This window comes from Argopecten irradians, chromosome 9 (genome assembly GCF_041381155.1).
Source record: "Argopecten irradians isolate NY chromosome 9, Ai_NY, whole genome shotgun sequence".
Classification (NCBI taxonomy): domain Eukaryota; kingdom Metazoa; phylum Mollusca; class Bivalvia; order Pectinida; family Pectinidae; genus Argopecten; species Argopecten irradians.
In genome coordinates, this window is record NC_091142.1 from 15,544,793 (window position 1) to 15,610,656 (window position 65,864).

Genomic DNA, 65,864 nt, shown 5'->3' on the forward strand with positions numbered 1-65,864 from the left:
ATTATTATTCCCCTAAACGTTAACAATGATCGACCATAAGGCACACACAGTTACTTCCCTGTCCTCTGTGTGCTAAATACTTTACATGTTAACGTAACAAACGGAATTTTGTTCCTATTGCTTTCCTTTTTTCTGAATTTTTTTTCTCTTTTGTTTTCATTCCCCCTTTTATCACTTTCTTCGTTTTTTTTCTATTGCTGTTTTCGTCATATTCCGCGATTATAAATTATTCACACTGCCAGATTATATTAGTAATTAAATCGGTTCCCTGAATTTTTGTTCGAATTTTGAGCTTTCCGGACTATTGATATCCAGATTATCGCCGGTCACTACAATCATCTACCTAGCGCTGAGTATTCGATAAAGGGCTATTTGAATTTTTTGGTCTGATGGATTTTTATCCTTTTGGTAGGGCGTTTAAGTTGAAATAACTTTAAGTCAAAATATTATTTCATGTTTAAAAGTTGTTGATAAGACATAAATCGGAAATTATTTCGTAAAATCATACAAATTATTAATGGTACCCGTCACCTATTGGTAACAACCATGCAATCTGTGATGATCATGATGCATGTATATACGGTACATGATCCAAATACTTGGTTTGATTTGGTTGTTGTCTTCGGCAGCATGCTTCAGTGATATAGCACTAAAAAAGGGGGAGAGGTCCACTATACAAAATGACACAGCACGAATATACCGCAGTTCCCCAAAACGCACTACTCACTCACTTCATGCACGCTACACACCGCGTACATGGGAGGCTGTCCTTTCATGACTCTAGCTGTTAATAATCAAACAAACAAAAGCTTAGTTTGGTTTATTACAGCATGTAAAGATGGCCTCCCATGTATGCTACGTATTGTGTGTATGAAGTTCGCGGTTCGAGTTTTTGGTGGGAGGCTGCCGTATTTTTGTGTTCTATCTACTTGCACATAAACATGCATTATTGAACATTCTGTGGTACAGTAACAAAGTAGGTTCCCCGACAACGTCACTGGTGTAGTCCACAAATTTTATAACATCACAGCTACATTTACCAGATTTAATACTGATAATGCAGGTCTTTCTTATCTCTTGCCTTGGTGTATATAACCTAACGTTTGGTGTTATCTTTGATCGAGTTCAAGGTCCAAAGAGCACTTGTATAAAGTAAGGCGAGTGAGTCAGAAAACGGTAACAGTTATAATTCGATTAACATTGATAAGCGCGGCATCCAACATTTATTCAAATGTGTTAAAGTCTGGTGTCTCCTCTGATGTTTGGCGAATAAAAAACCATAAAGATTTCATCTGTTTGACCTTTTATCGTTGTTTTAACTTCACTCGTGAATTAATTTGGGAAAACATTATCTTTATTAGGTTACATATATCCTAAGCGATTTCATAAAATCTAAACCAATCAAAATACGTGGCACATTTCGTAAAATTTAAACAAATGAAAATATATGTAACATTTCGTAAAGTCTAATTCAATCCAAATATAAGTCACATTTCGTGAAATCTTAACCAATCAAAATACAAGTAACATGCAAACAAACTGAGAAATCGCAAACATTTTGTGTATTTTTTTCTATTTCCCAACTTTGGATTATAGTTTCAAAACATATAAGTAAAGCAACTCACAAGACAATAAGACAATCTTTGGACGAGAAAAAAAGGCAAATGGTACCATATTGTACCAGTCTCTTTACTCACTGTAAAATGAATCCGTTAAATGACGTACGGCCATACCACAAACCGGGGGTAGCCGAATGACTGACTACCTTGACCGTAATAACGTCACCATAATTCAACGCCAAAACTGATGTCTGTGACGTCATTGATGAATAATCGTCATCTGACGTATTTGCAAACGAAACACTGTCTCCATTTTTTATGAGATAGGTGTATATATAGCCAGGGTGGAACATCCCAACACTCCACGTGAAGACGTATGTACCAGAAATCGGACACGTGAACACTCCCGTCTTCGGGTTGTAGCCGTTACCAACATTCGTAATGACTTGGTCAAATTTTATTGTAGAGTCATCCACAAGATTGTCAATAGTATGTCCCAAGTAAGCAGAAAAGGCTACAAGTGATGGGAATGCTGAAAAAGACAAGATACCACAAAAAATACAGGCTTGTTTACATTGTAACTACGGAAAACACGTTTATCACGAACACGCTTACATGGTTATCACGAAATAATTTAATTCTATATGTTACACTCATTTCTATTGGTTAGACCTTTGAGGTCATTTTCCCATAGACCTACAGAATTGTACGTCAAGAATTATGGCGTCTTACGTACAGAAGGTTTTCGCGGACAATTTTAAAAGCGGCACATTCATTGGCCAAACTGAATTATTAGATAAAAATACTAGCCGCCAGAACTCTTTATGTTTCAAAATTTGTTTTATTGTAAAAGTAAGTAAAATAAAGTTTATTGTAAAAGTAAGTAAAATAAAGTAAGTAAAATCATGTAAAATTTATGCAATAAAACTGAACCGTATTAAGAATAGTATATGATTGATTAATCAAATCATAAGCGTTATTCTCAATATTTTTGCTGTTATAAAGTCATAGACAGAACATGAACGGGCTTTCTTTTTCGCGTCTATGAAGAAATGTCATTCCGTTTTTGGTCTATGACATCATAACCCCAAAGGATATTGAGAATAATGCTGAAATAGTTTTTATTCCTCGTCACAATTCTTACACGATGTCTATACTATATTTATAATAAACTACGTATATAACGAAGTTATTGTCTTGGTCCCAAGAGTGCGCTAATACCATGTTTAATTGTTTTTTTCTGGTATATCGTCAATGGCAATACTAAAAAAGATGAAACAATATAAACTTGACAGCATTCTCATTTTGTTTACATTTCAAAGTTTGGAATAATTATTCATATGGAAGTAACTTTGAGAACTTTTATACGACATTTCGCAGTAAAATGGTTTGTTACTGATAAAAATGGCTTTAAAGCTATATGTGCCATAAGTGGGCGAACATTCTGACATTGTTTTTTCTTCGGTGATGTATTGAAAACCACAAGTTTAGATGAATTAAGGATTGATGGGCACGGACAAACATTTAATGTTATGATGGTTTATAAGCATGTTCAAGAACACAGAATTTATGTACTGTAATATTTCTTGTTTTGTTTGTTTGTTTGTTTAATTAACGTCCTGTTAACAGCCATGGTCATGTAAGGACGGCCTCCATGTATGTGGTGTGCTGTGTGCGAGGTGTGTGTGTTGGGAGACTCCGGTATATTTATGTTGAGTCTTCTTGTATAGTGGTTTTGTTTAAGTCTTATGTATGTTTAGATAAAATATCTGAAGAAGTCATTTCATAATTACTAATGTCATGATTCAAGATCAATTTGACTTTTTGATTTAACCGTGTGTAGTGTTTTTACTGTAGACGTAAATAGTATGATTTTGGCAGTACTGCCAATGAAAATTCATTTTGAACGCGTTTTTGACTTTGTAAAGTTAATATCAATATGGTACGTATTGTAATTCTCAAAAAATGGCGGTGAATAATATGTCAAAAACTCTTCTTGATTCATGAATGTGATAAATACGGCACATCCAACGTTACGTTAAAATAAAAGGTAAACAAGACATAAATTTACAATTATTGAAATGGCCGTTTGACACTTCTCTCCGAGACCGTGGAACGCCATCTTCTATGTCAAATGATTCTGAATTATGTAAACTCTCCAGCATTTTAATTCTGTTCTTTAATTCATCTTTTTCCTCTAACAATGTCCGGCAACTATCTCTGATGGAGGTAATTTGAGCTTCCATTGATGAAATAATTTGGCGATCCTTTCGACGATCATTCTTCAATTCCTCAATCTGCTGAAGAACAGCCATGTTGTCTGAAGTCACGTGGTCTATGATGTCAGCTAAACCACCATGTAAGAAGAGGCAGCAAATCAAGAGGAAATCAAATTTGTATGGCAGCATGGTTTCCTTTAAAAATGCGAACAATTTTTTGTGTCATTAAAGAAATAATTGTAGCAGCTTACATTAATTATTGTGAATTTCAAGAAACAAAACATAATCGATTAATGCATGACTTTCATCAGTGAAGACAGTAGATCTACGTCACAAAGAAAACACGCATGAGTTCTATGCGGTAATTAGTAAAAAAAATATTAAAACTGTTTTACTTCAATACAAAACGTTGCATAAAATCCTTAAATTGTATTAACGATTAGTATTAATACCAATATTTTCAGCTTACGCTGTATTACAAAAGAAGTAGATTACACAAAACGAAATAATTGATGATATTAGATATGCTCTGAATTTCCAACTATTCTCATTGACTGTTACATGATGATGCGAGATTGTAGCAGATAAATTGGCTGCGACCATTTTTAGAAACATCGAGTTGATATTGCTTTTGTGAACTTCATAGCTCAGATGTTGAATCATCCAGGGTGGCGTCCTATGGCCATAACTTTTTAAATTCTTTTTATTTTTATTTTTAGGCCATCAGGGTTTTTTTCCTTGTAGTTAACGTGCACATCAGATAATAACTCTAACGTTTATTGCAAAAAGCACATAACATCCAGATTAAAGACCTCAACAAAGGTCTAAGATTGATAAATATATTTCACAAGGAAATACTTTACAATATCAATACCTGCAAAATCGTACGAACCTCATAAACGCATAAATATACCAGTTATTGTATATATTTACCCTTTATATCTGTAAACTACTGCTTATGTCGAAGTATCTCAGCTTACTCCTGGGATTCGTCGTTATTCGACCGCTCGTCAGTCTCTTATCACGACAGTAGGAAGATAAATCACTTCACCTTAGGGTGAATATATTTGTTTTATTTTGTAGTTAGGCAGATCTGAAACTTGCACTGTAAACATTACGTTCATTAAACCCATAGATAACAAATAGGAAGTAAGTCGTGATGCTTGTAAAATTTGTTTAGCAACATAAAAATGATATTTTGATTATTTTATTCACAATATGTCCTAACTATGATTTAATTATTGAAACACAATTCGAAAAAAATGAAATACATTATTTTTAAAGCCCGGGCAAATGTTTGAAACACTATATAAACACATTTACGATAATACTTTTACGTACAGTCATGTTTGCATTATAAATTACCTTGCTTTTCATTCTTAAAACGTAAAGGACCTATTGACCCGATAATGGCATATAGGTTGCTGGTATGTCTTGTTCAAATAAATGACTGACTTTTTTCAGGACACATAGGAAATGACTTACATGTGTTATTGTTTTGCCAATATTAACACGAGTACTTAAGACAAATTGTTATCTAAGGATATCTTAATCAACAGACTTATCCAGTTCTGAGCGTAGACGTGATACATACACCTAGATCGACGCGTGTACTTGCTTGTGATGAAATAAGCGGAGAACTGTAATATTATTACAAGCTACAGAAAAGGTTGTACAAATGTTTGCACTTTTGAGACGATCACAGCGTTGCGACTTCAGAATGACCTCAAATCCAGACGACGACCACGCCATCTTTTTTACCTCCAGGAATGACGTTAGTGACGTCATTGATGTGTAGCAGTTGTTTGCTGTATCGGAATCCTCTACAATGACACTGTTGTTCAGCAAGGCTGAAATAACGAACTCGTATTGTGCCATCTCGAAGATTATTTATCGGTCTCGGGTCTGTTTGATTAACATTTTTCTGACATTATCTTTGGCTTCTAAGGTTTTCGATCTGAGATATATATATATGATATGATCATTCATTTTTTCTTCTAAAATTCTCTTCTCCAAGCTTCTATATTTTCCAGGCTTCTTAAGCTTTCCTGTGTTAGATCTGTTTGATTATCAGTTTTCTGACATTATCTTTGGCTTCTAAGGTTTTCGATCTTAGATTCCAAGCTTCTATATTTTCGATATAGGAGCTGTATGGTTTCTATTTTTCAGACATTCTATTCTGCAAGCTTTTCATTTTGCGATCTTAGAGATATTTGGTTATATTTTCTGTGACATTCTCTACTGCTTGTGTCTATTTTTTCGCTTTTTTTGCTGGTGATTCTGCTGCCGACCACCATAGAAAGTGGCTGTTTTTAAGACAAATATCATATGCCTAAACGTACTAGTTCCTTCGTAGCTTATCGTTGTTAATATATGAATACAACGTCACATGCTACATAATGTCAAGGTCTCTGTCTCAAAGTGTTATATTTTTCAAATTAAGCGTTTATGTCACCTTGGGGTATGAAAGACAAATTGTTTGCAAACTGTGTGAATCCGCGGCTCAGAAAAGTTTGCAAAAAAATCTTAACCCGATGAAGTTAAAGAAATGATATAAATGTTTAAATTTCCAAACTAAGTACGCAACGTCAAAGTTTCTATTGTAACGTCAAGATAACATCGGGTTTTCGCGCCACTCTGATTATTTTTCATAGTGATATGGAAAAAAAGTTGGTCAATTAGAAAGCTAGCTTAATTAAGAAAACAAGAGGTCATATGACCATATTATATGGCATAAAAAGTACATAAAGGTCATTCACTTCAACAAACTAGGTAGTTCTTTATTATATTATGCTACAGGCCCAATATCAGTTCTCAAAGCCTTTTAGTAATTTACAAAAATTGGTTTGAAGATTTTGGCCAATATGACCCCTGTGACTTTGAATGAAGGTTAAGGTCGTTCATTTGAACAAACTTGGTAGCCCTTCATCCCAGCATCCCTTTTGTTTGTTTGATTAATTAACGTCCTATTAACAGCTTTGGTCATGTAAGGACGGCCTCCCATGTATGCGGTGTGTTGCTATATGTTGTGCGAGGTGCGTGTTTTGGGAGACTGCGGTATATTCATGTTGTGTCTTATTGTATAGTGGAACTGTTGCCCTTTTTATAGTGCTATATCACTGAAGCATGCCGCCGAAGACACCAAGCAACACACCCCACCCGGTATCCCGCTCCCGCAGGCTCAATATGAGTACCCTAAGCCTTTTGGTTCTTGACCGGAAATGGTTAAAAAGATTTTAGCCTATGATCCCTGTGACCTTGAATGAAGGTTGTGGTCCTTCATTTTAACAAACTTAGTAACCCTTTATTCAAGCATGGCACAGGCCCAATATCATGTCTCTAGGCCTCTTAGTTATTCACAAGAAGTCTTTTAAAGATTTTAGCCTATTTGACCCCTGTGCCCTTGAATGAAGATCAAGGTCATTCATTTGAACAAACTTGATAGCCCTTCATTCTAGTATGCCACAGGCCCAATATCAGGTATCTAGGTCTCTTATTTATTTACAAGTTGTTAAGAGGATTTAAGAATTTTGATCCCTGTGACCTTGAATGAAGGTCAAGGTCATTCATTTGAACAAACTTGATATCCATTCATTCCAGCATGTCACAGGTCTAATATCATGTCTCTAGGCCTCTTAGTTATTAACAAGAAGTTGTTAAAAGAATTTTTGTCTTTTTAAACCCTATCACTTTGAATGAAGGTCAAGGTCATTCATTTGAACAAACTTCATAGCCCTTCACCTCAGCATGCTACAGGCCCAATATCAGTACACTAGGACATCTGGTTCTTGAGAAGTCGTTTAAAGATTTTAGCCTATTCGACCCCTGTGACCTTGAATGAAGGTCAAGGTCATTCATTTGATCAAACTTGGTAGCCCTTCATCCCAGCAAGCTACAAGCCAAATATCATAACCTTAGGCCTTTCTATTGAGAAGAAGTCGTTTGAATGAAAAGTTTACGGACGGCGCACGACGACGGACGGTGCATGATGACAATAGGTCATCCGGACCCTTTGGATAAAAACAATAATTGAAAAGTAAAGAGGTCTTCAAACAATTAATTGTCATTGTTATGTAATGTTTTATTGTCTCCATTTGAAAATATGTTTAATATAGTCATTATTTTAAACTACAGTATCAGATAAGGCATCAAACAGAAATACCCTTTATTCTGTGATCTTCGTTAGAACTCTGTTTGCCTTGCATGAAGGGCCTGTCCCTATTGCATGATATGAAATGCGCCTAGAGGTAGAATATTATATTTTCTCTTCTTGTTTACTGACTTTCTTCTTCTTAACGTCTTCCTTCATTCCACCTATTATTTGGTCTTCAGTAGAGCGCCCGCTGTTAAATGTGCAATAACTGGGCGGTTCTTCAGTAATCTATTGACAATCATAAGGTTTGATGAATTAGCTGTAAAAATCATTCAAATGGACAGACAAACATGTATGATGACTTATAATCATAAATTTAAACACAAAATTTATGCACAGTAAAATTCATGCTTTTTATGCCTTATGTCTGTTTGTAATAAAAGATATAGCAAAAATCACTTTAAAATTACTTATTACACTGTACAAATGTAACATAAAATTGTATAAAAACAAATTGACTTCATGATTTGACTGTATGTACTCATTTCACTGCACTAAAGATGTAAATATAACTATTTTTGGCAGTACTACTAAATTCATTTTCAGCTCTTTTGTACGCATAAAACTAAAACCTATAGATTGTAAGTATACTTATAACAAGAGGCCCAAGAGGCCTTGACGGTCACATGAGTGCTGCAACAGAGAGAACATTGCGAAGTTGGTTCAAGTCTATAAAAATTATTTACGAATCAAAACAAATTTTTAAGTTGAACTTTAGTATTATAATTTTTATTTTTTGTTTTTCATTTTGATAGTTAGTGTATCATGTAACCAAACCTTAGGATTAAAATTCAAATTTGATTTGCTAACGTTAAAAAACAAAACAAACTAAAAGTCAGTGAGTGTCAGTGATTTTAAATTTCACTTTTTAATCTATGGAGATTATTTGGTTCCATCAAACCTGTGAATTTAGAAGAAGATTTTTGAAATTTGAGCCATTTAGACCCATTTTGGCCCCGCCCCTAAGGCCCCTGGGGGTCGGCCAGGACCAATATAGATATGACGATAAAATGCTATCTCAGGCTAATAATTCTAACACAGTTTGACTAATTTCCTATGAAAAATAAACAGATAACATTCATAAATTTGTTTTTCCTATATAAACTTTAGAAACTTGACCCCCTCCCCAGGGGGAAACATGAGACCCCCGGGTCATATAATTCACAATTTTTGGACCTTAAGACCTTTCCATCTATGAAGAGTATTTGATTCTACCAGTTCCAGAAATTCAGAAGATTTTTTAAGTTTTAGCTTATTTGACCCCTTTTGGCCTCGCCCCTAAGGCCCCTGGGAGTCAGTCATGGAAAATGTGTTAATATGATTCATTGGCCATTTCATATGGATAATTCTGACAACATTTGACTCATTTCCTTTTTAAAATGACCAAATAATGCTCAAAAATGTGTTTTCCCTATATAAACTATAGTGAACTTAACCCCCTCCCCCTCCTAAAGGGGAAACCTGAGACCCCAGGGTCATATAATTCACAATTTTTGTAATGGACCTTTAGACCTTTCTATCTATGAATATCTATGAAGAGAATTTTATTCAATCACATCTGTGAGTGGAGAAGAAGATTTTTGAAATCATAGTCAATTTTTCCCTTTTGCCCCCTCCCACAGCCCCCACGGGGGTGGGGACCATATAATTCACAATTTTGATTGGCCTTATGCCTTAGAAGGTTTGTGCAAATTGCATTGAGTTTGCTTCAGCGGTTTTTGAGAAGAAGTCGAAAATGTAAATTGTTTACGGATATACGACGGACGACGCACGACGACGGACAAAAGGCGATTAGAATAGGTAACTTGAGACTTCGTCTCAGGTGACCTAAAAATGTTGGTAACATAAGCTCTCAATTATTCGTGAGTATGAAAATTACGGCACATACATGTATAACTTTAAAAAGGGCTCGACGCCTGTTATTATTATAATGTGACTGGATTGAGGCACTGGTTCGGTTTCTTCGGCGGCATGCTTCAGTGAGATACTATTGTGCTATAACAACTGTTCTACTTTTACAAGGCGGCAATTAACATGGACATATCACAGCCTTCTACAGCATACATTTGTAAATAGATTTCTACACGTCGAAACACATTTCATACATGGAAAGCCGTCCTGAAATGACATTGGCTGTTAATAGAACGTTAAACCTACTAAACGAAACCAAATTATAACCTTTATTGTGTTGAATCCAACACACATTGCAGCCGTAGCGTACTTCGATAAATGATTATTTGTTTTGTGTGTTCATGCAAAGATATATTTATCTTGACATGATATTTTAACTCTGATACATATTCATAGATTCCAGAAGTCCAAATAATCAAGGTTTCAAAAGTTTCAGTTGTTTCGTGCGTAGATATATATGCACTTTATTGAGAACTGCACCTTAGTCAGGTTTTAACTGTAGGAAGATAACAAAATTACGTATATTTTATTTCGTTATACAAATTTGCTTGAAAATTCGTATATATCGAGTGCATTGTATTCGAGACTTACTTTATTTTTGAAGTAATTTAAGTTCAGATTTAAAGCAAAACGATATTAAGTAAGAGATTGTGATATGGTTATTATAAACTTAAAGATTGATATCAAGTAATATCTTTTTGATTATTTTATAATTTTGAGTATAATTAATGCCTTCTTCCTAAACTTTACTTGAATATTTCAGTAAAAACAAGTGTATCTTAATCTGATCATATCCCTATAGCGTTACAGCTGATGTAGTTATAGTAGAAACAAATCCCATGACTTGTAGTTGTTGATTATGGAATTTATTTCACATTCGTGAGTCATATTTTAGATAAAATACCATCGTTGAAGCTCGTATATGTTGCATACATTAAAATAATGCAAAACTCGAATTCTACAATTTCACATTTGAATAGAGGCAAAGACTTGTAACTTACACCTTCCGTGTTGACTCTACTCTAGTCTATATGCATGATTTTACAGAGTTAGCTACCTTAGTTTGTTTGTTTGTTTGATTGATTATTTTAACGTCTTATTAACAGCCAGGGTCATGTAAGGACGGCCTCCCATGTATGCAGAATGTAGCGTGTGTGAAGTGCGAGGTACGTGTTTTGGGAGACTGCGGTATGTTCGTGTTGTGTCTTCTTGTATAGTGGAAATAGTGCTATATCACTGAAGCGTGCCGCCGAAGACGCCAAGCAACACACCCAACCCGGTCACATTATTCTGACAACAGGCGAACCAGTCGCCCTACTCACTGTATGCTGAGCGCCAAGCAGGAGCAGAAACGACCACTTTTATAAACTTTGGTGTGTCTCGACCAGGGGACAGAACCCAGAGCCTTCCTCACAGGGGCGAACGCTCAACTTAAGGCCAAAAGTGAGGCGGTGCCAAGGGAGGCATTAGGAATGATAAAGAGAGAAATGATACGATCCTAAATTTAGTCGCCTTTTACGATTATGCAATAGGGGCAGCAGGTAAAATTCTAGTGTATGATGAAACCATTAAACGATGTAACACGTTCCCACAGTCCCGATGATGCTGTGTGGGTACCGAACTTGACGGTGATGACGTCGCCCTCACTCAGTACCAAAACTGCTGTTTGTGTTCCCATGGATCCGTAGTTATTATCTGCTGTTGCGGACCAGCCAACACGGACACCATTTTTCATCAGTAATGAATATATATACCCAGTATGTGTCATCCCTACACTCCACGTGAATACGTAGGTACCAGACTTTGGACAAGTGAACGCTCCCGTCGTCGGGTTATAACTGTTACCAGTATTCGTAACGACATGGTCAAATTTGATGGAATAGTCATCTCCGGGCTCCAATACTAAACGTGATAGATAGGCAGAAAACGCCACGTCTGCAGATGCTGTAAAGAGCATAATAAAATGTTTGTGTCATAATAGGTTCACAATATATACGTTTGGTTTGGTTTGATTAGTTTAACGTCCTATTAACAGCCAGGGTCATTTAAGGACGTGCCAGGTTTGTTGGTGGAGGAAAGCCGGAGTACCCGGAGAAAAACCACCGACCAGCGGCCAGTACCTGGCAACTGCCCCACATGGGATTCGAACTTGCGACCCAGAGGTGGAGGACATGTGGTAATATGTCGGTACATCTTAACCACTCGGCCACCGCGGCCCCATAATATTAGGCTTTCATAATTTGGTCAAGATAGAGTTCAATGGTACCATAGTTGAAGAAACTCTATTAATTAGCTTACATATACTTGACGTAGCCATCGGTTTGAACCCAAGGCCGCGTCACAACTACGTTTGATATTCTGCAACGATATGCACTGTGCAAGAGTATAATATAATTATACACAATTATGGGGTTTTAACATCAAATATTGAAACGATTTAGAACTTCATCTTGTGAAAACATTCGGCCCTATAGGGCTTGCAGTAACCTTTTGATGATTCTATCTAAGAATTAACATATTGGTTTTTTTTATTTGCTGTCCATTCGAAATGTCAATACTCTACTCATCTGTATTCTGATAAACCATCAAATCGATAATTTAATTCAATTTCGTTCATCGATGGAATCACCAAATTGATACTTTAATCCTTAAATTCATGATTATTGATCAATCATGCAATTATTCAGTTAAAAATAAGCATTTCCATTGGAATATGCGTACGTGCGCATACATGTATATTACCTGCAACACGCAGAGAAACGTCTGGTGATGAAGATCTGATTTGTCTCCGTGTCGACTGAACAATACGTCTGGTTGGTTCATTGTCTCCTGTTTTGTCGTCAGTTCGGTCGTATGTAGTTGATCTATTGGTTTGTTTATGTACCGACTCCGTGTCTGTAAAATAATCGCTCTTGGTATCACGAACTCTAAGCATTTCCTGTTCGTTGAGATCCCCGACTTCTAGCCGAACGTCATCAACTGGACGGATAAGTACAGGTCTGGTAAATATCTGATGATCGTCATAACGAGGACGACTCTCCAAGGTTTCGACCCTCTTACTTAATCTGACGTTTTCATCTGCAAGTTTCTCACATTTTGATTCCAATGTCAATATTTTCTCGTAGTCGTTTAGTCGATGTTTTTTCAGTTCCTCGATCTGTCGTGTAAGGTCTGAAACAACGAGAAGGACGGTTTTGATGTTTGGAGTCACATGATCGGTGACGTCACTGTTTTCTCCAAATGATGAGTCACACCAGGATTTACTCCTTGTACCCATTGTACGTGGAGGAAGCCAGCCAGCAGGATAATATACGTGTACACAGACATGTCCTACAAAGATATGTATTAAAATGTCATCAAACTGAAAAATGAAAAAGCATGACTCAAATCAAATAAATCAATACGAGCACGGAAAGTTTAGGAATATCACTATACAAGAAGACACAACATGAATACAACGCAGTCTCCCAAAACCGCATCTCGCACAACATACACGCAACAAACCGCATACATAGGGGGCCGTCCTTACATGACCATAGCTGTTAATTGGACGTTAATTAATCAAACAAACAAACAAAAAGGAATATCAGTTAACATACCAACAACGTTTAATATCTAGTCAGTGAAACGTCTTTAATAACAACAAGTTTGATATTAAATGTATGTCTTTAGTGACATAGCTTGAGAAGACATGTTTATTGACTTCATTATCAGTTTTCGTATGCTATTTATGTTTTTAGGAATCACGAATAGTTCTTCATATTATGTCATTTACTACAAACAGTTACCAATATAGTGAGGTGAAATGAATACACAAGTCAAACTATGAAGCTAGGTTTATTATTTCATTTCACATTACAGTGATATAAGTAATTGTAAACTGGCTTCTACAGATGTTTTCATCTAAATACTCATAAAACATAAAATAAAGAACTTCTACAACGAAAGCATGCTATTGTTTAACAAGTGTCATTCATCAAACCATGTTTGTAATAAATGAATGAAGAAGGAATAACTTGTCAAAACTTTCGCCCAGTTACGGCATAAACACATTTAATGTTGGTTTTATCACTAAAAACAAACAACTCTAAATACCTGATGATGACGTTGTTCCCTGTCGTTATCCGGGATCGGTGTCAAAAAATAATAAATTGTGCTGTGTTGAATCCCAATTCTTATCAATTGGTTCTTATCGAGACGACAAACTTGTAACCACAATTCATAAAATGGACGAGCGAATCTACATGATTCAAATCTTTAGCAAAGTATGATGAAATTGATGACTTGTGTACATTCACCACAATTTTATATTCTATCGAAATTACAAAAGTATTTTAATTTCATTAATCACATAACTAACCCGTTCAGTTTGTCAGATTGTCACGCCATATATATCGTAAACGGCAGTCGTAATTATACTATTGTGACGTCATAGGTAGTTAAGACGTCATAATGAACCGTGTTTCTACTGTTCTATATATATATATATAGACGAAATAAAAAGTTTTGCTTATATTTCCATTTACGATACATACCCAAACCGGAACGGCTTTTCCATTTTTAAATGGGAAAATACCCTTACGCAAACGATATCAGCTTTACCGTTAGTAGCACACTGATCTGCACATTTTAAATATTTTACTTGAAATAAGTCTCAAGTATTTTTTTCGTAAAAGTGCGGGTTTATTTTTCCCGCCGTCGGCCTATTTATCACGCGTTAGATGACGTTAACTTCGTCAGATAAGATGGCAAAACAGAGTAATTAGTGTTTATTGTTAGGTACATGTAGGTTACATAGAAAATCCTACATTTGTGTCGTAAAACTGATGTTGGGCCAATACTATGTATAGACCGGTGGTTGGAATGTCCCTGTGTATTGGACCATAGATATAGATTTCCTTATATGTTATTTTTTTTTATTATATTTTCATTTCGGAAACATTGTGGACCTTTACAGACTAAGTTACTGTATAACATGAACTATTTGTTGTGTGGAATTTTTATTGTTTTCGCTGTAAAACCACAAATATAAAAACAATGCATTTCGATTTAAACTAAATTCTACAGAAAGTACACACACATATTTTATGTGAGACAGTATCTATGTATATGAAAAAAGCGCATTACGATCAGTATTTTTATTATTTTCAATATATATTTCTCTTCCTTTTTAAATGGACATGAACCTAAAATAAGTTGTTCTGTATGCTTAGATATGGTTTTAAGATGTTTATTGAATATTTTATTACAATGATTGGTTATCTAAAACGACAGGAAAACGTGGGGAATACCTACCCCAAAAATGATAAAAATAGATCGTCATATTCTATTTTTGGAACACAAAACGAAAGCTGATCGAAAGCGAGGTTATAATGAACAACATACTTAATGACACTACAAGGAATATTAGTTTTCCACATTTTCAGATGATTTTCTAATTTACGATCGTTGACATTTGAAGAAGAAGCCATATTTGTTAATAAAAAATTGAATCATGTTATAAAACATTTGTTTTATTCAGCGTACTTGAATGATAATTCAGAAGTCAAACGAGACTTTTCATTCGGACTTTCCCAATCGCTCACGTTACTGACTCTTGTCGTAATCCGTTTTCTATCGAAATTCGTTTGTGTTCGCTTCACCCACGTTTTCGACCCACCATTTTGTTTACGTTCATTTAATTAATGCAATGCATTGTGGGAGGTCACTTAAGTTCAACGCTTCTATTTTTATCGCACTGCAGTCTGCGAAATTCGACCGCGCCGGTTCAAAATACATAAAGATGGAATTTCGATTATAATTATTTTATTTGACACATTTGCACAAAAGCTGATATATTTTACTTAGTACGGTACACTGTATCTGACACGTCTTAAATATGTATTTTACTCAATTTTACAATTTAGTTAGGTTCATGTCCCTTTAATAAATTCAATGGGATTTTTGTTTCTTTTCTTCCTTAAGCCAAAAAATGTCTGTTTAGGGTTACATTGGCAAAGTTTTTTAAAGTGTCTTTCACTCTAAAATAATGGCCGGAACCGGAGTCTGAGATCGAAATCTCGACTTTTATTTTTTTTCTTGGAAAAATGGCAAAAAATAGGGTCGGAGGTAAAAAATTAGGGTCGGTCAGGTAGCCCTAAACAGACATTATACTTTTTGGCCTTACCAATATCCATTTTCACACGGCTTTTTGATCCGATATTACAATATCCTACTTTAACAATAAAAGACAACTACTGACAAGAAACTAACAACGTCAATCATGAAATACAATCACAAAACGACAAAAGGAATCATCTGGTTTTGAAACCTCCACCTTTAATGACGTCATGTCCGGCTGCAACACATACCAATTACAACGCCGGATAACGATCCTTTTTATAATAGTAAATCATGGATCTGTCCTTCTCAGAGATGGGGATGCATATGAACAAATAACATCGAGAGCAAGCCCTCAATTAGCTTATGATATCATAAACCCGTTAAACGAAGTATTGCGTTCCCGTAGTTGTGTTGAAAAAGAATGGGGTCCAAGCTGGACAGTGATGACGTCACCAGCACTCAGTACTAGAACTGAAGCCTGTGTCATCATGGACGGGTAGTGGTCATCCCCTGTGTAGTCCCAGCCAACATTGACGCCATTTTTCACTAGAAGTGCATGTGCAAACCCAGTATTAAAGATTTCTAAACTCCACATGAAGACGTAGGTACCAGACACAGGACAAGTAAATACCCCTGTCGTTGGGTTGTAAGCATTACCAACATTTGTGATTACGTTGTCGAATTTGAAAACATTTCCAATACCTTGAACGTTGGTATCTTGCGACAGGTACGCTGAAAATGCCACACCTGTTGATGCTGAAAGACAAATATTTTATGTCATAAAGGTGTATCCGTCAACCGAAGAAATCTTTAAAATTTCAAAATGAGAAGGTAAAATAAGTTTGATAATTTTGTGTAGCAAACATTATTCTAAGCTTCTCGTAACTACTGCACTTCCAATCACATTTCCCATAACTTATTTCAAAAGTACATTAAATGTTAACCTTCAAAGCGCGGGTCGTATTATGTTGTTTGTATTGTTATAATACCGCACGTCATATTAGTTGAATATCATTTCGCTAGGCGGAAAAGGAAACGTCTATTACACATGTACATGTTGTATTCATTTGTTGCTGTAAACTTATCTAAGGCCATCGGTATAGATTTTCATGTGTTTAATTGTTTTTACGATCAAAAATGAATAAAAGTTGTCGGCCCTAAATACATTATATTTTCAAGATTTGTTTTTACAAATTTTCAGCTTCCTAATGTAAATGTACCATGAACATCATAAAATCCAACAAATATATCGTTCCTTATACCTTTGAGCACGTACGCTTATGTAATTTTACCTGCAACAGGCAGAGAAGCTCCTGGCTGTAAGCGTTCAGATCGAATGCGCCTCCCTGACGACTGAACAATACGTCTGGCTGATCCTTCGTTTCCTTGTCCACTATGGACGTCCGTATTTATCCCATTGTTTTGTTCCTGTGCCGATACTAATGGACTGTGAGATACCGGTGAGGTATGTTGATTGTCCTCATGCCTTGGGAGGCTCTCCAAGTGCTCAACCCTCTTATTTAATCTGGCGTTCTCTTCTGAAAGTTTCTCACATTTTGATTCCAATGACAATATCTTCTGGTGGTCATCCAGTCGATCTTTCTTCAGTTCCTCGATCTGCCGCGTAAGGTCGGAAACAGCGAGAAGGACGGTCCTGGTATCTGTAGTCACATGGTCTGTGACGTCAGTGTTGTGTCCGAGTGCTCCATATACAGAGAGTATATATAAGTAGGTTAATAAGTACATACATCTGCGAGCTGACATGATTGTCTACAAAAGATAACGTTAAATAAAAACTTTTTACTCAATTGATAGGTACGTAATTGTTGTAACAGTATACATTTGTTGACCGAGCTTGATGTCAACATGTGTTATGTTGAACCAGTCGACTAAACTGTTGCCTACAATGTTGACCGAAAACTGAGCCTATAAATGTTTTGTTATACCTTCTATTACAGTATGTATATAAATACGAAAAAATAACCTTTAATACTAATGTATAATTATAATATATGGTATCAAATGAAATGAATGCAATCATTTTAGTTTTGCAAATGGTTTCATAAATGTGTGATCAATAAATGACATACAATTTGACAGAACACAGAACGATATAGAACATAGACAAAAACAGAGAGTGATTTTTGGTCTGGTTCTGTCGATTTTCACCACATACTGATATATGCCACACACATCTGAAATTTTAGACTCATTTTACAATAGAATAGAACAGAGAAGTAAAATAATAACAACACATGTTAACGGGTATAATGTAATGTTTAAATAATATGAGATAAGATCAGACACAATTTATCAAAATGTTGTAATCCCTTCTCTATATCACTTTTTGTTTGTTTGATTAATTAAAGCCCTTTTAACAACCAGGGTCATGTAAGGACGGCTTACCATGCATGCGGTGTGTTGCGTGTATGAAGTGCGATTGTGTTTTGGGAGACTGCGGTATATTCATGTTGTGTCTTCTTGTATAGTGGAACTATTACCCTTTTTATAGTGCTAAAACCACTGAAGCAAGTCACCGAGGACACCAAGCAACACACCCCACCCGGTCACATTATACTGACATTACATTACAACATATACGACAGCAATAACACATTATCTATACAATCTGGTCAGGCAGAGAAAAGTTAATCACAGTAAAACACGGTTCAAACGAACCGATAGGGACCAACAAAGTCACATTGTTATACTCTTAATACCATTTATAGAAATATTGACGGGAACGAAAATTTCTATGATAATTACAATGACTCCATTTTGAGCGAGTTCGTTAAAAATGTATTTTACTGTAGACATTGAAAGGTAGTGCGGACATGAAGACAATGGTGAGTGTAATATTTCACAGGCTTTTACTCTCATACCTACGGGTCTAGTACTAGTTTGTCCGATGCTATTAATATACTCGATCATGTCGGCAGAATCTGTATTTTCTTTCATACCAACACGTGTAATACTGGTTGGTCTAAGGTAATACACTCATGCCACCTGAGGCTGTATTGCATGGCTACCCATGCAATAAAGCCTCATGACGTCACGACGTCAACAAAATTTCTATTTCCTCGGTAAAATTATAAAACAAATCACAAACTTGACTGGTTTTACTTATAGATGCAAACAACAGAAATTTTGTTGAAATATCGCGTAGTTTTTCATGTATCAAAAATTGATTTTTAGTCGTGGATTTCTTCGAATTCATTTCAAAATGGCGGGATATTATAGAAGTAAAATTGCAATAAAACGTCGAGGAATGAACGAAAAATACTCTTTAATAAGTGGATTTGAAGGATAGGGATATTCTGCAATCGGGATCACAAAATGTTGCAAAACCCTCGGTAAGCCTCGGGTTTTACTACATTTTGTGACCCTCGGGTAGAATATTCCTATCCTTCATATCCACATATGAAAGAGTCTTATAATGTCAAATGGCTACCCATGCAATATAATCTCGTGGCGTCATTGCGTTAACAAAATTACTTTTTCCTCGGTAAACTTTAAAAGACTTTTTAAGGCACTAGGCTTGTTTTAAACAATGGGATTTGGGTTGAAAATATCACGCAATTTCCATTATGGAGATTTTATGGAAATTGTATTAGAAATGAGAGAAAAATACTATTTCATAGATGGATATGAAGGATAGTGATATTCTATTCTCGGGATCATACAATAGTGTTAAACCCTTGGCAAGTCTCGCGTTTTACAACATTTTGTGACCCTCGGGTAGAATATCCCTATCCATCATATGAAAGAGTCTTATAATCTGAAGATGGTAAGATTGTACAACATGAAAAATACTTTGTTTTTCCACATCAGGGAGGTTCTGGAAATATAGCAAAATTTCAATTGAAATATGGCCATAGCCTTCCTCACAGAGGCGAACGCTCAACACAAGGCCAGAACTGAGCCGGTGTCGAGGGCGACGTTAGGAAGAAAAAAGTCAGGACGGACATGCAATAGTGGCAACAGGCATAACTCTAACTTCTAACGAACTACATGCAGGAAAGATGCATGTGACATGGAGTGTGATCAAAACATGACCTTTATGGTGCCACTTCTGTCCATATCGCATGTCGTAAAAGGCGACTAAATTTAGAATCTTATCTTTTCTTTCTTCCAAACGTCTCCCTTGACACCACTTCACTTTTGGCATTCAGTTGAGCGCTCGCCTCTGGTTTCTGTCCCATGACCAAGAAACACCATAATCTACAAAATTTCTAGTTTTTGCTCTTGCTGAGCGCTCAGCATACGGGAGTATGACAATGTGACCGGTTTCAGGTGGTTTGCTTGGTGTCTTGACATGCTTTATTAATAAAACACTGTAAAAGAGCAAGATTTCCACTATACAAGACACTACACGAACCCCATGCAATCTTCACACACTTACACTTCATACACAACACAACGCATAGATGGGAGACTGTCCTTACATGGCCCTGGCTGTTAATAGGACGTTAATTTAATCAAACAAACATGACATCTACTGAAGTGTTGTACTGAGGTATAAAATCCTATTTCAAAACAAATTTACAATGTCATTTTTGATATCCAAATGTATATATCTACATCCTAAAAAAACATGACCCATGGCTTCTAACTGCTTGTATGACATTAAGCAATAACAACCAGCATCCGAGGTTGGTAGTCCTCCAATAAATACACTTCAGCTATTGAAATTATATCATTATTGATTTTTTTTCAGTTAGCAAATAGACTCCAAACTTCAATGAATTTGTTAATTTGGCAATTTCATGTAAATATCTTAAAAAATGCTCATCCACACGATACACATCGTTCAATAATCTGCAATAATTGAGGTCTTATCGTGTGTACATTTGCCTAATTAAAATAAAAAATAATTTGAAATAATTTATTTTGCTTTTGGTGCATGCGCAGTGACTACTCCATTCTATAAAGGACATGGTGCCATGGAATTTTTTCGGATGCAATTGATTATTTTTAATATTTTCATCTTGAACTGAAATTAGAAGCTCAAACTTTTCAAAGGTGGTTATGGTACGGTATAGCTTTTGTAACTGGAGAAAAGTACATATTCGTCAGCTCCTGTTTTTGATAGAGAAAAATACCTTTGTCAGCGGTGCAGCATCTTTAAACAGAGTATGGATTACCTTGTGGTGGTGTGGTTCTTCCTTCCTGTCTGTGATCTGTGATAAACTTGCTCTCTTGAGTTTTATAGCAATTCATGACCATGCACTGGTTGTACTGTCATAACTCTGTGGGTAGGTACAAGATCCATATGACATAAACCATACGTGTTACATATCTATATCTCCGGAGACGAAACACACAGCTGGTGTTTAAAGTAAGGGATAACTAAATAGGGCTATTTTGTTGGTCCGTTTAACAGCCACTCATCAGGTATTAGAAAAATGGTGTGGCTTCACTGAAAGTTTGCATCCGGGTTCTCAAAGGTACAGATCACAGTATGACTACTGATAAAAACAATTACTGCCATGGTTATGTAAGGACGGTCTACAATTAGTTACTGCGGGAGACTCTGGAGGGGGAGGTCAGTTAAGGCCGGTTAGGTCAGCTCCTTTTCCATAGTTTTTACTAGTTCCAGTATATTCTCTAAACCATCAACGTCTAGACTTCTTATATAAAATAATCAAGTCTTGATCTGTCTCTTCCAGCTTTTGATCGTGTTTTACGGATAATGAAATTTCCTAATATGCGGATATCTCTAAATCTGACATGTCCGATGAATCTCTGCAGTCAATGTTTGTTGACAGTGAAGTTGACTATAAAAACAACGCTGCAACCAGGCGGCGTTTTATATTTCTTTCATTTGATAAGGTTCACGTTTTATTTTAAAGATTTAAACTATTTTGTTTCATAATAAATTTTATATAGTAAATTAATGTGTGTTAAGAAAAATTGCATACTGTAATGGTTTCAACGTACAAGGGGAAGTAACCTCAATTTGTTTATATGACACTATGTGCCAAAATATTCTCGCGCCAGTTGGCGATGACAATGTCATAGAATGGTAAATACAGCCCGATCAACATTGATGAAACGGGAAATTTAATTAGATTGGAACTTTATTGTTATATTTACAATAGGTTATCGCTATACATTTATGTAAAAGCGCAGCCGGACTGTCAACACAGCTTCTGTTCACACATAGAAATGTTCATGCTGTTAAAAAATTGTTTGTTTCTGTACTGCAGTTCTGCTGTGCAGTTTGGGCGTTAAAATGATGTACCTGCTGCCTCTATTGCAAGGTCATCAAACACGACTTCATTTAGGATACTATCTGTCTGATAACTCTCTTCATCCTAACGTCTCCCTTGACACCGCCTCACATTTGGCCTTATGATGAACATTCCCCCAGGGAGGAAGGCGTTTGGTTTTGTCCCCTGGTCAAGACACACCAATTATTTTTAGCGTTTAGCAAAGAGAGAGTGGGACGACTGGTTTGCCCGTTAACAGTATAATGTGATCGGGTGAGGTGTGTTGCTTGGTGTCTTCGGCGGCATCATAACACTATAAAACAGGCAAGAGTTTCAACATACCACATCCATAGGAGGCCGTCCTTACATGTATGCAGTGTGTAGCGTGTATGAAGTGCGGGTTATGGTTTTGGAGACTCCAGTATATTTGTGTTGTGTTTTCTTGTATGGTGGAACTCTTGCCTTTCTTAAAATGCTATATCACTGAAGCATGATGCCAAAGACATCAGCAACATACTCCATCCGGTCATATTATACTGATGTACCTAGTCATCGCCTCACCCTTAATGCTGAATGCTAAACAGGAGTAAAAACTACTAATTGATATCCTGAATTATGTCACCTTTTACGAGTATACAATAGGGACAGCATACAATTCTTGCTTCCGCCGAGTGGGCCTATGTCCCTGACATATGACCAACAAACAAATAAGTGCTGGTTTGTTTTTCTCCGTACTCCGGCTTTCTGAAACCTGGCACGTCCTTATGCCCTGGTTTAATAGGATAATAGTGATTCAGATATTGTTTGTATTATCAGAAACATAATTGATTTCACGTCTATTTTTGTTTTACATGAGAATGCTGTTGACAACACTAAATCGATATATAGTATTAAGCTTGTGACAAAATGATCATAAAAGTGCGACTAAATTTAGTCTTTTCTCTCTTAATCTGGCCCTGCAGGTAGGGCGTAAGAATTGTACCTGCTGCCCCTATTGCATGATCGTAAAAAAGCGACTAAATTTAGGATCTTTATCTTTTCTTTCTCCCTAAATTACTTTGTTCTTCCTAGAGTCCTCACTTGACACCACCTCACTTTTGGTCTATGGTTGAGCGTTCGCCCCTGTGAGGAAGGCTCAGGGTTCTGTCCCCTGGCCGAGACACACCAAAGTCTATAAAAGTGGTAGTTTCTGCTCCTGCTTAGCGCTCAGCATAACGGGAGTGGGACGACTGGTTTGCCCGTTGTCAGTATAATGTGACCGGGTGGGGTGTGTTGCTTGGTGTCTTCGGCGGCATGCTCCAGTGATATAGCACTATAAAAAGGGCAACAGTTCCACTATACAAGAAGACACAACACGAATATACCGCAGTCTCCCAAAACATGCACCTCGCGCAACATACACGCAACACACTGCATACATGGGAGGCCGTCCTTACATGACCATAGCTGTTAATAGGACGTTAATTAATCAAACAAACAAACAAATTCTCTCTTAATCCTGTGCACCGCCTCAGGTTATGTCCCCTCGCTGAAACACACGATAGTCTATAAAAGTGGTAGTTATTGCTCCTGCTTAGCACTCAACACACCGGGCCGAGTGGTTAAGATGTTCCGACACACATGTATTACCACAAGCCCTCCACCCCTGGGATGCGGGTTTGAATCATGTGGAGCAGTTGCAAGGTATTGTACTGACCGCTGGTCGGTGGTTTTTCTCCGGGTACTCCTGCTTTATTCCACCAACAAACCTGGCACGGCCTTACATGACTCTGGCTGTTAATAGGACGTTAAACTAATGACACTCAGCATAAATGGGGGACGATTGGTTTTCCCGTTTTCAGTATAATTTGAGCAGGTAGGGTGTGTTACTTGGTGTCTTCGGCGGCTAGCCTCGGTGATGTAACACTATAAAAAGGGCAAGAATCTCCTATACAAGAAGACACAATACGAATATACTGCAGTTTCCCATAACACAGGCAACTCACCGCATACATGGGAGGCCGTCTTCACAAGACTTTAACTGTTAATAGGACGTTAAAATAATCAAACAAACAAACCGTTGACCAGACCACGGCCGGTCGTGATACGGCTTCGCTGGTAGATGACCGCAACAATAGCTCTTAGTCGAACAAATTAATCAAATCAATAATTACTAAAACATATGTCAATAAGTACTGGTTCCTTAATTATGGGTTGCAAACGTCGTTCTTAGTTTATTTTTAGTTATAATTCCTTGTTTAGTTCATTAAATGCTTGGGTGTCTTTGTGTTTTCCGTTTCCCAAGTTTAAGGGTTTCCCCCTCCTCGCTGAAGATTTCCCTTTTTGTACCCATAAGTTGCTGCCAAGGCGAGTATTTAGCCCCATACACACGTATCGCTATAAACATGTTGAATCCCCTGATCTGGTGTTCAAAACAGAATTGATGTAAAATGTGAACATTATTAAATGAAAGACATACTACATCCATGCAAAATAACATATTTTAATATAAAACAAATTAAAATAAATTGCGCAATGTAAACAACATAACAAAGGATTTCTCGTAAGTAGAGAATTGAGAAGAAGAGATTGTAACGCTGAAAAAACAATTACAACTTTACATTTGAAAATGATCAAATAAAAAAGTTGATATCGAAGACATGTTCAAAATTGAGTATATCAATTATCAAAAACATGAATGTAGTTCTTTTAAGAACATTGTATCTTTCTTACTCCTTGACAGAGCGGCGCTCTATCTTACAAACCAAACATCTAATACCAATATAACAGTACAATGTGTCTGAAAGTGCATTGTAGAATGAAACGAAAAATTTTAAACAAAGAAATGTTGTCAAGAAATCTTATGTTCACAAGTAGTAATATCCGGTGAACGAGTTTAAACACTAAACATATATACACCAACAAACAGTGAGGATTTTATGATATCCTTTCATAATCTCTGACATTCTTCATTTTACATACATTTATTCACATTGAAATGATCTTTTATCACTCGAACTTACAAAGAATCCAGGATCCATATACAGTTGCGGATCGGAACGAGGCTCTGAGAGAGGGGGTAACAAACCTAAGAGTACAAACTCTGCCGAATACGACTTAAACCTTATGACACCCCACCCAAGGATAATGCGCCAAAATCGTCCATATATGAACACAACAGCCAAACGAACTAGAAACACAGAAGAACATTATTCGAACGTAAACCCACAGGTACTAATTGAAGTTGAACACGTCAATTATTTAGGTGGAAATTCAATCGATATGTCTATATCGTCCTCCCGTACACATCTTTGTCATAATAAACTCTCCCTATTTACAATGTAGTCCGGCTGTTTCTGGAATCTACAGACAATCCTGATCCCTTCACGGAACTTCCTGTTCAGGCAAGTATAGATCACAGAGTTCATAAAACTATTACATACTGCAATCCACGACACAATGAAAGTGACGTCATTGTCTACAACAATAGGATTAACCAATCGGATAATCTCTACTATAAAATACGGCATCCAAGAAATTTCAAATGTTAACACTATGGTAAAAATAACTATTTTTGATTTAACAGATGACTTTTCCTTCCTCGACTGAGTGTGTCGTTCTATGTTGTTCATGCTCCGTCGGTGTTTACGCGAGAGGCAGAACAGTCTTAGATTTAATATAAGGACCATTGTAAAAGATGGTAATAAATATACAGATATCAACACAATAGTGTACGCCAAATTTGTCCGCCATTGAGGGCTGCATATATAAACTTTGCGCATGTCCCGGAAGTGTCCGACTGACGGAAATACCATGGGAATGTCGATGATGAGTACGGCTATCCATATAAAGGCAATGCATACGTAGGACACCCTGTTGGTCATCAGTCGGGTGTACTTAAGAGGTTTGGTCACGGAGATCCATCGGTCAATGGTCAGCACAAGCAAGTTCGAAATGGACAGGGTGGTGGAATAAAACTGGAGAAAGCCCACAGCCGTACATACTGAAAATAGAAAACAATGAACGAGTATTACAAATCAAAATTTCAATCATTTATGAAGCAGTATAATTTCGTAGGTCATTTTTTATATAGCAATAATTCATTACTGAAGACCAACTTAACATTTATACATAGCGATTGATTTTGATAGAAGTTGACATTTCAGGAGGGTGGGATAGTATATATAGTGTTTTAGTACAAATAGTATGCATTTGTTCAATTTCGATATTTTATCAACAGAAGATACTTAAAATGTCAATAGGATTGAACATCAGGCATAGCCTATCTGAATAAGCATGAAATATAATCATATCTACATGTATTGTGGGTTGAGGTGGCGGGTGGGGTAAAGTAAGGGGAGATAATTCCTGACGAAGAAAGATATGCATTTCTCCGAAACACAATCTAATAAACAACATTTGTAATTCTGTTTCCCTGCTATTCTCCCCAATACGGACTATACAAAATAGATAAATGAATAATGATTTTTATTAAGTTGTTAGTATCGGTAATAAATGGTTATTCTGTTGAACAAGTTTCAGAAACCTGCTGACAAGTTATACAGAAATTATCTGGAATCATCAGCAGCATTTATCAAATAAATGTTTTCTTAATTGGGAACACAAATGCTGATATAGCAATGAATTATTTAGATATCTGTCTATGGCATTGGTCCGGCGGGATCTGAAACGTGCTATACGGATATAAAATAGACAATAAGTTTCTTGTTCATATAACACGTGATCCTCCCACAGAATTCAACAAAAGTGGTCATGTAATAGCAAGCCTGTCTGTGACTGTCGGGATATCCTTTTATTTTGTCACTATTGAGAATAAAATTGGTAACCGATATTTCCACTTTATAGAAATTATATCTGCCTTTATCGTCTCAGGTGTATCAATGTAACCAATAATTATCATTCTAAATCACACAATATGTCCATTAATGTCGATATTACATAACAACCATTCCTCCGACAAAGTTCTTGTACATTTTTAATACGGATGGTTTTTTCCAGTGTTACAAGGGAGATCACTCTAAAATATAAATCAAGACTAGAGGATATTGGCATATTAACTCAGATGGCCTTGGGATCCATACATCTTTTTTTATATGTATTTGATTGAAATTTTAAACGTGCATTATTAATCAATAATTTACAAGATGTTACGTAAACAAAAACCGGTACATTTACGAAATATACGTTATAAGACCACAGTACAAATGAATCCTACCCCGATGGTGCTGGTAACCATCGCAATTTTTTATCAAGCAATCGCCGAATATCAGTATCTCCATTAACCCTGAGCTCACAAGGCAGCTCTCTGAATAAAGATCGATTGCATTAAGTCATTTTTTACCCATCCTACTGTAATGGCGCTTTCTGATTTTTGTGGTGTAATTGCTAACAGGTGTTTTGGAAAATAACGTTTTTGTCTGTATGGCAAACTGTTGCGTGTGTGAATATATGAATGATTTGGAAGGTTGCGGTATATATTCGTGTTAACGTTGTGTCTCCTTGTTTAAATTAATTTCTGATCCACAACTTATGTAAGATTCTTTTCAATTTCAAAATCTCACGTACATTTTTGCATGAATTCTCATGAACTTTCGAGATACTTTGGCAAAATTTCGACATTTCAAATAACGGATATAACGTTAATTAAAAAAGTCTCCCATTGAAATTAGCAGCTGCTAGCCAAAAATATCAGCCGATGTGTAGTCGTAAATTTGTTTACGTTCTAAAAGAAATGTAAGTATTATTTTTATTATTTTCCACAAAATATTTCTCTGTGTGATGCATATTAACATGGAACACATATATAAATGTATGTATATGATCAGTACACCAGTTAATGGTATATTCATTAAGGGACGGTAAATGAACGCGTTAAGCGCAGACACACAGGCGACCATCTAGTTAGCAATACATCCTGGACTAAATATTTAATTGTATAGCAAGTGATGCTAATGGCTATCCCGATATATAAGAGTAAGTACTATTAAGCGGCTACCTTTCGCGGGTAGTTATAAGGCATGTAATCAGTAGCGGAAAAAAATATCACCATCTGAAAAGTCAGTCAGAAGGCGATAACTTTCCGCTACATTAGTAGCTATAGGCAGATTTAACTGTACTTTTAGAGAACTTCATCACACATCGTGTTTCGGACTCTGGATTGCGGAAAATCGAGTAATTGAGTAAATCCTTGGAAAGTCAGAAAATTAAAATTTCGATAGCTTGGCTTTGTTTGTGGTTGAAACATTTCCTCTTCCAAGGGTTAACAGACACCTGTGGTATTGCGTTAGTAAAGGGTTTCAACTCTATAGTCACCATTTTGTTGTCTTTTTATTACTTAACTGATTTTTTTATTTATTTTATTTAATTCATGTAAATATCGAAAACCTTGGCAAGACAGGGAATTAAAACCTTGATATTTTGGCTTCGTTGGTGATTGCAACATTTGTACTTCTGACATATGTTAAATGTTCTTGGATGTGTTTTCTGCTTGATCAAATGACGCATATCCAAAAACTTTACTGTACTCTAAATAAACAGATCCTGGCATTGTAATTCTAAACACGAAATTTACACATCATCATGTGTACGTGATCACTTACACGAGTCGTTACTCTCCCCCCCACCCCCTTCTGCCTTGCATGTGCATTTCATGCAGCGCATTTCTACTGCTGCACAGGCGCTAGTTACAACTACTTTCAAGTGATACGAATAAGAATAATCAGACTAAACAGATGGAATATAACAAAAGAATCAGCTTTTGATTACTAAACCCTGTGACCAAGTGATTATTTGTTTTGTCTTATTATAATCTATTATACATTATATACCGAATGGAATAACAACAGAAACACTCTTATTTCTGCACTTTGCTTGGAATTTCCACACTCTATTCTTTTTTGTCATTGCCTTTCATATTTGTGTTTTCTCTCATATCTGTATATTCTCAAAGGATGCATACTTATGTTCCTGAATTGTATATTTTTTTCTGAATCCTTGCTGTACCAGTTTAGTATACCACAAACTGTTTTTGTTGAAATAAAAAATAAAGTTTTAATCACTAATATTACGTTACTGTGTTCATATAACATACCATCCTTGATATGTCTATCACTGTCGTTATATCCACCCCTGGAATATTCCATAGCAAAAATAAAGGTTCTGTATGCGACAACAGATGAGAAGGTAGTTGATTATTTGATGTACATCAAAAGAATTAAATAACGGTACACTGTGGTTGAATGTGTGGCTTTGAAGTTGGGCATCGCTGTTTTTGTAATCTTCAAAGGAAGTCTCTGCAGGCATTTGATTGGTCAGTTTTTCCTGAACTGTCTTCAGGTTTGCTATGAAATAATTACGACAGTGATAGTAACCCCTGGAGTATTGAGGATGCTAAGTACATAAAATGTTCACTAAAGCAATGTAATGCAATGTTATGATATTGTTTCCAGACTGACATTTGCAGTATTTTAAACAAATACAATCTGCTTGAAACTTTATTGTTACTTTGTTTCGTAAAAGTTTTTGTTGACCTTTTAACAAATTTCATACAATTTCTTGACGGGGACGAAATAGTTTGCAGAGATATCATAAGAAGATTCATGTATGTAGTCATTTCGCCCATACAGTTAAAGGGACAATTCACTCAGGCTTATTCTTTTACATAGCCAACAAGCAAAATATAGCATAAATGTATTGTTCTACATTTCTTATGAAACATATAACATACAATATTGAAAAAAGTCCACGTCATTGTTTAGTATTTTGATTAATATCGTTGAAATATCAAATCGTTGATCAATACGATTAAGCAGATACAATATGGACGCTGTATCCATACCCGAGCCAAAGTCACGCACGTTAAACAAATAAACTACATAACCACCGAGATGGTGATAAAATGATTTTTAGGCAAGACAATTCACCTAATAAGGTAAACACACTACTGTCAGAGCGATTTGAGCAGTTTTAGACAAAAGTTGCATTACTCTACGAGCAAGGAACAGGGTTCGGCATACAAGAAGTTCGACCACAATGTGTAATGGCGGACAGCGAGCGAGTTTGAACATCTCCACACATGTCACAACCATGGGCTTTTCAGGCACATCACAGTAAAACCTATAACATATAATCTGTGACGAAATGTCTTTTGCAGTTAATAAAGTCCACCAAAACGTGATCCCTACTAGCTTTAGGATGTTGACATACATGTATCCTCTATGAAACCAAGTGAGGATAATTTTATCTATTTTAATCACATTGAACGAAATTCTTCGTTGTTATTGAAGGACAGTTCAAAATATTATACATACATCGATATCTGTGTGTTATCAATGACCACCACAGTTGGCTGTCGATGGGTCTTTATAACTAATTATATAAAACCACCATTTTCCTTTACCCAATCCATGCACCCCTTTTATTCTTCCTACCCCACCACCTTAGCACTGATAACTTATAGTAAATATAGCCAGTAATATTCAATTACGCGTTTTTGATTTTGCTATGATAAATGTAACTGTTTATGTTAAAACAAACAACATTCCTATCTACGTATATTTTTACGTATATCTCCATACATGACGTCACATATAGGTAAGGTGCGGTATATGCGTGACAAACCTTAACTAATTAAGTAATTACAAGTGTCTTACCTGACAGGTGTGAAACAAAGCAGACACAAATATACCGTAACTACATCATAAATCTTCAAATGACAGCTTAAATGTTTTTACGTCCTGTTTTCTCCACTATCGATACATAATGTGCGTTACTTTATTTGGATTTTATCACAGGTTTCCGAAGAAAAAACATCGCCTAACTGGCTGGCTATCTTCTAAGTTGAGGACAAGTGGTTTATCTGCATTTGAAAGGGTCTAAATAATAAATTGTTTTCTAATTGTCTTTAAAATCCTAACTTGCCAACGTGATAAATTGATTGAAAGAAAAGACAATTTTGTGTCTGAGGAGACATTGTGTTTTTTGACAACAAAAGCAAAACAAACAACTTTTTGTGTGTTAATTAGACTTATATATACACGATTAAACATCGAATATTTATGCTCTGTCGGTGATGGGACAATAAAATGAAAGAAAAAAGTTAAAAATAAACAAAACAAAATCTCAACAACTGCATACGCGTCCCCTAACGGCTTCCGTAATAAGCACGTGCCATACACTTTATTAAACTGTGTGTTAGGTTGAGTTCATATACAAAACTGGTGATAACAAGAAGATAAAAATATGTTAATGGCAGTGTGCATTTAACATGAAAAAAGATACGCCTTATATTCCATTGGTTGTAAGCGTTGGTTAAATCTCTCGTGGTTTAATGCTATTTCATGTCGGTTCGTAATGAAATGGGCTTTTATTTACGTTCATGGTTCAATAAAATGCAGATGATATCTTATCTCTAGTTCGGCGATAATAAAACAAATGTCATGGATAATCGATGTTCTCGTCTGAACGTATCGAATTTGTGTTATTGGAAACGTATAATTTTGATGGATATTTTTTTAAACTTTGGTATAAATGAATATTAAAATGATGACTGCAAAATACCTATGGAACGGACAAAGCACTTAAATATTCTTCATAATGATAAATGATCATTGTAAGAGATTACAAAAAGACACCTATGCATATATATATACGTAATTGCATTGGTAAAGGGTTTTAATTCTAAAATATCTTTCAATCAACTTTTTTTTGTCTTTTTATTACTTAACTGATTGTTCATTTTTTATCAATTTATGTAAAATATTGGTCTTCTAAGCAAACACATCTCCGGATTCCTTTGGTACTTTTAAAAGTAGTTCCCACACGAAGGATGAAATAAACACTCCGAAATTGATTTGAAATCTACATCGGCCATGTGATGTTATTGATAACGTTCACAAAGGAGGGAGTTGGAAAACCATCAGAGTCGTTTTAAAACATAAAACTACTGTTTTAAAGGGTATGATAAGTATATGTCATCAGGTTAATAAGGCTGAAAACATTTCTGACTTTTCGTTATTGTTTTTAAAGCATTGAAAATCTGTCTCCAGAAACAATATTTACAGTTCCATACTCTCTTGGGTATCTTTAAAAGCGCGACATATTTATTACTGTTTTCCGTTTTATGAGTACGGAGGCGAGACGATCGACAATAGTTTGTCTTGCGAGACTGTAAATTAGTCTCGCGAGACTTTGTTTCCCTTTATTTCTTTTTGACATTTTTATCATTTAAATTTCACACCCACAGACATCCTCGATACTCCAGGGGTTACTATCACTGACGTAATATCCACCCTGGACTATCTCATAGTCTGGAGAATCGGGGAAGACGATGACATAAAACATTTATTAAAAATCTAAATTTCGCGCACGATGCACGTGTAATGTTTACAGTCTGCCGGTATCACATGTAAATGATACATTAAAATTAATACTAGAATCATATCCACCATCGGGAGAGTTCGCTAACAAAGCGATCTACCTGGTCACGTCTCCAGAGATAGTTTGTTGACAATCAGCGTGTAATGACAGAGGTATCGATCACATTAAGGCCGGCTGAACAAGATCAACCATTGTTAATGCATTCTCAGTCGTTACATCCTACACTAAGCTCGTTCAGTCGAGAATAATGATCGTCTGCTTGATCAACAAGCCAATGTTTAATTTAGTGACAATGAGATGCGATTCGCGGCTAGTGTACAACTGGTCTGTTGTAAATGGACCCACTGTCACGTTCTCCCACTGAACAAACCGGAAGTTGCTCCACAAACCGGATGTAGAAGGAGGAAAAGAAATAAAGCTTTAAAAGCATACGCAGCGTTCCTAGTTTACTTTCTGTGGGTCATATATATCTTTGTGAACTTTAAAGTTATTTAATTACGAATTCCACGAATAGATCACAAGTCTTTGTGTGATGGTATAACATCATTGCATCTGTGACGTCACGTTCAAAATGATGTAATGATCTAAACTAATAGAAAAATTTGATTTTCGAAACTTAGATTAAAAATTGTCCGTTACGTATAGTTAAGATATAACATTTTCATTATTGGCCTGAAACTAGTTTTTCAAACAAGAATCCACTTGCGACCTGCTGTTTATAATCACATTAACATAATATAATCAGCTTGATATGACATGAACACGATTTTCCTCCCATTAATTTTATTTCATCTGTAACATTTGATTACCTAGCATGCTCTCTCTCTTGCAATCACCATTTTTTATGGTCGAAGGTTACAACACGAATCCAACAAACGTTGAATAATCTGACGTGTAAAATTCACTGAAAGCTGAGAATAAATGTGACCAATATTCGTATTGACATAATAATTATTGCTTTCAATGTTTAGGTATATATAAAAAGAGCAGTCTAACCACACCGGTTTTCATTGCTTCATCTCAACACGAATGATTTCAATTGGAAACCAACAGCACTTGTTGAAGACAACTGATGTTCGATTTCCTCTCGTCGTTGTCTTCTTGACTGTTACGCCATATCGATAAAACAAATAGACATATTGTTTTTTACGTCATAATAGCAATTGTTTTATTACACACGATAACAACGCTGCTGGGCAACATTGTGAAGTGACATTATAGGATGAAGTCATGGTATTATATCTTGATCTAGAATCGTGTGGCCAAATGGTCATTCATGAATATCCCATAAAAAGAAATAATAAAGATTAATTAACAAAATCCAATTTAAAGCATAGAAAGAAAAACAAAGAGCATGAAAAGAAGTTGATGTATAAATTTCAATTTCATCATATTTTATCGATAATACAAGAATTGTAAATCGTAAAATAATAGAGTATTATCAGATGGATCCGACAACAGGCAAAGCCTGAACAAATCAAAAGCCTATACATAACTGATGTACAAATAAGATTATACAAAGAGTAGCTTCCATCTCAGATGTCTTTCAATTCTTCATTTTAACAGGCAAAATTACAATGTAACGTGTGACCTAGATTGGCCACCAGATCCCAACTTGCTGATACTACATGTAGATTAGCTCCCCTAGTTAAAAACTTAGGATTAGACATGTCGTAAAAGAATCAAACAGAATCGACTTCAAATCAAATGATGCAAATCAACAGATGTTGGCATTGTAGTTTAAAACCCGAAGAGATAATTATATATAATAAGCTAGCATCTGACTAAATACCAGACCATAAAAATGATCCGACACCAAACTCGTTCAGCCAAACATAGTGTTCAACAAGCAAACATTTAATGGTTAATTTGTTTGCCGGAAACGGACCCGGCTGTCACGTGCTCCGGCTGAACAAACGGAAGTAGAGAGAGGAAAAGAAACAAAGTTCTAAAAGTTTATGTAACGCTCCTAGGCTACAGTTAGTAACATGTTCCCATGTGTATCTTCGTAGTTATTTACATCAATGTTATTTAAGTACGAAATCTACGAATAGATAAGAGGTCTTTGTATTGGTATGACGTCATTACATCCTTTACGTGAAGTTCATAACTTTCAAGTTCAAGGCAATTGAAACTTCACTGACATAAGAATTAGAATAGCTATTCGAAAATTAAATTAATTGTTGTCCTAATAACATATAACATTTTTATTGTCGGACTAAAATTATTTTTTTCAAACAAGAGTCGGCGTGCGACTTAGTATTTATAATTGAATTAGTAAACAGACATAATCAGCGAATTATTCGATGAACACGATTTTTCGTTCCCATTAATTGGAAGCGTTTGGTATGCCTTAATATGTTTTTAAAAGGTCAGGATGACCTATTGTCATCATGCACTGTCCGTCGTCGTGCGTCGTGCGTAAACTTTTCATTCAAACGACTTCTCAATAACCGAAAGGCCCAGGGTACTGATATTTGGCCTGCAGCATGCTGGGATGAAGGGTTACCAAGTTTGTTCAAATGAATGACATTGAATGGAGACGGGTCAAAAAGACTAAAATCTTTAAACAACTTCTCTTAAGACCCAGAAAGCCCAGTGTACTGATATTGCCCATGTAGGATACTGGGATAAAGGGCTACCATTTGTTCAAATGAAGGACCTTGACCTTCATTCAAGGTCATAGGGGTCAAATAGGCTAAAATCCTTTGAACAACTTCTTGTCAATAACTAAGAGGCATAGAGACTTGATATTGGGCCCGTGACATGCTTGGATGAAGGGCTATCAAGTTTGCTCAAATGAATTACCTTGATCTTCATTCAAGATCACGGGGGTCAAATAAATAGGCTAAAATCTTTAAACGACTTCTTCATAAGAACCAGTAGACCCAGGGTACTGATATCGGGCATTTAGCATGCTGGGATGAAGGGTTACTAAGTTTGTTCAAATGAATGAACCTGGCCTTCATTCAAGGTCACAGGGGTCAAATAGGCTAAAATCCTTTAAACAACTTCTTGTGAAAAATTAAGAGGCCTAGAGACCTGATATTGGGCCCTTGACATGCTTGGATGAAGGGCTATCAGGTTTGTTCTAATGAATAACCTTGATCTTCAAACAAGGTCACAGGGGTCAAATAGGCTAAAATCTTTAAACGACTATGTTGTATTGTAGTAACAGTCAGATGATCGTTAAGGCCCATAGGCCTCTTGTTTCATGTTCCCCGTCTGTAACAGTAACGTTAATGTACATGTACCTAGAATAATCTCTAGCGATCACGAAATTTCATGGCCGTCTGTTAATACAACACGAATTCAAATAGACCCCGATTTTCTATACGCGGCGATACTGTCGTGTAAAATTCACTAAATTGAAAGCATGCCAAGAATTACGCTACAGGTGGTGTCCGATGTGGCAGAAACAAAAAGAAGTCTCTCTTCATGGAATATAATGGTGCTCTGTTCAGACGTCTTCTCAAGGCTTTGATCGTCGATATGGGCATTTTTGTTACGTCATATCGATAAAACAGCTAGACATATTGTACTTATTACGTCATAATAGTATTGTTATATTACACACTATAACACTACCGCTGGCCTTGACTATTATGTGACATTATCGGATAAAACCATGTTATTAGCTACAGGTCTTAGTCTAGAATCGCGTGACCCAATGGTCCATTCCCGTGGTGTCCAGAAAATATATAGTGTAATGCAGCTTACTGACCACAACATTATGTAAGAACTTATACCGTATAGCCGGTAATTTACGATAGGGAAAACGAATCAATCTATCTTAAAAGCAGAAACAACATTTCAGCGGTTTTTAGATTTCGCGATCTGACCTCCAGGTTTTATATAATTCAACTATTTCTCAATATTTCGCGAAGCTAACTTAAAAGCAGAAACAATATTTTAGCGGTTTTAAATTTTCAGGTTCTATACATTGTGTATGAGTAAACTATTTCGTGGATCAAATTTTCACGATCGTAGCAATGTCCTGCGAAATCGCGAAAAAATCGTTAATGTCGTGGCAGAGAGTACAGTAACTATTGTATGTATAAATACCTCAATCAAGTTGTTCGGTGGATAATAATCATGAGCTTAATAATTAACTGAGCTGTATTTAACCGCTATAAATTCCCAAATGAATGGTTTCATGACTCAGCAATACATTAATGGTAACAACAGTGTTGATTTAGTTCCGGGCCTCTTATCTTCCTGACAAAGGCGGTCTTCATCTGACATAGATGTATAGAGGAAGGAGTACCCCCGTAATTACACTGTCTTAAATGATAGATAGATAGGTAGATAGATGTAGCTTAAGTATTTACAGTAACATGGGTTTATGACGAATCTTTATAAGTGATGTGGCCGGATCTAGCTGTTTATGCTCATACGCACAGTGTAATATATAAGCCAAGACATAATATTTTACGATAATTATATACTCATTTTATACAACCATACACACACTCGCACATTCATGATGAAAAAATGCGGAATTAAAAGGTCCTTTACTGCAAAGGTCAAAGTATCACCGATGATGACTGGTAATCGATTTGAAGTATACTCGGTCAATGTAAAGTGCAAAACACACGCGCCGCGGTCACATATATCATACGAACGAGATTATACTTTCTCTTATACCTACACGTGTAATACTGGCTGGTCTAGGGCAATACACTTATGTCGCACGAGGCTGTATCGCATGGCTATCCATACAATAAAACTCGTGACGTCACAGCGACAACAAAATTATTATTATCTAGGTACATTTTTTTTTCAGAAACTAGACTGCATTTACTTTATAAGGTACACACAAGGGGATTTGCGTTGGAAATATCACACATTTTTCATGTATGCTTTTTTATTTATTTCAAAATGACAGAAACGATAGCGGTTAAATTGCAATAAAATGTCGAGGTATGAGAGAAAAATATTCTTTCATACGTAGATTTGAAAGATAAGTATATTATAACCTCGGAATCACATAATGTTGTAAAACCCTCGGGTAGAATATCCATATCTTTCATATCCACGTATGAAAGAGTCTTATGATACAACATTCCATGTATGTTTTTGAGCATCAACGGAAAATGGGTTTATAATACAGAAGTCGGCATAAGTAAAGATTGGTACCTTATTATTGCTGTTGTCGGTTCAGAGGGCATTAAAGGTCCACTACCTTCCCGAAATTTAACGTTCATTGAAAACAATAATAGCAGAAGAAAATACCTATTGATAGCCTAAGATGAGGTTACAACAACAAACAAATAGGAGATTTCTTGCGTAACCTATGTTATGCCGTCTGCGTCTGGCGCAGTAATAATCAAGTAATAGGTAATTAGGGCGACGGTGTGAAACAAAAGACGACCCGCGTTATGAAAATTAGCATTTGATTATCTTGATTAAATTGTTCAGAAAGTGATGGTAAGTGCAGTATTAACGATAGTGAATAACTTTTACGAATCTACAAAATTTCGTTTTACATTTTAAAAAATAATCCCTGTTTCGGAAAGGTAGTAACCCAAAACACATTATATATACACAACATCAAATAAAATGCGCAGCCGTCTTAAAGTTAGATTTTTGAAATATGCAAAGTCAATAACGTTTCAGATTAATCAATTACATTTCACAGCGGATAAAGAAATAGGATGCTTCAAAACAACATGTTTTTGACAAAATAAAAATCCCACGACAGCTGCCTTCGTTCTATACCTGTTGTGGAAGGAGATCATATTCTCTTGGACAGAATATTTAAAAAGTCACAAACAAAATTAATATGTTACTACGGCTGCTGGTGTACACATTAATCTTCAAAATATGACGCGCAAAGCAATAAACTTTTGGCCAGGACGATAGATGGTATCTTCTACACCACGTATGATACATGGCTTTGTTGCTTAGCAACATGAGGAATTGAAAATTAATGGGATGCATTCGATCTTGTTTGCCGATGTTTCAAGTAATGGAGAACAAACAGAAGAGAAATTGTTATCAAAAATATGATACATCTAGGTTTATACGCAGCGAGTTTTAAGTCAGAATCTACAAGACCACGTGTTGGTTCAATAAGCATATAATAGGTAATAGTAATGCAATTACAAGTCTAATCTTAATTAGATTGTAGGGCTGTCTTAGTGAATTGTATAGCAGAGCGAAAGACCTTCCTCACGGCACTTCCGGTTACCAAAAAATATCAACATTGGATTTAAAACATTTGCCATCAACGCGTTCTATTTTAAGGACACTGACAAACAGTTTGATATGATTTTTAACTATCCACAGCGCTCTGAACAAATAATCTGAAATGAATATCAAAGTAACTCGATCACGACAATTTCCACCTGATTTCAGTAACACCACGTCAGTTTGACGCTTGGCATTACTCTCCGTATTATATGTTTTTATGGCGCTAAACTAATCACTCAAATGACTATGATACATTTTCTGTCGATATTGTGTTTCCACTTACATAGACACAATGCAAGTGTATTTATGTCCTGAGACTATACAATTCGGTCACCACAGTGCTCTTAGGGTGTATCGTCGACAATCTAATGTATGAAAGTTAAGACTTGTAATTCCGCTCAATAACGATACAGCATCGTAGCGAGCGTAATTACAAGTCTAATTTTAATTTAGATATCCCTGGTATGCTGAGCGCAAAGGACAAGCAGAAGCATCTTAGCGGAGCGTAATTACAAGTCTAATTTTACTTTAAATATACCTGGTATGCTGGGCGCTAAGGACGAGCAGAAACTACCACTTTTATTGACTTGGTGTGTCTCGGCCAATGGACAGAATCCAGAGCCTACCTCACAGGGGCGAACGCTAAAATGAAGAGCATAAAGTGAGGTGTTGTCAAGGGAGAAATTAGGAACAAGAAGAAAAGTTAGGAAGACAGGAAAGATAAGATCTTAAATTTAGTCGCCTTTTACGGTCAAAGACATTTACGACAACAGGTACAATTCTAACACCCTACTACCTGCAGGACCAATTTGTTTTACGAAATAAAATACTAATATACGCTCCAGTTGTATTGTTTTCTAACGTCGAATTGTAGAAACAGTGATTACATTGCATACAACGCTAGTTGATCTACCTCTCCCAATACCATTGACCTTCAATAAAATCCTAAACCATGACTTCTGACGTCATCATTACCCGTCAACGTCAAATCGTCTACTCCTCCTCACCCAAAGTCCACACACTTCAATATGACATATACACCGACCCACTCTATATTCTTCTCTCCATCAGATTGTTCTTCCATTGAATTATCTCCGTCCCTTTTACCATTCCTCGTTTTTGGTATGTTTGTTGGTTGAACTCTACGTGCTATTAATTGCTAGGGTCATTTAAGCACGGCCTTCCCTGAGCTTTCTTACCAAGTGCAAGCGCAATATGTCCCTTGTTCACTACTTCAGCAGCAATGGTGTAAATACTTCAGTTTGATTTGGTTTATCTTTTAGTAACATGTTACGTGCACTATTAACAGTCAGTTGGGGAGAAAGATGGAGGAAAGCCGAATTTCCACCACCTCACGGTCCAACTTTGGTTTCGAACTCGTTACCAAGTGATGGAGGGCAAGCGGTAGATTTTTGGGACACCTTGAACCATGGTGTTCCTTACAAATGTAAATTATAAATTGATAAACTATATACAATGATTGATGTTCTATAGTCGCATTGGTTAGCATTACTCCCTGGTTTCTCAAATGAAGATAGTAAATTAAATTCGCCACCTTCAAAATACATATTCATTTCGCTTGCGTGAAGAATTATCTAGACTTGTCAATTGCAGTAGCTCATTTATAACTCGCCAGAGCTCTTCAAGCACCGCCCCACCTTAAATCCACACATGCCTGGGAGAAAAACAAAAAAATATTGTATATGAGTATTAAAGTGATTCTCGCCAACATTGATATGATAGATTAACGGCAAACTTCATAATTAAACATGAGATGGAAAAGGTTCTTTTTTCATTTCTTTATGAATAATTCACAACTTGGTTGCGTGTCATGGAGATAATGAAAATATATATGCATAAGGAATGGTTTACACTCATCACATATAAAACTGTACTTTCGCAGAATCCTAAATAGAAAAACAATCTTCATTAAGACTACAGTTAACCCAAGTTGTGATCTAACATTTCGTTTCATATTTCACGGTGATATTATTAATTGTAAAGTGATTTCTTCAGCTATCTTTCACCAAAACATACAGTGCACATACACACATGTAAGGCGTAACTGATATTATACTGTATAAATTCGGTGTTCATGCAAATTCTTATTAAGAATGATGCATGCTTGTCCGAGCCTTTCAATGATTCATGTTGTGACTTTCAAAAGATTACTGAAAAATAATTTCAGCTGTCCCGTTATTTAGAAAAAAATCTGTATAACCAAAAAAAAAGACTTTTAGCTGTATTCTTTGAATAAAGGGGGAAAGCCGTGAGTTTGACAAGAGAGATCAATTTTAGAGAATCCGCTAACAGTACAACGAATCCATTGTTAGTGAGAAACTAGACCCTATTAAACATGTCCCATTTATGCCTCAGTGGGATAGATGCTATCTACTGAAACCGAACCGACTTTTCTTTCAACAATTTAGACCTAGATTCATTGATAGGATGTGTAAACAGAATTCTGGAAGTACGAGCACTGCATTTAGGTTTGGAAATCCGAGGAAACAGGCCACAGGGTACAATGTACAGGAATATTTTGTTATCTCAAAAATATAAACAATTCTTATGACGTCATATCTTCTTGACTTTTGTTTATAAATGTTTAGTTTGACATCAGACATTTGGCATGTGTTGAATCATAGACTTATCGTTACATAAACCAAGGACTTGGGCTAATCGTTATGCTACAGGCTTTGTATTACACATGTATCTATAGAGGTGTCCATATATCAATACGGTCAAAAGCCTGTGGTTATACCATTTACTGTCAGCAAATAGAATATGTATAGAATGCATATACGGATACATGTACCATAATAATAGGGATCTGAAAATTTAGGTAGTGTTTTAGAGGCCTTATATACATATGTATAATTACGGGTATAGATCAAAAATCTAGAAATCAAAAATATGATTTTTACCATTTTTGATTTTCCACTAAAACGGTGTATGGTCTCCGGTGGATCAAAATTGATATAAACTGGCTAGTAATTGTCAGCCCCTGTGTACTTGTAAACGGTTGTTGTAGGTTAAGAATTAGTGTTATGCTTTTATGCATAAACCTGTTCTCACAAGTTGCACTCGATAAATGCCGACCCAAAAAGACTTGACACAACACCTCCATCAATACGTATATTTATATGTATAGTAAACTATACCATAGGGCCGTTACCTAGGAGGTCAGGCCAAGCCCGCGCGATAAATCGGATAAAGAGAAGTGTTGAAAGAAAATTCAACTTACATTCTGTCAGGAAGTTTTTTGTTTATAGATGGCCACAATAATTACCGGATGTTTTTTCAAGCATTCTGAAGTATGCTATTGATTTAATCCAAGTTTTATCTGACTCGGACACCAGACTTTGACAGTCTAGCAGATGATTGATAGTCTGATCAAGTAAGGTATCAGTATTATAAATGTCATGGTATACGTAGAATGATACTAATCGATGGGTCTCATTTAATCGCCAATTTCGTTATCATGATATTAACCGAACTATTTTGGTATCACCATATAAACAAGGGAACTGTTGGTATCATGCTATTAACCAGAATATATTTGTATTATGATATTAATCAGAATATAACCGATAATTTTGTTATTATGATATTAACCGAAATATATCTGTATTACCATATTAAGAAGGGAACTGTTGGTATTATGATATAAACCAAAGTATACTTGTATTATGATATTAACCAGAATATTATCGACAATTTCGAAATCATGATATTATCCGAAATATATTGGTTTCATCATATGAACAAGGGAAATGTTGGCCTTGTGATATTAACCAGAATATATTTGCATTATGATATTAACCAGAACATATTTGTACAATGACATTAACCAATATGTCGGTGTATTGTGATAGTAAGAGAAATCATTATATCAACCGGAATGTTCCACTATAACATCATATCCCTTATCTTAACGTTGTCTAAAATGTGTTAGAATTGTCAAAAAAGACTGCAATCAAATGATGTTTTCCTGTAATTCAGGTTTAATTATATTTTCTTTACATTCCCTTATTAGTTTGAAACCTTTTTGAAACTGGAATTGCCTTGAGATTCAATTTTTAAAGGCAACCACAGGTTTACGACGCACTCAAAAAAAACTATAAATACTGAAAGGTTGTTTACTTAGCCCTGTTTCCCATTTCCAGAAAATGGGGTAATTAAATTTAAAATGCTCTGAACACCACAAAAATCATCCGATCTGAATATTTTTTTTAGCTTACATTGAAGACAATTCCTTACAGGTCACTATGGTATACATGATGGGATTATGGGCGATTTTTTTTTCATATCGAAAGTTGAATTACGAGGATTCGTGTAAAAATTGTTAGTACAAGAAAAGTACAAACTATATCCCCAGGTCACGATTCCCTAATGAGCACAAACCGAATAAAATCGCCATCCATTCAACGAAAGCATCCCTGAAGTGCAGATCCTCAATATAAACTTACTTCTTATAAAAAATGCACATTGGTATCCCTTGGCGATCCCCACGCTCCATTCATTGTCATGCAGAACAGATGATCACCGATCTCAGCCATTTTTTGTCTGTCCTCTCCGATTTGATACAAGCTCTCTGATTGACTACTAGGAGCGAGTGGACCAATCAGATAGCTTGTAAGAGAATTTTAAAATTAATTTCCCCATTTTCTGGAAATGGGATACAGGGCTAAGTAAACAACGTTACGGTGTTTTTTTTTTTTTTTTTTTTTTGGTTGGCGCGTCGTAAACCTGTGAGGCAACCAAAGATAAATGATATAGAATATTCTCTATCAGAAAACAATCGTGTAAATTCTTCATTGTTTTTAACGGGCCCCTGCAAAACTCAAATTAGCATCGACGCTATAAAAAAAGAAATTTAAAATGAGAATGTCGTATATTAAGATATCGACGTGTTAAAAGGAATGACACCACTTGCGGTATTTATGTTTTAAATACCATTACATTACACAAATACAAAATGCTAGCCTTAGGGTATACATGTACATGAGAATTTAATAAGCGTCAGTATGAAGGTACAAGGTTATATATGTGCTGAACGTATCGATATACTTAAGTTTGATTTTTTACTTAATGGCTTAAATCGCAGGTAGTACAAAAGATTTATGCAAAAGCATTGTGTTTATATGAGAAATAACAAATACAAATCTGCTATACACATTTCACTTATCAAATTTTAAAGGTGCGAAAATACCTTTTTACATTAGTAAAAGAAACACATTTCAAAGCGTATATTCACTTAATTAAAATTTCTGGAGCTTCATATATTTTACATATGTATCTGTGTGATATAACCAATGTATTTGTGCAAACACAGACAAGCTGTTAATTGTTTAAGTGAACGCAAAACATAAGTAGCATACGTAATGGGTACTGCTACGTAATATTGGTTTGTTGAAGTTTCATGTTCCATTCGCGGGTCAGTTTCAGAGAATCAGACTAATCCACTATGACCCAGAGGTGGAGAGTTAGTGGTACATAAAGAATGCCATACAAATTAACCACTAAGCCAGTAAAACTCAGAGGTAGAGGCCTAGTGGTAGAATATCAGACACATTAATCACTCGGCCACTGTGAATAAATGTCAGACACCTTAACCACTCATCCACTTTAATCTAGAAGTGGGGGGTTAGTGGTATATACTTTTGTTTGTTTGTTTGATTTATTAACGTCCTATTAACAGCTATGGTCATGTAAGGACGGCCTCCCATGTATGCAGTGTGTTGCGTGTATGTTGTGCGAGGTGAGTGTACTGGGAGACTGCGGTATGTTTGTGTTGTGTCTTCTTGTATAGTGGAACTGTTGCCCTTTTTATAGTGCTATATCACTGAAGCATGCCGCCGAAGACACCAAGCAACACACCCCACCTGGTCACATTATACTGACAACGGGCGAACCAGTCGTCATACTCCCTGTATGCTGAACGCTAAGCAGGAGCAGAAACTACCACTTTTATAGACTTTGGTGTGTCTCGGCCAGGGGACAGAACCCAGAGCCTTCCTCACAGGGGCGAACGCTCAACTCAAGGCCAAAAGTGAGGCGGTGCCAAGGGAGGCATTAGGAAAGATAAAGTCAGTTAGGAAGAAGAGAAAAGATAAGATCCTTAATTTAGTCGCCTTTTACGATCATGCAATAGGGGCAGCAGATACAATTCTAACGCCCTGCCTGCAGTGTCAGACGCATTAATCACTCAGCAATCGAGAGTCAGAGGTGGAGGATTTACAAATAATATCAAAGACATTTACCACTAAACCACAACGACCCAGAGGTGGAGGGCTAGTGGTAGAATATCAGGCACATTAACCACTAAGCCAACAAGAACCTGACTCTGGGATGGAGAGCTAGTGGTAGAATATCGGACACATTAACCACTAAGTCAATAAGAACCTGACTCTGAGATGGAGAGCTAGTGGTAGAATATCAGGCACATTAACCACTAAGTCAATAAGAACCTGACTCTGGGATGGAGAGCTAGTGGTAGAATATCGGGCACATTAACCACTAAGTCAATAAGAACCTGACTCTGAGATGGAGAGCTAGTGGTAGAATATTAGGCACATTAACCACTAAGCCAACAAGAACCTGACTCTGGGATGGAGAGCTAGTGGTAGAATATCGGGCACATTAACCACTAAGTCAATAAGAACCTGACTCTGAGATGGAGAGCTAGTGGTAGAATATCAGGCACATTAACCACTAAGCCAACAAGAACCTGACTCTGGGATGGAGAGCTAGTGGTAGAATATCGGGCACATTAACCACTAAGTCAATAAGAACCTGACTCTGAGATGGAGAGCTAGTGGTAGAATATCAGGCACATTAACCACTAAGCCAACAAGAACCTGACTCTGGGATGGAGAGCTAGTGGTAGAATATCAGGCACATTAACCACTAAGCCAACAAGAACCTGACTCTGGGATGGAGAGCTAGTGGTAGAATATCGGGCACATTAACCACTAAGTCAATAAGAACCTGACTCTGAGATGGAGAGCTAGTGGTAGAATATTAGGCACATTAACCACTAAACCAACAAGAACCTGACTCTGGGATGGAGAGCTAGTGGTAGAATATCGGGCACATTAACCAATAAGTCAATAAGAACCTGACTCTGAGATGGAGAGCTAGTGGTAGAATATCAGGCACATTAACCACTAAGCCAACAAGAACCTGACTCTGGGATGGAGAGCTAGTGGTAGAATATCGGGTACATTAACCACTAAGTCAATAAGAACCTGACTCTGAGATGGAGAGCTAGTGGTAGAATATCAGGCACATTAACCACTAAGCCAACAAGAACCTGACTCTGGGATGGAGAGCTAGTGGTAGAATATCAGGCACATTAACCACTAAGCCAACAAGAACCTGACTCTGGGATGGAGAGCTAGTGGTAGAATATCAGGCACATTAACCACTAAGCCAACAAGAACCTGACTCTGGGATGGAGAGCTAGTGGTAGAATATCAGGCACATTAACCACTAAGCCAACAAGAACCTGACTCTGGGATGGAGAGCTAGTGGTAGAATAGCAATATCAGATATAACAACAGCTCGTCTACCAAGGCTCCTAGTATAATACCTGATATCAATCCAATTAGTGTCAATGACATAAACGTCAATTTCGGCAACATAACACGCCACACCTTACAGGTAAAACGATTTGTGAACAGGTGTGATATGGGTTTGTCTTTCCTTTGATTATTACCTGTTCACCAACAGCTATGTAAACGGTCCGAGACAGATGTTGTTTGACAGTGAATCGCATTTATTAATGTCATGATTAGAAAAGTATTATGTTTCAGGCGTTATAAAACCACAGGTAAATCTCCAACCTATATCCCAGGACTATATATAGTTACATTTTATTACGTACGAAATCTGAATGCGAAGGTAACTCGATTACTATGGTTAAGTGGTCTGACATCATCATATTTTAGAAACGGGGGTGTGGATTAATAATGGGCAGGTATATTGTCTGGTCGGTGCGGGGATGAAACATAGAGTTGCTAAGAAGATAACAACACAAATAGCGTCATCCAACTGGAACATTGTGTTTGGTGAATCACTTTTCTGCATTACGCTCCATTTGTCAAGTTGTCTCCCTTTTATACCCATAACCCGGCCTTAAGGAAGCTTTCTTATTATTGTTTATTATCGTGATTACTAAGGACCAGACACAAGACGTATCTTATTTTAGACATTCTGACATAGACCTACATCTGTACCATATCTCAAATGCTTAGCCTTGCAATTGTGGCAAGACTTTCAATACCAATTTTAATCATGCATGGTTTGAAGTTCCATTCAAGTCTACCATTTAAAAACCATTTCTACTTTAACGGACCATATTAAGCGGATAACAAATAATAGTACTAAAGTATTAGACTATTTAGTAGACAGTAAGATTATTGAACAATTTTTTTTTTTAAATTACACAATACAAAAATACTTCCCAAGTTTGTCAATAAAACTACACCATTGAAGGGGTTTAATAATTTGCTATATTCTATATCACTCTTAGTTGTCCAGTTCATCCTAATGCTGGGTAATCTATTAAGCTTTTTATTGTCTCGGTAGAACTTATGGACAATATCAGAGTCCGGGAGGCCGGAGGGAAACTGGGTCAAAAAATGATCGATTTGATTCGGACAAATGACACTGAAACTCGAGATAAGAAAACTGAGACATTGTAAGATCAATCAAAATTTCCTTGTCAAGCGAGCCGACACGCGAATATGAAATGAATACTAAATTTCTTATCTTCTTTCCATGTCCTCCATGGACCTTCAATCCGATTTGGGTCCGGCCCTATAATGATAGCGAAATTTACTATTGACCCATGGTAATCGCCATATTACGGGGAAACAACGGTGAACTTCGGGAATCATCGTGTTTCCGAAGATTGCCGAAAAATCGCTGTTATAGATTATACATGATAATCTGGATTTTATCTTGAAATAAAATTGCACTTCAATTGCAAAATCTCATTAAAATTAGTCTTGCAATTCCGCTAAGATACTTTACATTGATGACAAATAAAGCAATTAACATTATTCGTCGTACACATATCAGTCGATCAAGGTTTTTGTTAAGGTTGTATGCTATCTAGCATTCGTCAAGTGATTTGTGATAGTTATCACCCTTCATAGTATACGAATTTGTTACTAACATTATTACATAAATTGTAATGTCTAATGCCACATCAAATATTCTTCGTCATAAGAATTGTATTTTTAATACGAGACTTTTTGCAACCCTATTTGCACGGTTGCATAAGCAATGCACTTGTTAAGACACGAGTGTAATCAACGTGAAAAGAATACAGGCCCTTAACCTAACATAGTTACGCAGAAAAATGTCGATATCCCACGCACTGATGACCCACCTGTACACTCCTTGTATATAGTTACATTTTATTACGTACGAAATCTGAATGCGAAGGTAACTCGATTACTATGGTTAAGTGGTCTGACATCATCATATTTTAGAAACGGGGGTGTGGATTAATAATGGGCAGGTATATTGTCTGGTCGGTGCGGGGATGAAACATAGAGTTGCTAAGAAGATAACAACACAAATAGCGTCATCCAACTGGAACATTGTGTTTGGTGAATCACTTTTCTGCATTACGCTCCATTTGTCAAGTTGTCTCCCTTTTATACCCATAACCCGGCCTTAAGGAAGCTTTCTTATTATTGTTTATTATCGTGATTACTAAGGACCAGACACAAGACGTATCTTATTTTAGACATTCTGACATAGACCTACATCTGTACCATATCTCAAATGCTTAGCCTTGCAATTGTGGCCAGACTTTCAATACCAATTTTAATCATGCATGGTTTGAAGTTCCATTCAAGTCTACCATTTAAAAACCATTTCTACTTTAACGGACCATATTAAGCGGATAACAAATAATAGTACTAAAGTATTAGACTATTTAGTAGACAGTAAGATTATTGAACAATTTTTTTTTTTAAATTACACAATACAAAAATACTTCCCAAGTTTGTCAATAAAACTACACCATTGAAGGGGTTTAATAATTTGCTATATTCTATATCACTCTTAGTTGTCCAGTTCATCCTAATGCTGGGTAATCTATTAAGCTTTTTATTGTCTCGGTAGAACTTATGGACAATATCAGAGTCCGGGAGGCCGGAGGGAAACTGGGTCAAAAAATGATCGATTTGATTCGGACAAATGACACTGAAACTCGAGATAAGAAAACTGAGACATTGTAAGATCAATCAAAATTTCCTTGTCAAGCGAGCCGACACGCGAAAATGAAATGAATACTAAATTTCTTATCTTCTTTCCATGTCCTCCATGGACCTTCAATCCGATTTGGGTCCGGCCCTATAATGATAGCGAAATTTACTATTGACCCATGGTAATCGCCATATTACGGGGAAACAACGGTGAACTTCGGGAATCATCGTGTTTCCGAAGATTGCCGAAAAATCGCTGTTATAGATTATACATGATAATCTGGATTTTATCTTGAAATAAAATTGCACTTCAATTGCAAAATCTCATTAAAATTAGTCTTGCAATTCCGCTAAGATACTTTACATTGATGACAAATAAAGCAATTAACATTATTCGTCGTACACATATCAGTCGATCAAGGTTTTTGTTAAGGTTGTATGCTATCTAGCATTCGTCAAGTGATTTGTGATAGTTATCACCCTTCATAGTATACGAATTTGTTACTAACATTATTACATAAATTGTAATGTCTAATGCCACATCAAATATTCTTCGTCATAAGAATTGTATTTTTAATACGAGACTTTTTGCAACCCTATTTGCACGGTTGCATAAGCAATGCACTTGTTAAGACACGTGTAATCAACGTGAAAAGAATACAGGCCCTTAACCTAACATAGTTACGCAGAAAATATGTCGATATCCCACGCACTGATGACCCGTATACCTGTACACTCCTTGCATATCATTTTCAAGGTGAATTTGACTGTCGGGCGATGTTACCTGAAGCAGGTTCTTTCATAAAGTGGTGATACAATAACAATACCTGGTTACCACGACGATACAAACCATCTCAATTCTGAAAAATGACACGTGGCTTGCTATTTTAAAGGGACAGACATTAACCAAAATTGCCTTTGTTTAAAACCAAGAGGCCCATGGGGGCCTTAACGGTCACCTGAGTTCATATACACAATGAAACAAAGACATATAACCACTATATTTTGGCCCATCAGGCCCTTGAAGTCAGTTAGTGATTTTATCAATTTGACTTTTTAATCTATGAAGAGTATTTTGTTCCATCAAATCTGTGAATTCAGAAGAAAGATTTTTGAAATGTTTTTGACCCCTTTTGGTCCGTTCGGCAAGGAGCAATATGGATATAACATTAAAATGCTATCATAGGCTAATCTAACCCAGATTGACTAATTTCCTATGAAAACTAAGCAAATAATATTCATAAATGTGTCTTTCCTATATAAACTATAGCAAACTTTAACCCCTCCCCAGGGGGAAACCTAAGACCCCAGGGTCATATAATTCACATTTTTTGTAGAGGGCCTTGAGACCTTGCTATATGTGAAGAGTATTTGATTCTACCACATCTGTGAGTGAAGAAGAAGATTTTTTTTTAAATTTTAGCCAATTTTACCCCTTTTAGCCCCTCTCACAGCCCCCTGTGAGGTGGGGGTCATATAATTCACAATTTTGATCGGTCTTATGCCTTAGAAGGTTGGTGCAAAATTCCATTGAAATTGCCTCAGCGGTTTTGGAGAAGAAGTCAAAATATAAATTGTTTACGGACACGCAACGCACGACAACTTCGTCTCAGGTGACCTAAAAATCGAATGAGTTTTATAGCAAAAGCTAATAGTTACCGTTAATACTATACTACGCTTGCCCACTTAATAGTGCTATATCACTGGAGCATGCCGCCGAAGACACCAAGCAACACATCCCACCTTTGTGACATTTCTTATGCCGAACGCTTAGCAGGAACAGAAACTATTACTATACAAAATGACACTACACGAACCATGTTTGTTTGTTTGTTTGTTTGATTAATTAACGTCCAATTAACAGCTATGGTCATGTATGGACGGCCTCCTATGTACAGTATGCGGTGTGTTGCGTGTATGTTGTGCGAGGTGCGTGTTTGGGGAGACTGCGGTGTATTCATGTTGTGTCTTCTTGTATAGTGGAACTGTTGCCCTTTTTATAGTGCTATATCACTGAAGCATGCCGCCGAAGACACCAAACAACACACCCCACCCGGTCACATTATACTGACAACGGGCGAACCAGTCGTCCCACTCCCTGTATGCTGAGCGTTAAGCAGGAGCAGAAACTACCACTTTTATAGACTTTGGTGTGTCTCGGCCAGGGGACAGAAACCAAACATTTAATATACACACAAGAGACGGTCCCTACATTACCCTGGCTGTTAATAGGACGTTAATTAATTAATCAAACAAACACTACCACAATTTAATGTATGAAGCTCATCTAAACGATGATTTTTCAGCATACTGTTTACTCGAAAATTCAATATCATTCCTATATCATAGCTGTCTGTGAGGCGGATCAGGTGTTAGGGTAAAAGTCACGGTGTTATCAGCGATGAACAGGTCAGTTGTAAGGTCAGTTTGAAGGTCAAAACGGTCATTTATCACTGATACGTGTAACTGACAGAGGTTTATCGATACCCTATGGGTCATTACATGTATGTATATACGAGTTTATCTTTATGTTTATATCGGGGTTATCTGCCCTTGTTATCACCATCCCGTCAGCTATTAATGATTGAATACGATGGCGTTGGGTACACATTAAAAGGAATATCATTAGTAGTGAAACAAAATTATCTGTCTTTAGTACACTGATAGATTAATGATATGATGGTCAGGTATTGATATTAAAATAAACGTCAGATCTACAGTGTACGCAAGCTGCTGCAATGTGACTTCTTTTGTAAGGAAAAAACACTTTTTCAACTTAAGTCTGAATTTTTGTCTCAAGAAATCGTAGCCTGGTAATACATTTGGTAGAGACTGTCGTTGTAATGGCAGTGTTAGTAACCACTGGGATAGCAAGGATACCTCGACCTATTTCCCAAAACGTATTTTGGGTATGTAATATGATGGCATTAAATTGTAAATAAATCATTATAATTACAAATAGTGATCGTTAATTTTAAACTGTTGGTGTAGATTTCTAATTATAGTAATTACAAAAAGATTTTACTTGCAATGCCTTATTTGAAACACGATGTGCATATTTTTGACAAATATTTAAAAAGAAAGGATTAATCAAATGAGTGATATTCATAGAGCGAGATTGTTGGATAATACTTATTTTAGTTAGTCCTATTAACATATTGGCTCATTTAAGGACGGCAGAGATATAACGCTATGTAAGGGCAACATAAACATACCGCAGTCTCCCAAAAAAACCCGCACACACATACAACACAAACTATCCTAAATTAACGTCATATTAACAGCCATGGTCATGTAAAGATGGCCTCCAATTATGCGGTGTGTTGCGTGTTTTGGGAGACTGCGGTATATTCGTGTTGTGTCTTATATAGTGGGGCTCTTACCCTTTTATAGTGTATAGCACTGAAGCATGCCGCCAGAGACAACAAGATTACACTACAGGCCGCAAGGACGTACATAACATCAACCGATCAACACATACACACGTATGTGCTATATACATATAAAATACGTAAATGTATATTACACAACACACTATACTCAACAGGACATTAACTGCGGACGACCTTCCGCTCCAGACATATCTACCGACGATCATATAATTAATGACAATTACTATCAACAACAAATTGATACACTTGAGCAAATATATACCCCCATGAAATTATCTGGTTTCATATACATATATTTGCATTGATTTTGACTCAACAGCCAAATCTATAAATGATTAAAATCCGTATAAGGGAATAATTATATCGATGTATTCAGAGCATGTCGCGATTCTGAGCGATTCATATATGCCATGGTTCACTGCTATTGAGAAAAGTGTCCTAAATTTAATCGCATTTTATATGACCACATTGTGTTTTGGTTTTGTATATTATAGATGCGTCCTATACGCCAATTCCGGGATACAAGGAACTCTTCTGGGAAGGAGGGAGAAAACGTTGATTTGGTCATGTGACCGCGAAAAATTTAGGGCACATTTTTCCGTCATGCCGGTGACAGAGAATACCTATGTCGAATACAGGTCATTGTCGTTAATACTTTCTCGATAATGGAACTAAGATCAACTGTTATGTTTTGTGTTTCTTATTTGTTACTGATTTTTGGAAAAAAAATACCCAGGTTAGTTATGAAATATTTATGAGTGTGACGTCCGATACAGTTGATTTCCACCTGCTAGGCGACAGCTCCATTTGATGCCTTAATTTACATGTCATTTCCTTATGAAGTGTTTAAATTCAATTTTCGTGCATATTTAGATTATGTTTGTTACAATATGTTTTGATAATTGATTTTAGATGTTCTGTTATAATAGGTACTTCTCCATCCGTGTACAATCATTACATATGCTGTCATTTTGTTTCAAATGTGTCCTAAATAAAGTCACTTGGTGATGAAAGTCACATGAATAAACTGACTGAATATTTTATTCCGGAAACGGCGTATTAACAACCAGGGTCAGTTAAGGACGGCTTTCAATGAATATGGTATCTTGCGTGTGTGAAGTACCGAGGTGTTGTTCTTGGAGGTAACGATGTGTTCGTGTTGTGTCTTCTTGTATAGTGGAACTCTCGTCCTTTCTATAGTACTATATCACTGAAGCATGACGCCGAAGACACCAAGCAACCCACCCCATCCGGTTACCTACTGAGAACGGCCGACCTAGTCTCCCACTCCCTTAATACTGAGCGCTAAGCAGGAACAGAAACCATCACTTTTATAGACTTTGGTGTGCTTCAACCAGAGAAAAAACCCAGAGCCTACCTCACATGAGCGAGCGCTCAGTCGAAAGGTGAGGCTAAGTTAGTAAGGAAGAAAAGATAAAATCCTAAAGCGATGTCATGGAACACTTTCAAAAGAAAGAAGTGAAAAAATAAAATTCTACATTTAGTTGATTTTACAATGAGTACAGCCAGTACAATTCTATCTCCATATACACAAAGGGGCCAGCAGGTAATATTCTAAAGCCCTATATGCAGGATCCACCATTTAATCGCCTTTTACGATCATACAATGGGGTCAGCAAGAATATTTCTAGCGCCCTATCTGCAGGGCTGTTTTGCTATAATTCCGACTATGAACGTAATACAACACAAACATGTGTAATACTTAATATACGTAGGAGACTTGTACTACTTTAAACATTTCCTGTCGGAAATTAAACGAAGTTGATTTCCTTATTTTGTTTTTGTTTTACGTCCTGATAGTAGTACATATTTTGTTTGTTTGTTTATTTTAAAGGCTCATCGACAGTATCGGGATATTCAAAACCAAATTAATTATTAAGATTAAAAGACACCATTGATATAACTTTGAATGTTAGCTCGCCTTTCGAAGACAGGCGGGGGCTTATAGAATCACCCTGCCGCCCCTGGCAAAGGCGTTGTAAATGACGATGTAAAGATATTGGTGCATGTTGTGAAATGTCTTTATAAAGATGATCACAACTCTTGTTTTGTGTATGAGCAGATAGTGACAAGATCAACAAATTAGAATTTTGGGAATTCTGATATGCCCAATTTGTACTTCACTTTTCTTCTAACAAGTGATATTGATGTATGCTTTGATAAAGGGGCTTAGGATTACATAATAAGTTTCAGGAGAATTTCAAGAGCCCTATGGGCAAAATATGTGGCAAGCTTTGTTTTTCTAAAACAATTCTTTTTCAATTGCAATGGATAACGAAATCCTGATTTATTTGTAAAAAATAAACATAACAGTAGTAGCCATATTTTAAATAAAAAAATATTTGAGTGACATTTTTTTCTAGTTTTTTCATATGCCAATTTCTGCTCCACATTATATTTTTTTATATTTACACAGTTGGTGTTGTTTAGTGCAAGAATGCCGTTATACAGACGTCATTGTAAATATAAGCATTAGACTGCATTCAGTTGGCAATTTGGTCTTGCAGGTAGGGCGTTAGAATTGTACCTGCTGCCCCTATTGCATGATCGTAAAAGGCGACTAAATTTAGGGTCTTAATCTTTTCTCTTCTTCCTAACTGACTTGATCTTTCCTAATGCCTCCCTTGGCACCGCCTCACTTTTGGCCTTGAGTCGAGCGTTCGCCCCTGTGGGGAAGGCTCTGGGTTCTGTCTCCTGGCCGAAACACACAAAAGTCTATAAAAGTGGTAGTTTATGCTCCTGCTTGGCGCTCAGCATACAGGTAGTGGGACGACTGGTTCGCCCGTTGTCAGTATAATACGACCAGGTGAGGTGTGTTGCTTGGTGTCTTCGGCGGCATGCTTCAGTGATATAGCACTATAAAAAGGGCAACAGTTCCACTATACAAGAAGACACAACACGAATATACCACAGTCTCCCAAAACACGCACCTCGCACGCCACACACGCTACACACTGCATGCATGGGAGGCCGTCCTTACATGACCCTGGCTGTTAATAGGACGTTAAAATAATTAAACAAACAAACAAACAGAAGTTGTGAATTATGGTAGGATGAATGCTAACTGACAACGATATATTCGACATAATGCTCTAGCGGGCATCATTTAATTTGTCGTTGGAAAGTTGACATTAAACCTCCAATAATTGCCAACTGAGCGCTTCACTATATCGTTGTTCCGTCGTTGGCTTCCTCATACAAATTGCCAACAGAATGCAGTTTAGTTCTTAATGATACCACGTCTAGGTATGGTACTTGTAGCAAAACAAAAAATGATGATTCATCGTATTTTGACGCAGACTATTAATGAGAACAATTAACTTAATCTAGGACATTGTTAATCGTCTAACATAATATCTAACAGTAATAAAGACCGGGCTGTAAATTATGTATAATGTATTGATGTATTTTTGCTGTCCGTTTAGCTAAAACACAATAAAACGGAATCGAAAATGCGTGTATGACTTGTCTAACCGGCGTTTAGCTGGAGAAAGTGGTATCATAAAAATATCAATTAATGATGATTCTATTGTTAACCATGTCATTTGTCAAAATATCGTTGGAACTACTTTAGACCCATCACAGATCTGCTTTCCGGACAAGATTGGATAATGCTAGATTATAAATGACAACAAACATATTTTGAAATATATTCTAGCACATGTATTACCATCACGTCCGTATTCGGATAATTTACATATGCATGAGGATTTAGCTGCATCTTCATTGTCGCAATACAGTTAATAATATTGCAGCATCGCCACATGCTGGATACATACAGCTAACTGCACAATACAGCTAATGAGATTGCAGTTAACTTATCTTGCTGGATCAACACAGCCAATCACACAACGCTTAACACAATGCTTAGGGAAATAAAATAATAAAACCGTGGGCAGAATATTTTATTTGTCCAAGACAGAGTCAGGGAGAAAAATAAATTGAAAAATATCAATATTTTCAGCGGTCCGAAACATAATTTCTAATAATACTGGAAACATAAACTCATCGTGAATATAAAACTATTTCATTCCATCCGAAGGATAACAAAGTCGATGAAACCTGAAGCTTTGCCGAAGGTTTTACCCATTTGCTTATCCCAAGGGAAGGCTATTAACCTTCGTATGCTGCTTATAAAAGAGTTCTAACACGCTCCTATGATGAGGTTAACACATCATTTCCTTTTCAAGATGGGCATTTTGATCTTTACTTTAGAGTCCCTTTGAAAGGCCTCATTTCCACGATGTCACAATACATCACCAAAACACCATCTAAAATTTCCGATGTCACAATCCGGACTATCATCCTTAGGTGCCGATTTCTCGAAACAAATATACAAACTTAAGTCAAAACTTCAGTTTTTCTCCTTCTTTAACTTACATGAAAAATTATGACTTAAGTCAGTTTTTGACTTCAATTTGACTCAATTTTGACTTCAGAAATCCGAGCTAGGTCTTTGTCTGAAATGTCTTAGTATAAATATCTAAGTACCTTGAAATAACAATATCTAAATTTCAATTATGACTCACTTTGCGTGTCTACAATACATTTGTTTTACATAAAACAAAAAGTGTAGTGAACTTATCCTATGAGTGGAAAATAACGAATTCAATTTAACGTAATACACGTATCAAGGTCACAGTGTTTTAGTATGTAATTTTGACAGATTTCCGACTCCGAGGTTTGTGTTTATAACGCAAAAGATATTGAAGATATACTTTAATGAACATACTTAAGTTTTTTCTTCTCTTTTTGAGCGACACTTACCGCGGTTTTATTGCGTTTTTATGTGAGAAAAACCTTGGGATATCTTTGTGACCTAGAAACGATTTTGCTCTAATGTTTCTAATTAACATCATACCTATCTTATTTATAACTAAGAGTTTGCGGAGATCAAAATATGACTTAATCAGAAAGAATTTTCTTTCATCTCTCCGTAAATCAAACCTTTACCCTAGTGTTAAAGGCTATTTCTGGTTACAAAGTCCAGTGCTATTTTTGTAGGTCGGACAAAATGACGAATCAGCTTGTTCGCTTTAATGAATTTGTCTTGGAGCTCTATTAACGGTGAAATTATGAATTTATGTATCATCTTATGAGTTGTAAAATAGCTTATACTCTACCCAAGTACACAATACTAAACATAGTGGACTATGGCCGCTATGTGGTACTAACTTCCTGCCGGAAGCCACCAAGGCTTCTGGTTTGTATACACGTCATATCATCGTGCATGGACTGTGAATGGGGTTGATCCGTGTTATTGTTATCACAAGGAATTTATATTAACCGAAAATGAAGCCGTATTGAAAAGGGTTATATATTTTTAGATTTTTATTGCATTCCTACAGTACAAGGATTGCAATCCTGAAAGTTAATTTGGGAGCAGTTTTTTTTACAAATTTAAACTATATGCATGCAGTGTGTTTTAAGCGTGCATATTTCCTCTTATTTGATTAAAATATGTCTTCATGGTAAATGGAAACATGGCAATTCAACAACAGCTATCTCGACCACAAATCAAAGTAAATAGGCTTGGTCACTGTAGAACAAACATTGCACATTGAAATCGATATTTATGTTTGTAGTTGTCCCATCTCGCGTTTACTGTTAAGAATTTATTCGCGGGCGCACATGTTCGCGAATTAACTGTAAACAACAATTACTCATTCACGTGACATGGTGTGATGTGTTAAACAATGACGTTTTTAATCGGAGGTATTTAATTTCGCGAATTTGTATCAATTCGCGAATTTAGCGAAATAAAACTCCCGCAAGTATTAACAACTCTAAAGTATGCCAGAAAATCTATCAAACACAAACAGACGTTCATTTTACACTTATATTAGCATGAGACGAAACAAGTGTCATGTCTCCGTCAGTTGGTGCAGGGTGCAGAGAAAAGTAAACATACGTTTGTTTACATCCACACGCTATCACAAACACATTTAAAACACTTGTACTGAAGTCAATTTAACTGCTTTATGATTATTTAATCGTCAAGGGTCGTTCTGGTGAAGACGGCCTATATTACGAGCCGGATGCCAAGAGTGTAGATATCTTGAAATGTGTCTGGATTACGTCATAAACTTAAACAAATTTTGAAACTTTAGAATTCGTCTGTTCAAAACGTTTTTATCTAACAAATGCAGAAAAGAAACGTTTTGGCTATAGTATAAACCCCGCCTAATGATCACCTAGGCCTAAATAAATGGACAATGGTTTCGATGGGGCGTAAAATCAGTTGTACCAGCAAGAAAATTAATAAAAGAAACACGCAAATCCCTGACTCGATACATACCGAGGAAATCCGTGAAATTTGATCGCTTAGTCTAATATAATTGTGAGGTATTTTTAGAAATTATTCGCTCTTGTTGGTTGCGATAAAATGCCAGTTTACACATGAATAATCAGACACTAAAAGAAAAACTAAACAGGTTTTTCGTCAGACAAACGTATTAACTACTAATTAGGTAAGATGGTATGTGCGTGTGAGTGTGAAAATCTCCTTTAAAGGGTTACAGAAGTACGACAATATAAGCACTTCCTCTGATTAATCATCAAAATTTAATCATAATTCTAACATTCATCACTTTAAAATGAAAACAGACACTTGCATTGTAACGATACATCGGATAGAATAATGTAAAGACACTAACACTATCCCTATCTAGAACATTATCAGTCGAGTGATTATTGACACCGGTCTGTGACATCTAACAGATAACTAGGTTAGAATATGCATGATATGATCTTTCGGAATGTCAACAGCTGATGTTAGAGGGGTCAATGACAGATGTCGGTTATTCGTAAAGAACATTCAAATAGTTTAAATAGAATAACCATACGTTCGTTGGTAAAAATATAAAAATGGAAATATTACATTGAGGGTAACTAGCTTACCTTGTCGTTGGAGAATATCTTTGATGAAGTTGAAGTAAATATTTTAATAACAATAAATTTTCAAAATACTACATTGAGAGTGAGTAGATTACATTTTCGTTTTCCTTTGATAAAGCTGAAGGACACTTTTGAATAACAATAAACTTTCAAAATACTAAAATAAGAGTGACTAGCTTACATAAGTACTTTTTGTAATAAAGATAAACTTCTATCAATGTGAATTGTAACAAACATGGAAATGCGACCATGGAAGATGTCTAGCTTACCTTGGTTAGAGAATATCCATTTGCCTTGGGAGGCTGATATGAAGGAGAAGGGGACGACACATGCCCCTACCATAAGGTCAGCGGCCGCTAGGGATATGATAAAATTCCCACTAGGAGTCTTCAGCACTTTAGTACGTAAAATCACTGCTATACTTAACACGTTTCCAATAATGGTGAACATCATAATTCCAAATATGAAACAGGATTTCAAAATAAACTTGTATCTCTCTTCTTCATAGTCCTCCTCCTCATCCCCGTGGAGGGTCTCGTTGGTCAGGTTCATATCCAACATTACCCCAGGGATTAAGTCTATAAATCCCGTTGTAGTTGACATGTAATCTAAGTTTTCTTTGTATAAGACTATTTGTTATCACAAAATCCACGATATTCTCTCGACGAAATCAACACGTATCTATAGGTTGTTTAAAAATGAAATCACCGACTCCGTTGAATATATCACTCTTGCTTTTCCACTAATTCTCCTATTTTTGAAATTTCATTATGGAGAAATGTACACAAAAATGTCTTGATAAAATCCTCACATTTTCAGTTCTTTAAAAATCACACGTTAAATATTTATGACTTTATCACATGTATATACACAACCACATCAGGGAATCCCGACCGCATACACACGTTCCGTATACACGAATGACTATAACACTATATACACATTGCCTGTAGTTCTCGCCCGCTAGCCTTCACAAGTCCTTGCTGTCGATGATTAATCTCGATATTCATTCAAATGTATCTCGTTTATATTATGACTTATGGTCATTACTTACAGTTTCAACATGTGTGTCAAGTGGACCTAATTCAGTCCTGTATATACTAAAGTTAGTATGAACAGTATTCCACCTACGGATTAAAATCAAGTGTATCGCTACAGTGAAAACAGGTGCTTTTATTTAAATGTTTAAAATCACTGAACCGCTGGACCGTTTAGCTGTTACCATGGAAATTGTTCAACGGTATAGATTAACCTTAACAGCGATGACTTTGTACGCTAGAAAACTGGGTAGGCTTTAAATATTTTGGAAGAAGTAATACGTTTTGTATAACATAATCAAATAAGCAGGATAATTAACTATGAGATTTGGCCGAGTCTACCCACGACTTAATTAACTCTTTTTATTACATTAAACTATCGTTATGTTTTTAAATTACATTTTAAATTACGTTTTTTAGCGAAACGAACACTACGAACTATTCAAACCTGGAGGTTTTTAACAAATACTTGTTTGTTTGTTTGATTCATTAACGTCCTATTAACAGCTATGGTCATGTAAGGACGGCCTCCCATGTATGCGGTGTGTTGCGTGTATGTTGTGCGAGGTGCGTGTTTTGGGAGACTGCGGTAAATTCATGTAGTGTCTTCTTGTATAGTGGAACTGTTGCCCTTTTTATAGTGCTATATCACTGAAGCATGCCGCCGAAGACACCAAGCAACACACCCCACCCGGTCACATTATACTGACAACGGGCTAACCAGTCGTCCCACTCCCTGTATGCTGAACGCTAAGCAGGAGCAGAAACTACCACTTTTATAGACTTTGGTGTGTCTCGGCCAGGGGACAGAACCCAGAGCCTTCCTCACAGGGGCGAACGCTCAACTCAAGGCCAAAAGTGAGGCGGTGCCAAGGGAGGCATTAGGAAAGATAAAGTCAGTTAGGAAGAAGAGAAAAGATAAGATCCTAAATTTAGTCGCCTTTTACGATCATGCAATAGGGGCAGCAGGTACAATTCTAACGCCCTACCTGCAGGGCCAAATACAAAATAGATACATGTTTATATAAGATATGAGTAAGAGAATGGTTGTGTTGTCCCAGACATCCGTGATTAGAATTTCTGGGCCCAGTTATTCAAAGGCGTATTAGCTTAATCACAGTTTAACGATAATGTTCATATCAAGGTAAAAATATTTCTGGTAATATAAGCTTATTTTTAAAACTGGTACTCTTTATCTACCTACATGTACTTAATTTAGTGAAGATATAATGACACGTTTTCTAGCAAACAAAAAAATGAAAATTTCACAAACCACCTCTTGAACAACCGGGTCCAGCTTGATTGAAAGCACAATTTAGAATTACAGAAGAAATGTAATTCATCATCTACCTTTGGTGACCAACACAATCACTAATATGAGTCGAACTTGACTGTGAACATGTGCATTTTGTTTGAATTGGTATAACGTCATATTAACATTCATTAAAGGACGCAACCCCCCCCCCCCCCCACACACACCCCCCAATGTGTGCAATGTCTTGCGATGTATGAATGATCTATATTTATTGAATCTGCGGTATATTCGTGCTATCTCCTTGTATATCTCCATTTTATAGTGCTATCTTAATGAAGCCTATCTCAGCCAGGGGACCGACCTTTCCTCATAGGCACAAGCGATCAACTGGAGCGGTATCAATGGGTGAATTTAGACAGTATGTTTGAAAGAGGAGAACGGATAAGATACTAAATTATTCGCCTTTAACGCACGCAATTTAGACAGCAAGTGAAATGTCCCACATGCAGGGGCCATGTTTCCTTTTCTCGCATATATTCTATATCATATTATTGCTAATTTCCCTCTGCCCTGCAACACAAACAAAACCAGATATTCAGTTCTGGTAAGTTAAAACCTTATTTAAACAATCATATAGTTTTTGTTAACCGAGACAGTATGTCGAGTAGACAGGGACCTGTGGATTACCCTGGATCTTTAGGAGTGTGTAAACATGACACCACATCAAATAAGTTACGTCATGTATATACAGGAGTGTCATTGAAATAATACCCGTACAACTCTCCGTATAGCTTGAAGACAAGAGGGAGATGAGAAATGCTAGACTCAGATAAACAAAAAAAAGTAAGTGATTCCCAGGTTTCTGTTGCTGTACAGACCTAGCGGAAACCTTATCCTTGGTATCTGCTTAGCATCAGCAGTCCATCCAGCCTGAAGTCGTGATAACACGCCGGACAAATAGTTCTCTTTGTTTTTTCAGGTCGATAATTCAGCATAGTGGGTTATAAACCATATGATTATATTATCACAAGATAGGAGGGAATTTATGAGGCCAGAGGCACCCTGATGTGTAAGGTATAACGGTAGACTCCTGTATAAAGAGGTCATACATTATTTTACGTTATATTTACACTTCTACAGCCACGTGTCAGGTTTAGGAGGTGGACAGCAGGAAAAAATCACCGACCTGAGCTATATCAATTAATAAAATTATATTCAGTATATCATTTCAAAAACTTGAAATACCTGCCCACCTCTCAATATTCCTATGAAATTGAACATCGTTGACTTTCCACCGAGTTAAGCGTGATATTTTGGTAAATGCGAATATCAAAGGTACAATCATTATATATATATATACAGGTGCCTCACAAACAACACACGCACTTCAGACACGCATAATACCACATACACAAGAGTCTGCCCTTCTTTTTTAAATGACCCTGGCAGTTAAAGATACCCCACCGCCAACAGAGCATAAACGATCCTCATCATTTGAGCCAACATTGGCGTTAAATCCTGTATATATATATATATGTCTAGTTAGCACAAAAAATATATAAAATAATTAATTTTGCGTTTATTGCATGCGCAATCAGTTCTTCATTCCATATAGGACATAGTGCCGTGAATTTTTTCGGGATGCATTAATTCATTTTAATATTTTTATCTCAAAATTAGAAGCTCTAACTTTTCTATGGTGGTAATGGTGTAAAATAAGTAACTTTTATAACTGAAGATAAATACTAATTCGTCAGCTCCTGTTTTTGATAGAGAAAATACCAATTGTCAGCGGTGGAGCCTCTTTAATAAAACGTTAAACTAATTTACCACCGATATCGCGCGCTTCGTCTTTGCAATAACACAGGTGTTTGACTCTCTATATATTTTTCTCTATACTGTGTGTCGGGGTCTATAACTCGCCAACCATATAACACTACCCAATTTCAGAATAAGTACAGTTATTACACTGTTATAAACTGCATACTATATTACAATGGGAATACTCTCAATCGACAGTCAGATCATTTATCTTTAATTTGGTATATGATGCAATATACATCATGCCGTATAAATGTCACTAGGAGATATTTTGAAACATTGGAAAATAGCCTTCAGCTTCATAAGAATAAAAATTAAATAGAACATAAACTTACTAATATATTATTTTATATCCAAATACATGTACCATTTATTTGCTAAACGCAGTCTTTTAAATCGACGACTGAAAATTTTAAAATCAATGCCGAGAAAGCGAATACTGACAACGAGCATACCAGTCGCCTCAGTCCCGTATGCTGAATGCTTTTTATGGGCAGAAAATATCGCTTTTATAAACTTTAGTGTGTCTCGGCCAGGGGACAGAACCCAGAGCCTTCCCTACAGGAGTGTTTGTTTGCTTGATTAATGAACGTCATGTAAGGATGATCTTCTATGTATGCGGTGTGTAGCGTGTATGCAGTGCGAGGTGCGTGTTTTGGGAGACTGCGGTATATTCGTGGTGTGTCTTCTTGTTGAGCCCTTTTTATAGTGCTGTATCATTGCAAAATACCACAAAAGACACCAAGCAACACGCCACACCTGGTCATATTATACCGACAACGGGCAAACCAGTTGTCTCACTCCCATTATGCTTTATAGTATATTATACTTTGATGGGTATTGGCCTGGGAACATAACCCAGAGCCTTTCTCACAGGGCTGCAGGCCAAAAGTTGAAATCATGCACACTTCTAATAAAATATTGTTTCATTTTTACGATTTAAAGATAAATTAATTAATGTTAAATTTAGGTTTGTGTGAGATTAATTTATTCCTTTCTTAAAAGAGATGTGACTCTAAGATAAGATTTTACCAGACGCACTTTAGTGAAGCAATTTGTGGCAGCTTTTGCTTTTCTTCATTCATTTACTAGTAAGTAAAAAATAGCTGTTAGTCTGTAGTAATATAATTCTGACACTTAAAGATGCTCCACCGCTGACAAATGGTCTTTTTTCACTATAAAATACAAGAGCGGGCGATTTTGTATTTTTCTTCAGTTACAAAAGTCACTAACTTTACACAATTACCACCATGGAAAAGTTTGAGCTTCTAATTTTTTCTTCAAGTTAAAAATATGAAAAAGAATTAATTGCATCCCGAAAAAATGCCTTGGCACTATATCCTATATGGAATGAAGTACTGATTGCGCATGTATCTAAAGCAAAACAAATTATTTTGTATTATTTTTTGTGTTAATTAGACATATATATACACGATTAAACACCAATTATTGTTCATATAATGAATATCATTTATGCGCTGTCAGCGGTGGAGCATCTTTAATGTTTTTTGATTATTTTAACGTTCTATAACCAGCCAGGGTCGTGTAAGGACGGCTTCCCATGTAAGCAGTGTGTAGCGTGTGTGAAGTATGAGGTGTGTGTTTTGGGGACTTGTTTGTTTGTTTGATTATTTTAACGTCCTATTAACAGCCAGGATCATGTAAGGACGGCATGCCATGTATGCAATATGTAGCGTGTATGAAGTGCGAGGTGCGTGTTTTGGGAGACTGCGGTATTTTCGTGTCGCAGATATTCCACTAACATTGTGTATGCCTTTGCGCGCCATATAGGGATTGGATTTCGTTTTTATGTTAACCATGCTTGTATGGAGCAATTCCTCTAAGAATATATTCTATGGGACTTTTCTTTTATATTTTATGCAATAAAATCGTCATTTGAAAGTGACGTATTTATTCAATAAAAGTCGGTCAAAAGTGGGAGGAGCTTACTCAATTGAACAGCGAATGATGACTCTTCACGTAGGATAGAATCATTCATCCGCGACGAAAAAAAGTTCAATAATTTAATGTAAAATGAACGTGACAAACAGAGTAAATTTCAGTGATAATTTTTAATCATATCGGAACTTTAAATAGGTATTCAATTTTGCTAAAAGTTAATATATAGCGTAATAACATAAAGTATTTGTACTCGGCCACATGTGTGAACTCGGTGACCGTTATTGTGAAGCGAGGCGAGGCTGACGCACGCTTACACACTGGAGTTTTCCGAAGTTGTCAAAACACCAATGTTCAAGTAGCTAAATTTGTTTGAGATTGTCGTCTGACTTGACGATATTACATCCTTCGGAGCCATGTGATTATATAATCTACGCTTAGATCCATCGCCATCTATAGATGAAACAACTTCACTTGTGTTCGATGGATACAATGTATTTGTGGTGACGTGTGACTGTCAACACGTGGATTACAAGCGGTGCATGTTTTATAATACACATGATTAATTTCTCAAAGAACAAAGACAAG

General features: G+C 36.3%; 4 protein-coding genes across 4 annotated transcripts; all 4 read right to left on the reverse strand.

The window, feature by feature from the left end:
• Window positions 1–1,307: 1,307 nt before the first annotated feature.
• LOC138330845 (complement C1q tumor necrosis factor-related protein 3-like) lies at window positions 1,308–4,788 on the reverse strand. Its single transcript, XM_069278350.1, has 3 exons — window positions 4,712–4,788; window positions 3,631–3,973; window positions 1,308–2,091 (listed from the first exon to the last, which is right to left on the reverse strand). The coding sequence occupies exons 2-3, from the start codon at window positions 3,965–3,967 to the stop codon at window positions 1,694–1,696; spliced, it is 735 nt and encodes a 244-aa protein (XP_069134451.1). The 5' UTR covers window positions 3,968–3,973; window positions 4,712–4,788; the 3' UTR covers window positions 1,308–1,693.
• A 3,050-nt stretch (window positions 4,789–7,838) lies between these two features.
• Window positions 7,839–13,168, reverse strand: LOC138331597 (caprin-2-like). Its single transcript, XM_069279304.1, has 2 exons — window positions 12,585–13,168; window positions 7,839–11,786 (listed from the first exon to the last, which is right to left on the reverse strand). The coding sequence occupies exons 1-2, from the start codon at window positions 13,117–13,119 to the stop codon at window positions 11,392–11,394; spliced, it is 930 nt and encodes a 309-aa protein (XP_069135405.1). The 5' UTR covers window positions 13,120–13,168; the 3' UTR covers window positions 7,839–11,391.
• A 2,972-nt stretch (window positions 13,169–16,140) lies between these two features.
• On the reverse strand, window positions 16,141–21,109 carry LOC138331598 (complement C1q tumor necrosis factor-related protein 3-like). Its single transcript, XM_069279305.1, has 3 exons — window positions 21,047–21,109; window positions 17,237–17,714; window positions 16,141–16,700 (listed from the first exon to the last, which is right to left on the reverse strand). Exons 2-3 carry the CDS (start codon window positions 17,706–17,708, stop codon window positions 16,306–16,308), a joined length of 867 nt encoding a protein of 288 aa, XP_069135406.1. The 5' UTR covers window positions 17,709–17,714; window positions 21,047–21,109; the 3' UTR covers window positions 16,141–16,305.
• A 3,520-nt stretch (window positions 21,110–24,629) lies between these two features.
• LOC138331599 (trace amine-associated receptor 7a-like) lies at window positions 24,630–60,429 on the reverse strand. The gene is made up of 2 exons (XM_069279306.1): window positions 59,534–60,429; window positions 24,630–26,138 (listed from the first exon to the last, which is right to left on the reverse strand). Exons 1-2 carry the CDS (start codon window positions 59,865–59,867, stop codon window positions 25,450–25,452), a joined length of 1,023 nt encoding a protein of 340 aa, XP_069135407.1. The 5' UTR covers window positions 59,868–60,429; the 3' UTR covers window positions 24,630–25,449.
• Window positions 60,430–65,864: the final 5,435 nt, after the last annotated feature.

Excerpts from the sequence above, each read along its gene's own strand:
- LOC138330845 (XM_069278350.1), bottom strand. The coding sequence starts at position 3,967 with ATGCTGCCATACAAATTTGATTTCCTCTTGATTTGCTGCCTCTTCTTA. Across the intron at positions 2,092-3,630 it reads AAACGGCCATTTCAATAATT|CATTCCCATCACTTGTAGCC; the intron begins GTAAATTTATGT and ends TGTCTTTTTCAG.
- LOC138331597 (XM_069279304.1), bottom strand. The coding sequence starts at position 13,119 with ATGGGTACAAGGAGTAAATCCTGGTGTGACTCATCATTTGGAGAAAAC. Across the intron at positions 11,787-12,584 it reads CGTTTCTCTGCGTGTTGCAG|CATCTGCAGACGTGGCGTTT; the intron begins GTAATATACATG and ends TGCTCTTTACAG.
- LOC138331598 (XM_069279305.1), bottom strand. The coding sequence starts at position 17,708 with ATGTCAGCTCGCAGATGTATGTACTTATTAACCTACTTATATATACTC. Across the intron at positions 16,701-17,236 it reads AGCTTCTCTGCCTGTTGCAG|CATCAACAGGTGTGGCATTT; the intron begins GTAAAATTACAT and ends TTTGTCTTTCAG.
- LOC138331599 (XM_069279306.1), bottom strand. The coding sequence starts at position 59,867 with ATGTCAACTACAACGGGATTTATAGACTTAATCCCTGGGGTAATGTTG. Across the intron at positions 26,139-59,533 it reads ATGGATATTCTCTAACCAAG|TATGTACGGCTGTGGGCTTT; the intron begins GTAAGCTAGACA and ends TTCTATTTTCAG.